Source organism: Micromys minutus (assembly GCF_963924665.1).
Source record: "Micromys minutus genome assembly, chromosome: 1".
NCBI classification, from domain to species: Eukaryota; Metazoa; Chordata; class Mammalia; order Rodentia; family Muridae; genus Micromys; species Micromys minutus.
The window spans coordinates 246,313,085-246,384,937 of NC_137969.1; the positions used below are offsets into that span (position 1 = coordinate 246,313,085).

A 71,853-nucleotide genomic window follows, 5' to 3' on the forward strand; every position below is an offset into this window, starting at 1 on the left:
TAATGTCTGAGTTTCTAGCTTAATGATTTTATTTTTTAATGTGTGTGTGTGTGTGTGTGTGTGTTTGTATGTGTGTGTGTGTAAAACTGAGTGCAGGTACTCTCAGAAGTCAGGGGTTTGGAATTCCCTGGAGCAGGAGTTACAGGGGGTTGCGAGCCACCTTATGTGGGTGCTGAGAATTGAAAGCAGGTCTTATGCAAGAACATCCAATACTCTTAACAATCAAGTCCTCTCTCCTGCCCTACAGTTCATTTCTTATAAATGTAGTGCTCTGTATGTATTCTAATCAACTTGATACAAGCTAGGGTTGTCTGGGAAAAAGCCTCAGCTAAGAAAATGCTTCCATTAGTTTGACCTGTAGATCAGTTAGTTTGTGGGCAGTGTTTTGATAACTAATGTGAAAGGGCCTAACCCACTGTGTGAGGTGGTACATGTGGCAGGCTTGTCCTGAGTTATATCAGAAAGCAGGCTAGGCAATCCAGGATGAGCAAACTAGTAAGTGTTGTTCTTCTGCTCAGTTCCATCTTGCAGGTTACTGCCCTGTATTCCTGCCTTGGCTCCCCTCAATGATGGCCTATAATCAGGACATGTAAGACAAATAAAACCTTTCCTTCTCAAATTGCCTTTGATCATCATTTTATCATAGCAAAAGAGAGACAAATTATGATAGAAATTGCTACCAGGAATGGGGTTTTGATGTGAGATATTTGATCATGTTTTGGAGACTATTGTGGAAGAATTTTGAAATTTTGGTTCAGAAAAGCTACTGACTATTCCAGATTAAGGAGATATGGTGGCATCTAGGAAGATAATGCTGAGAGAAATGCATACTGTATGTGTTTCAGAGGGAAACAGTTTCAGAGGGAGAGTATCGGGGTCATTCATGTGATATACTTTATTTAAACTTTTGTGCTGGTTAGGTTTTGTTTTGTTCTGTTTTTTTGGGGGGGGGCATTGGACAAGTTGACATAGCTCCAGTTTTTTGAGAAGAGGGATCCTCAGTTAAGGAAATGTCTCCACAAGATTAGGACAGCCAATGTGACAATTGGAGGCTAGAGATGAGAAATCAGCTGTGATTAAGAAGAGACCAGCAGCACTGAGATGAGATCTAGTGAGGCATTCTCAGGGTAGCACAGAGATGCTGTGTTCTAGAGGAGGTCAAGGCTGCACCTCCTGCTGGCCGCTGAATGTGGTCCTATGTAAGAGTCTCCCACATGGTACTGGTTTTGATAGTAAGAGTGCATCAGGGTTGAGGTATGGTGGAGAACATATGAAGCCCGGCATAGGGAGAGACAAGGAGAGGTCATTGGTGAAGATTATTAGCAGCATAGACTCCAGAATTAAAGGGATCAGGGTCCCCCGGAGACCAGTGGTGAAGGGGAAGTGGTAAAGTCTATGAAAACCCCAACATATTGATGCTGTGTGAAAACCCCAACATATTGACGCTGTCAAGACTATGGAAAGACTACCAATACCAAGGAGCGAAGCCAACCTGAGCCTGTGAGATGAACTCTGTGTGTTGTAGGTGGCAGAGCCTGAGAGGTGGAGTCTCTCAGCTTTTTGGAACCCAGAAGATCATGAGTGACTCCTCCATGTGGGATACTGGGCAACAGGACCTCATTTACACTGCTTGTTTCTTTGTTTTGTTTTCAGAGTGTGACTATGCTCTGAGTCTTCACTTTTGGAAGAAGGAGCATATAAGGATTTAAAAAATTTTTATTTTACTGGGGCACACAACTAAGAGATGTTGTGTGTTGGGCAGTTTAAAAGGACTGAACCTTTTAAGGACTGTTAATCTTTTGGAAGTTTGAATGTGTTGTATATTGTGATAATTGATATAAAGATGAGATCTTCAGGATAAACAGGAAAAGAGAGGCCATGGTTCAATAGAGATGTCTCACTAGACACATTTTTGTGGCATTTTGCCTATGTGACACAAGCAAGAGTCATCTGGGAAGAGTGAACTTCCACTGAGAACACACCTCTATCAGATTAGCCTAAAATAAAGTCTGTGGGCCATTATTGATTAATAATTGATATGGTGATGCCCCCGGGTAGTGGTCTTTGGTGGTTTAATAAAGCAGGCTGAATAAGCCACGGGGAGGGAGCCTTGGTGATTTTTGTAATCAAACTCAGATTTCATAGAAATTTCATATGCTGGAATGCTTAATATACCCATAAACTGGTATAAACATGGTTACCCTCATGTATATTCAGACAGATACTAATTCTAAAAGCAGTAGTGTAAATAAGCAATTCTATGTCTGTCAGACTGACTCTATATCTTATCTATCTGCCCATCCATCTGTCCATCTGTCATTCATAAGATAACTGTATCATCGCTTGCCTATCAATTTCTATGCTCAATGCATCTATGAATGGTACATTTATCTCTGTGGCAACTATAGCACTACTTACTTATCTATCATCTATACCTATGTACCCACTTAGTACCTATTAGTCTCTCTGTTTAAAATGAAGGCAGACTATAATTAAGAACCTAGTTGTATCTTGATTACACAACCTTGGTGACAGGGAAGGTTTGTGACTATGGAGTCTGAGGTGAGGACAACTGTAGCAGCAACTGAGGGAGAGACATAAAGCTCAGCAAGGGTATAAGTGGAGGGTAAACTCTGAGCATGACAGGCTCTCGGTGTCACAGGAGGGCAGGCAGGGGTCGATTAGAATAGTTGATAGTTGAAGAAGTGAGGCCGTGGGGAGCAGAGAGTGATTAGAGATGTGTGGGAGTGTGGAGATGGGATAAGAGTGGACTGTGTGAATGAAAGAGCCATGTGAGCGAGGTCACTGTCCTGAGCACCAGGGTGGCTCAGAGGCTAAGTGAGATCATCAGCTTGCACAGTCTTTGCACTTCTCAAAGCATCTGAGACTCACGCATGGAGTTGGATGGTTTTGCCCAGGAATAAGAACAAAGGGGCTGGGATGGAACTGATCGTGACAGACGTTAATCTGAGCAAAGGGGACATGAGGGAAGACAGGGAAGCCAAACCATAAGACTGTGGGTGCACCATGGTGGGGGTGAGGTGATGATGAAGTTGCATACAGATGGAATGATCTGGAATGTTAGAAGATAGCTGTGTGCTAGGCAGGTGCTCAGCTCCTGAGATCCCCCCTGCAGCTGGAGCCAGAAGTCTGGGAGACTTTGGAGAGACAGCAGCTGCTGTATGGCTGTCTGTGGGTGGCTGAGGGCACAGTCAAAATCCCTGTGATTTCCCATCAATTTGAGCAGCCTGTTCACCATAGCTCATTGGCACTGTTGGGAGAGAACACACCTGGAAGTCAGAACATGTATCCTGTAGGTAGATCAAGACAGCACTTTATGTGAACACATGCCATGGACACATGACGGCCGTGGAATGGTACCGCATCCTGTGCCTTTGGGATGGGGCTCTGGAAGTTGGAGAGACTCCTCTGTCTTGATCCCTCAGTTTTATGACTGCTTTGTACACAGTCGGTGCTCAATAGATACTGACCCTAATGATTTGTGTGAACCCTCAGTTTTATGACTGCTTTGTACACAGTCGGTGCTCAACAGATACTGACCCTAATGATTTGTGTGAAGACTCTTCCCCTCATGGAGGATAGCTTCCTCCTGGAAAGAGCATGCAGAGCCCCCTGTGACAGCCGAGCTGAAGGCTGTGTGAAGATGGCCTTCAACACAAGCGAGATTTCAGCAGCTTCTTTTATCAAGGAGACCCAGGAAAATGTTTTCTGTCTCAGGCCCATGTCAAAGAGATAGAAGCTCAGCTGAGCCCCTTGGGAGCCACTGGGCCAGCTGCATTCTGGCAAAAAGCCAGGAGCAGACAGTCCCGAGAGTTCTGTCTCATAAACGTGTTTCCAGGTTGCTCTTAGCAGAGTCTCTGCTTCCCTCCAGGAGATCAGCCTGCCCCATAGTCAAAGAACAGCTCTCAGAAAGTCTCACTTGCTGTTTTATTGAGCCAAACTTCAAAAGGAGTATAACTCCGCTACATCTCAGATAGCAAGAGGGAAAAAGACAGAATTCAGGGAAATCGTCGAGAGTTCACTTTGACTCTAGTGGGATTCACCACTTTCCCCATGAAGAGAAGGTTGTTGCTGGCTTCATCCAGGATTAGTAGTAGGAAGGATCTATTGAAATGGAGGGCAGCAAGGCCTGGCTCGGGGTGGAAATGGGTGTGGGAGTCACCCTCTTTCTCTCCATCCTCATCCACAGACAGCTCCACCCTGTGTATCGCCTTAAGAAACAAAAGCTCACAGTGTTGAGGGAGCAGGAGCTTGGCCACCCCCACCTCCAGCATGTTACACTGACTCTCTCTCTCTGTGCACTGGGGCCAGGATGCCCAGAACATAGTCCGTGTGCCACTCTTCTGGAGGCAGCATCCAGATGTTGTTATAGAATAGAGGAGACTCATTTCTGCATCTCTGGGGTTTCCAGAACCCTGGGGCTTGTTCTCCACTCTGCCTCCCCCCACACCCCAGGAACTTCCCCCACACACCACCTCTACACAATGGCTGTCTTCATTTCCTCACTGTGCTCCTGGCAAGAGGGAAGCCTGGGTTTCTGGGGGAGCCGAGGGCTGTGTAGCCTCAACTGTGTAGCCTCTTGAGTTGCTCCTGTGGTCCTTCCCCGATTCATTGCCCAGACTCCCGGAAAGATAGCTTTTTCACTCCTGTCCCATCTCAAGCCTCAGGGCACTGGAATTTCCACCCGTGCAATGTGTCTTTTCCAGCATCCCTGTCCATTTCCACCCTTATCTCTGAAACCTCCTTTGTTATCACCCATTAGTTTGTTTCCCTAGTGATCGCGCCATTTTCTGACAAATCCCCCAATGGCCCTCAGACCCTACTCATGGGATGTGACATGAAGGCCAGGGTTAGTCACCGAATCCAGGGTTTGCTCTCTGGGCCTCCCCCGCAGTCGAACAGCCAGTGTTTTCGCACCCATTTTATCTGTTCCAAGGAAAACCCCTTTGTGAAGCCCGATTCCATCCTACATTCTGTTATTACTCAGTTCTCAGCCTCTGCAGTGAGGAGTAGGCACAGAAATGACACAAACCATTTTTATATGACACCACTCTCTAGTGACCATTATGGCTCTTTCACATCACCAGAAGATCAGACCACATCCAAATGGCCCATCAGTGGTGTCCCCAAGCTTCTGTCTCCCCCTCATCAGGTGATATGAGGACCCAACTGTTAATTTTCCCAGATTAGTCACCTCTGAGGGACAGCCAGCCTCGGGACACACCTGGAGTTGAGAGTCACCATTTCCTTGTTTGACTTCAGAGAACACCATGAATTCTCATTTGTTGCTCTATAAACGAGTTAGGAAGGGGAAACCACATGAAGTATTAAGTACAGAGAGCCTGGCAACAGGGCGTTGACCTACCGTGCTGACCTTCAAGGGTGCCTTTTGCAGAGTGATTTGTGACAGGTCCATGTCTTCGTTGAAGAGTTTAAGGTTACCGTTAACGTGCTTGAGCCTTTCCAGACGAAGAGCAACAGGTATGGAGAATTTGGGGAAAAACAGCCACCTCTTACTGCTCAGGGGAATGGAAGAAGAAAACAGAATGGAAATCATGTTGTCTCATAATCCATCCCAGCCAGTGCACTCTCAGCACACAAACAAGAGCAGCTGTGTTTACTGCACATCTGCAGCAGGCCGGCCATGCCAGACACTCCTCAAGGCAATTTGCTTCCTCTTGACAATGCTGGCAAGTAGTCAGTGGGTTTGCTCTAAAATCTGAGATGGGGGAATCTAAGGGACTCTGAGTCTGTTGCAAGCTTTAGGAAGCAGAAGCAGCCTTCCTGATTCCTCCCAATTCCTGGGCAGTGCTTAGGCCCCAGTCATGAGATTTATCTCTCAGTCTTGTGAAAGGGATCTCATGGACTTTTCGTCCTCCACCAGTGGAATCTCTTCTTGTGCTTATTACAAATCTTTTCTCCCTTGAAGGTTGTCCTGATCATTGTTATCAGTCAATAGATTTCATGCTTATTGTAAAGGTCACAGATACTTTGCTCCTTTGCTGGAGAATTTCTTTGTGGCCATGCTCAAAGCATCCTTGTGATAATATCCACATGGAAAACTATTTTCAACATTTTACTGTATTTAAGTGTGTAATAAAATAAACCTAGAGGTCAAACTCTGCAAGTTCCCACCCAGTGACTTCTGAGGTGGTGCTGACCTGAGTTGCATTCTTCACTTTATAGGTTAGGGGATCAGACACAAAGACACTGTTTTAAACCTGGGAAGTCCTTGAGCTGTAGTGTTACATCTCAGAGACAGGTTGCAATGAAATGTCTGTCTGTACTTCAGCAAGAACTTTCCTGGGTCAGCTTCTCAGTCTTAAACACAAACACAACTCTTTTGGAACTTGCAGGGCTTGAGGTGCACCTAAGACTTCAAGTTTCCCACAAACATCCAGATGAAACACATGATACTATCCCAGGCTAGACTTCGTGTAGCAAAACACATTAGATAACTTTAGAGCAGTGTAGTTCTTAACCTGTGACCCCTTTGGGGGTTGAATGACTGTTCCACAGGGCTTGCCTGAGACCACCAGAAAGCACAGCCATTTACATTAAGATTCACAACAGTAGCAAAATTGCCATTAACAAGTAGCAACAAAAATAATTTGATGTCTGGGAGTCACTACAATATGAGGAACTGCATTAAAGGGTCATAAGGCGGGTTGAGGGCTCCAGCTGCAGAGATATTGGGCAAACTAATGTTAGAACAGGAGAGAGAATGGCTAGAAAGCCAAGCTTTTCCATGTTGTTTTCTGGACAAGGCACCCAGTCAAGAGGCTAACTTCTGCTTCTTAGTAGGGTCACTACCAGGTCATCCAATGACAAGTGGAAAGGCAAATGAGCATCCAAACACAGGTTCTGTTCATGGCCTTCTTAATGGCACATTGATCTTTCCTGTGTGGAGAAGTGAGTGTAGGCTCTCATGTGTGTACATCTATGTGGAGGTCAAAGAAAGACCAGAGTAGTGTTGTCATTTCCAACTTTTTTTTTTTGAGACAAGTCTCTCATCTATCTGTAGCTCAGTGTGCAATTTGTCTTGGTTAGAGCTTTTGGTGGTTTTTGTTCAGGTTGAACAGCTAAGGGTCATCTAGGAAGATTGATAAGATGACTTCATCAGATTGCCTTGGCACTCCAGTTGCTAGCTTCTTTTTGTACATGGGTTTGTAGGGTTTGGCTCTGGTTCTCATACTTGCAAGACAAGCCCTTGACTGACCAAACCACCTTCCCATCTCCCCTGCCCACTTTTGTGTAACCCTACAGTAAACCTCTCACATGAAGGTACAGTTGGCTGATACTGTGGTGACGATGATGATGGTGGCGATTTTGTGTATTTTTCCTGACTTTGGAAGGTGTAGATTGCTAAATCTTGTCTGACCATTTGTGTGGGACCAAACTCCAGTTCCTGTGTTATGCTCCAAAGACTATAAGGGTCCTCACCTTAAGTCCAGAGCCACAGTGACTATGGAAGAGGTCTGGTAGTCCTGGGAGAGGGTAGAAACAGCTGGGTTCTTACCGCAGTGGAAAGGGCTGAATCCATGTGTCAAAACTCTGCTCCAACAGTGCCTTCTCACATTCCTCAAGTTTTCCATCATTGGGAAGAAAGAAGATGCCTGAAATTCTGCAGGTGAACGGCAGCTGGAGGACATGGCTGTGCAGCTGGGAGAAATAGCGCAGCTGGAACCAACCTATCTTCTGCATCATTGGTACCAGGGTTTTGGTCCCGTCATCTAACGAGAAGAACCTCATCCCTGTGTGCTTCCGGCTAAACGGATACTTCCATTTCCCTGATAAGAAAGTACACAGGAATCAGTGGGGGGCAGCAACAATCTAGGGCACAACACACTTTGTCTATCAAAGAGACTCCAAGGCTTATACATACCACGAATGTTCCTTGTGACAAGTCACACAGGCACACATGAGTGATCCCTGTCCACACAGATCTTATGAAGGTAATAGAAGCAACATGATTGATTGATTGATTAAAAGACTCCGAGCTAGCAGGAGATTCTGGGCAGGGGGATAAACCAAACAGAAGAGACAAATACATATACACACAACACTCTAGAAAGTAGTGCAAATTAAAGACTTAAGGGCACATTGGCCAAGCCGTAGAACAGTTGGGGGAGGAATTTTCCCAGGAGAATAAGATGAGATACATGGCAGCCCTGTGATGAGAAGGCATTGCTCTAGGGCCACAGGGCAGATGAGCATCTAGAAGGAGAAGGAAAGACCATCAGGCCAGAGAGGGCGGGAGTCCACCAGTTCCTAGGGAAATGATGGAAATAGGGGCAGCTGAAGGACATAGCTCTGCAGCTGGGAGAAGTACTGCAGCTGGAACCAATCTACCCTCTGCATCACTGGTGCCAGGATATCGGTCCCACCACCTAACAAGAAGGTCTCTTAAGTACTCCCATGAGCATCAATACGGTGCTCTAAGTAAAGCCCTGAGTAAAGTCCTTTCACACAGCAGTCTCTCGGCAATTTTGAGAGACCTGTTTCAACATTATTGTGCAATCCCACCAAGTGAGAGCGCATTCTTTCCCCTGATATCTGCAGAAACAGCTAGACTGCAGTCGTATAGGCACGGGCCCAAGAATCCTACAGCCCAGCCTCCCCTGAGCTCCTTTTCTGCCTTCTTTCCCTACAGCTGAGGTTCTGGTGGTCAGCTTGTAAAGCATCTGTGGGTTCCCTCATCTCAGAGCTCCAGTTGGGGGGAGAGGAACTAGGGAGGATGAGAAAGATGACTTTCTATCCTTATAAACCTGACTGGACATGGCAAAAGTGGGTTTTACGGAAGAACCTGCCCTTCTGCATAAAGCAGTCCACTGTCTTGGGAAAAATAACCAGAAAGTCACAAGAGTGTTATTAAGAGAAAAAGAGGGATGAATTCAGAAGCAAATTGTTCCTTTCAGCAGCCCAAAACTGACCATTTGGGGGGGGGTTGAAGCTTCCAAAATCTAAACGTGCCCCTCTTTAAGAGCCAGTCCCCATATCCTCTAGCAACCTGGCCATCAAAACTTCCAAGGAGCCTGCCAGACTCCATGGACCAAACCAAAGCTTCTTCTGTTTGTTTGTTTGCTTTTTGTTTTGTTTTGTTCTTTGGTGGTTGTTTTGTTTTCACAACCTTCTCTTTTGAGTAGAGATAGGAAGGATGCCCATTAAAAGGTAGAAGGCCAGGTTATACCGGAATGTTAGAGGGACAACAGTTCTTAAATACAGGTGACATTCTGTGCTCCCTTGTTCTTTTTTTCTTAAAGCTCACAGCCTTTTCCTCCATTGAGCTGGATAGATCATGTCAGCTGTCTACAGTCTTCCTGTGCTTTGGAGGCTCCCAACTCCATGTCAGATCCCATGCCCACCAGTGCCATCTGATCGCTGCCTTAACTGGACCCTACTGTCTCAACCTCTACTTCCTAAGTAATTGTGGTGGTGTTGAGCAATACTGCCTAGTAGGTCTTAGTACCTCTGATATGGTCCTTTGAGTCCTTAGGGAAGTAATGAGCAGTACTTCATTCATTCTTATATCCTACCCCACAGTATTGCTCGATACCTTCCACATGACTCAAAGGACTAGATCAATGGTTATCAACCTTCCTAATGCTACAACCCTTGTGTACAGTTTCTCATGTTGTGCTGACCCCCAACTGTAAAATTATTTTCATTGCTACATCATAACTTTAATTTTGCTACTATTATAAGTTGTAATAAAAAAAAACCTGTGTTTTTGGACAGTCTTAGCAGACACCAGTGACAGGGTCATTTGAGCCCCCACAAAGGGTCGGGACCAAGAGGATGAGTATCTAATCACTGAAGTAGCTGGAGTTGAGATCGGAGAGACAGAGGTGTGGAAAGGATTAGGGAGTTGACTCAAGAGAAAGGTATCTAGAGGTGAGCAAGAAAAGGAAGCTGCCCCCAAGCTTCGTGAGCGGAGAATACCCAGAAAGACCTAGAGTCCTATAGGAAGTCTTCTTGAGTCAGCAGGAGGCAGATAAGGTTTCATTCACGCTCACTGACCTTTAAAGAAATTATAATTGGCCAGAAACAAGTTAGTTGGTGGCTTCAGAGTTTTCAGCAGCTTTGTAACCTTGCCACGGGTCCTGGAACGAATGACCGAGTCTATCTCATTTTGGGCCAACTCATAGTTCCCAAAGGAGATGAGGATGACATCGCTGTTGTAGGAGCTGTTGGCCAGTGTGAGAAAAGTCTTTGATGGCTTTAGAGTCTTGTCGATAAAGAACAAACTTCCAGTGTGGACCCCGCATTGCTTAGCATGCAGCTGGCTACTCAGCAGCTTCCCATACTGTTTGGCTTCTTTTCTATCCAAAGCTCCTGTCACTCTGAACCCCAGATCCTGCAGAACCTGGTGTCTTTCTTCCGGCTTATCCTGGAAGGCCAGCAGCACCAGAGGCACAACGATACTGAGTGGAGAAAAGATTAAGTTTTTGCCTGTTTTGAGCCGCGGCAGCTGTTTGTACAGGCTCAAGGCAAATTTTTGATTGTTGAAGAATGGGGGTGCTCCTTGGGTCACTGGTATTTGTGACATGTTCGAAGTCTCTGTTGGTGCTGTCTTTGGGTCACAGGAACAGGGAACCAGCCCAGCCAGCAGGAACAGCCAGAGGGACGGGATGGGGCGTGCCATCCTAGATAAAGAAATCAGTAGGATCACTCAGTTTGGCCCTGTGGTTTAACAGAAGACACAAAGCCACAAGGCTCTCTGCTGCTCTGCCCTCTGTAGGGGCCTTAGGTTGGCTTTAGCTGGGGAAGAGCTGGGAATGCTAAGGGACTGGCAAAATCTTGGGCACACTCAGGCTTGGGAGTCTGACCAACCTGAGCCTGACAGTCAAATTCTGCCCCTCTCAGTGGAGGCCCCAGGTATAGACAGAGTAGGTGGAAGTTGATTGATATTCAACCAAACTGTAGAATGTAGCCAGTCTGCTCTGACTGTTCTCTATTTGAGTTCGGGGTTTAGCCGTGACCTCCTATGGTCTGTGTGTATGTTCTCCATATCGGGTCAATACCAAGTCAAGTTCAGCCTAACACCTACTCACCTGAAACCCATTAGCCAGGGTCTGCCCAGGTGCCTGCCTTTGCCCTTCTCTGTCCTGCTTGTCCCTTGGACTCTGAGGCCTTGGGACCCGATCAACCTCTTCTTTACCCACTGGCTTGTCCTTGAGTTAGGCAAGAGAGGAGAGGCTGGTAGATCTTACATTTCCTTGTTCATGCTGAGCCACACTCCTGCCTCCTACTGCAGAAAACCATTTTCCCTGGGCCCAGCTCTTTCCAGCCATTCTCTTCTCTTTGAACTGGGACACTTCCCTACTTCCCTGCTCTTAGTCACCTCTGTGGCCCACCTCTGGATGGCTCCTCTTTTAGTTCTCACCCCAATGCTTTCCACCTCTACCCTCAAATCTCCTCTGTACAGTCTTGTCCTTCCAGTCACTAAGAGGGCTCCAAGCAAAGCTTCATTTAATCCTTAGAGTCCTGTGAAATCTAGGACCCAGGGAGATCAGGGAAGTAAACTGCTCTACTCAGGGACCACAGCCAGCTAGTGACAGAGCCTGCTATAGACAGTCTGTGTCTCAAAAATGCAGCTTTCACTGCCTCCCACTCAGAATGTGACATCCCTCTATAATCAGACCCTCTGAACACCAGCCTTCCAGGCTAAATGATTTGCTGCCCAGCAAGGCTGGGGAACTCTTGGAGCTGATTCCAACAGTGGTCTCTGATCAGGCAGAGGTCCATATCTCCAGAGGCAAACTAGGAGCTCTGGGGCCCAGGCCTCAGGGCAGAGGAAAGCAAGTCTTACTTACAAGACGTACACTGTGAGTCTGATGTACCCGCCGCCGCTGCCTGGACAGAGAAATGAGGGAACAGCAAACATTACCTGCCAGTCCAAGCAGTCATGGCCACAGAATAAGGTCAGCACGTACCTGCCTCCGGCAACTCTTCCAGCCCCAGTGCAGTGCTTACTGGTGTATGGGGAACCTGGAGGCACAGAGGCTGCTGAGCCAGCCTGTCGTGGAAGAGGTCATATATTGGTCATGTCAAAAAAACAAGAACAGAGACATCCTTCGGGACAGCTTCTCTCCTGTCCCATCTATCCATCTTTGTATCCCCTCACACTAAAACACCTCCTTATATCTGACTATGGCTAGCCATTGAGAAGGGATTACTGTGTGTGTGTGTGTGTGTGTGTGTGTGTGTGTGTGTGTGTGCCACTCATTTCAGTAAGGCAGGTGTCATTTGAGAGCACATCTCTCCACTGGGTCTACCTTCTGGGGCTGTGGTAAGCGTGTGTGAACAACCCTGGACTGGTGAGACACCAGACTGGAGGACATAACCTTTGACGGTTGTCGTGCTCTTGTCCAGCTTTTTCTTTGTTCTTGTTCTCATATCCAAAGAATTGAAAGTTGGCACATATAGGTGTGCAGAGCAACACAATACTTTATTCGGAGAGAAGCTGTAGTGCAGATTATAGAGGGGTACTCAGTCAAGTTTGACAGTGGACCACAAGAGGAGTATTCAAGGCTGTAACCTGGAGTCTATTTATGAGGTGTAAAGAAGGGTAGGACTGATTACTTAGGGATATAGTTGAAGTGGTTATTTTTTTTTTTTATTTTGACTGATGGATTAGGTCACGTGTTTCCTTTTCCTCACTGCTTATTTCTTCTCATATGCATCCTTTTTAAGTCATGTGCATGCAAAATTATGCATATACACAAGATGGTAATAGAGTAAAAGTTCACTTGAGGGATAGTTTGCACTCCTACCAAAAACCAGTTCAAACCAGATCATCCTTTCTCTTCTTCTTAGTCCCACATACTGGAGTAGAATACTCGAATAGAAATTGTGCTTGAATAGAACTTTGTTGTTAGGGGCAGAGAAGCTTCTACTATTGTTGAGAAAGAGTATGAGTAAGTAACTCTCTGCAGGTGGATTTCTGGGGTTAGTGTGTGCATCTTTGGAGGAGAGCATCAGTGTGGGTAAAGGGGATGTGTCTCCAGGAATGAGCAGCATTTTCTCCCTCTATGTAGAAGCACAAGCAGTATCTTGAACACGCAAGATCTGTATTTTGAATAGGGAAAGCAGCAGCTGTAACTCATTTGTGTGCTAGGACATTCCTTTGTGGATCCTCAAGAGAGGCAGTACTTGTGTTTTGCAGGTAAGTAAGTCCAGAAGAGTTTGAGTGACTTCTTCAAAGAGAAGAATACACAGAAAATGAGGGAGTCTGACTAAGGTGATCCTTGTGGCACCAAGATTCATGTTCTCTTTGCTCTGGTGAACAACCTCATGGGAAACAGTACATTTTAGGTTGCCTCAAAGGCGGACAGAGGAACAGAACACTGAGGGTTGGTGAAGTTCTTCAGTGATGAACATCTTCACAATCGCCAGCTTACATCTGAGATCTCCACACAGACAGTCCCACATACACCCCTAGTCCTTTTCTCAGTTTAATAGTTTGCCCCGGGGTTTCTTTGGCCAGATTTACTGAGGATGAAATGGGCAGTTGTTCTTGCCTGGTATACCACTGCCTGGAAAATGCATTTGGGACTCTTTGTGGGAGAGTACTGTGATCCATTAACCATGGCTGTGAGGTGAGCAGAGGACATGTGCAATCATCTGTTCAAATCCTACTCCTACATGTTGTAGAAATCAGGTTTTCATTATCAAAATGAAACACCTGATGCAGGTTAGCTTAATAAAAAAATTTAGGCTTATTGATTAGAGAATTCCAGGACACATTCACGGAACTGGGTCAAATCTACACATAGCTTTGACTAGTGTCCAAAGGCAGCTAGTGGTACCAGGTAGCAGGGAGCCTATGTCCACACCTACTATGTCTCTCTCCTACTTCTTATAAAGCCATAAGAATTTAGTCTTGGGAGCTCTACCCTAACATTTCTTGCCCTATTCACTCTCCAGAGCATTCATCTTTAGAGCCCATAGCTCTGTTTTGTTTGGATGATGTTTGTACTATTAACAGATGACTTTGGAGACAACTCATCTGTGAATCTGGTGGGCTGGTAGATGTAGTCAAGATAGTCCAGACATCCAGGAGTCATAAAAGAGACAGGGAGATGGGGTAAGCTAGGATGTGGAAATATGATCCTAGAGATGACAAGATATGTAGGTTGGAAGAGAGGGAGAGGGATAAAACAGTAGGACAAGTCTTGATGAAGGACCTCACCTACTTAAAAGGCTAAATATTCAGCACAGGAAAGCCTTGAGAGAGGTTGAGGGTAGGGCTTAGTCAGTAAAGTGTTTGCCATGTAAGTGTGAGGCCAGAGTTTAGATTTCAGGTACCTATGTCAAAGGTGGGTGTTGTAACACACACCTGTAACCACAGTACTGGGTGAAGGCAGAGACAGATAGATTCCTAGAGCTTACTGGATAGCCTACATGATTTTTTTTCAAGTGCAGGTTCAATCAGAGAACCTGTATCAAAAAATAAGATGCAGAGTGATATAGGAAGACACCCGGTCTTCTGGCCTCCATGTTGCTACGGACACATCTGCATGTAATCACATAATCATAACACAGAGAAGAGAGAGAGAGAGAGAGAGAGAGAGAGAGAGAGAGAGAGAGAGAGAGAGAGAGAGAGAGATCGGGAGAGGCATAATGAGTCAATTTCTAGTAAAGACAATCAATTTCTAGTAAAGATAAATAGACTCAGACAAGCAATGCCTAGTAGGCACTTTAGAGACTATTAGGACAACTTGTTAAGCTAAGTTTCCATCTTGTTCTATCTTGTCCAACTTGGGTTCTTTGTAGTACAACCTGGAGAATTATTGTGGTACGGTTTCTGGAACTGTTTGAACAAAGAAGAGATAGAGCCATGGTGGTTAGTGATGTCTGCCATGGGCATGAGGGCAGAAGGACTGGCATATAGACCAGTGCTTGCCATTCACAGAGGCCAGAGCTCCTGTCCTGAAGATGAGGAAGTAAAGGTTAAGTTACCCGGACCTTCCCAAGGGCCACCTCACTGGAGTCAAAATGAGAATTATTTTATACATCTCACTTTGTGTGTTTTGTGCTCCACAACATAAAGTCCTCTCTGTGTTACCGTTACCATGCCTTCCCTGGGCATTGATGGGAAGCCACAACCAATTCTCAGCCTGTCCAATGGGAATAAACACCTGATAGCAACTGGGTATTGATTCTGATCTCTACACGTGTACACCCACATGCCCCTGACCTCCTGCTCTGTCTATTGAACAAACAAGCCTTTGAGCCAGTTTACTGAACCTCACCTGTCTAATCTCAATGCTGTTTCACGATGCTTGCCCCCACTGCTTGAGCACCTACTGCATACTTGAAGCTTTAGGTGTGGACCATATTAAAAACTAACCTCCAACCCTAGAAGGAACTGTGAGCACCCCTGCCTTTGTGAAAGGCAAAGAGGAGTTCAAGTATATTATTCAGTAAGACACAGCTCATGAATGGCTAGCGCAAGGAATGGACCCCATCCAAAATGCTTTTCCTTGGATGTCCTTATTTAGGCAATACCATTGGGTACCCAAAGTCAGTCATGATAATGACTCCATGTTATTGCCTGAGTCCTGGTCATGAGTTTTCCTTCAGGTCCCAGGGGATGACACTCGTCTGTTCCTTCATCCCCCCCCAAGGCAGATGCTAGTACATGCTCATTTTCCAGGTTTCTAAGTTTGTAGGAGGGACGTTCCTTTCCCCAAACTCTACTGAATGTCCCCCATACATGGATACTCAAGTTCAAGGACACGGATCTGTTCAGAATGTTTTAGTCTCCAGGTTCCTTCTCCTCTGAAAACTAGGCAAAATCATCTATGTTACTGTGCTGTGGTGGCCACAGTGGAATACCACAAACTGAGTGGCTTAAAACCTCGAATTCATTTCTTTGTACAGTTCCAAAGGGCAGACATGCTATTGGCAGAGTTTATCCTGCAGCCTTGCCCAGAGCTCTCCTTGGCTGTCAGGTGGTCATCTTCATGTTCACATCCATGGCGGTCCCTCAGTAGCTTCACCTGATGTCCACTGTGTGTTCAGGTGGCTTACACAGTTTCGTGTCTTCTCCAAATTTCTCCTTTTACAAGATTATTGATTTGGTTAAAATGCACCCAGCACACTCGTTTTTACTTGATTCCCTCTAATAATTCCAAAATATGTACTTATTCTGTGTTAAGGGAGGTAAGAATTTCAACATATGTAATATAATTCAGTCCATATCAGCACCTGTCAGAACATGTCTCTTTATATGTAGCACAACAAGGGATGTTATATTGTTATGGACATTTTCAAATGTTGAACCATGTGGAAGTTTACCCACATGGCAGACCACCCAATGTAGGCACCCATGGGAAGTGCGTAACCATGGTGACCCCCTGAATATAATATATTAATATAATAAAATATATTAATCCTCTGAATAAAGAACAGGACAGCACAAAGTTCATAGACCCCTTGTCTATTATTGCAAAGATGCTTGTAATTAAGAATCATTCACTGAGACTTTGTGGATGTCACACTGTATACACGGTGTATATCCCTGGACTGGCATATATGCAGCACAAGATGTGTGAGTAAACGTGTAATTTAGAAGCTCAATGGATAGCAACTTGGATGACCTAATTGACTTAATCAGCCTATTTCTGGGGACTTTGAGTAGCAATCGCCCTCAAAAAATGTCCAAACATAGCTGATACCCACTAGGAACAAAACATCCTTTTAGACACCGTTTTGATGGTATACTTACTAAAGTGGTTCTATTAAATATCGTCCTCCATGGCAACTCTGGGGCTGACAACTCTTGCCATTTCCCCAGGAGCTTTGTTCTCACTAACTTTTCTAATTTTTGTTTATTCCTTCATGTAACCACAGAGCTTAAAGCCATGTGTTGGATGGGATGTAGGTCAGGCGTAGAGAGGTAACCTTACATGCTGAAGTCCCTGGTTCCATTCCTCAAATAGAAGTGTAGATGTGTGTGGGGGATTGAGCAGGATTACTGGGGAAACCAAGGAAGGAAAATGCAGTGATTTAGCCAACGAGACGAACAAAACAATCGTATGAGGCTAGTGTCTAGGTCCTGTCGGTGCCTCCCTGGCCTGGAGGGTAGGTTAATATTAACAGGCTCAAGGTGATGTGAGGTTGTGCAATCAAGGGCCTGTACACCAACTCCCATGGATGGTCCCACTATTCACATCATCTCCTGGACCTCAGGTGCCCTCCATGTAATGCCCAGGACAGGGGAATGTCCGTCCTAGGCAGTAGAGTGCCACCACCTGCTGTGATAATGTCACTCTGACCAAGCACACCAGCTGGTTCCCCAGCACATCAGCATCTTTCCATGCAGGCTGTGGGTGTTGGTGGAACAGGGCTTCTGAAGCCATTTGTGTCAGTGTCTCTGAGCACAGGAAACACCTCCACAGGCAGAAGAATGGTGCAGTGGGTGGGAAGTCTGGGCTCTCCTACCTTTTGTTTTGCCTCCATTTAACTACACACACCACTTACAAAAATGAAGCCTCTTTGGGGGGTGGGGAAACAGGGTTTCACTGTACAGCCCTGGCTATCCCGGATCTCACTTTGCTGACCAGGTTGGTCTTGCCTGCCTTTACCTCCAGAGTGCAGCATTGTCTGAGTATCTCCATTCAAGGGCAGAGGTGGTTTGAAGGGTTGCCTCCATGGTTAGAACACTTGAGGAACACTGCTTTCTCTTTTCCCACTTCGGAGGGAATATGCTAAAGGCTCCGAGAAGTTCTTTAGTGAAGACTAATTCAAAACTCTCCAAAAAAAAAAAAAAAAAAAAAAAAAAAAAAAAAAAAAAAAAAAAAAAAAACCTGACCAAGGACCCTTTCCTGGTAACCTGATGAAGTTAGGTCCTGCAGGCCAGGTACTCATTTGGGTAAGAAAAGAGAAGCCTCTCCTTGAGCATCTTGACCCCTGGAGCATCATTTCTTCTGGAACATCCTTCCTCCCGTACCATCTCTCTTCCTGGAGCATCCTTCCTCCTGGAGCATCCCTCTTCCCGTACCATCTCTCTTCCTGGAGCATCCCACTTCCCGTACCATCTCTCTTCCTGGAGCATCCCACTTCCCGTACCATCTCTCTTCCTGGAGCATCCTGGCCCCTCTGCCCTTTATTCTCCCAGCAAGCCTTCTATTTACTTCTTAAATTTATGTTACTTTTTTAATGTTAGAGGAGGAAGTGATATAGTGCGTCCCACCCTGGCATAGTCTCCAACTGCTCTGAGAGAACTGCCTATTCACTGACTTCAACCATGGCAGATCCACCTCTTACTGCCCGATTGTCCTCCCAGATCACTTACACAGATCACTTCTTTACCCACTGTGGGTCTCAGATACCATCTTAGCAGTGGGCAAAGCAACCACTGCGAGCTGTCTTTTCTGAACACTGCATCTGAGCAGTTTTCTTGCCTCAAATACTCCTCACATCCAACATCCTTCCTATAGACATGTCTGTCTGTTTGTCTGTCTTGTTCCCAGTGGCACATCAGTGCCTGGCACATAATACATGCTTAGTAAACAGCTGACAGGTGAATTAGCATGTGTGCTCACAGAAGAAGCATACATGCACTCTTTCTTTTCAGTAGACTTCCTTTAGCTTTTAACGTTTTCCCCCATATTAGCCACCACAGAAGCTTTTGTAAAATCATACATGACTATGTGTTATGTATGTTTGGGAATGGGGATGCATGTAGTAGTATATGTATGTGAGTCAGAGGACAACCCCAGCATCTTTTCTTTGTCTTCTTATCTTCTCCCTTGTTTGAAACACTGTCTCTTATTGACTGCTCTAAGCTTACCGGGCTCTGGAGCTTCTAGGGATCTCTTGACCCACACTTCCCATTTTGCAGTAAGAATGCTGGCATTATGGCCATGCATGTAACCACATGTGGCTCTTATATGGGCTCTGAAAACACAAACCTGGGTCCTCTTGCCTGCATAGCGGCCTCTTTACTCACTCAGCCACCTTCCCAGCCTCACGTAGAGCCTTATGAAATGTTGTATCATGTTTTCAGTTCAGAGATGTCCTGAGTTATAGAAAAATAAGAACTCATGTGGATTTCTCTCCCTTTGAATGGTGCTGAGGGGAAAGAGCGTCATGCTGTGTGTTGACAGTCCTGTATGGTGAATTCCCAGGCACGGGCTTCCAAGGTTGAAAGTGAGAATGTTTTTTCTCTTACCTTTAATAGATCTTACCAAGTTGTCTTCCTGCACGGATTTCCCTTGCTTTGCACAGCAGGACAGGGTCTGTATTCTCACCTGCTCATAGCACTGGGCCCCAATGCCATACATGTGTGCTGTCCAGAAAGGTGGACAATGGCAGGCTCATAACTGGATTTACATTTTTTAATTGCAAAAGTTGGGAAATCTTACAAATTTCCACTGGCCATGTCTGTTTATTTTTCTTCCTTTCTTTTTCTTTTTCTTTTCTTTTTCTTTTTAAATTCTGCTTTCTACTATCTGTCATTTGCTGGGTTTTTTCCTTGAGGCCTACTGTTTCCTCATAAGTAGATTTGAAATAAATCTTTAAAATGATGGTTATACTTGTTATCAAGATTTTCAGTGTGCTGTGTTTATGACATTTCATTTTTCTTCATTTATATTTGAGTGGAGTAGGTCTCCTTGAGGCACTTTCAATCCTATCATGTCTCGGTGGACATTCTCTTCCCCACTTCTCTGTTTCCCTATTTCCCAACCCTAAGCCCTCCTACCACCAGCATTTCCCAGTTCGCTCTCACAACATACCTGTGCTCTAATCTTTATCCCTTCTTTCCCTTAAAGCCTCTGTTTTCCCTCTCATGGTCCCACTCTAGTTCCTGGTGTCCACAGCCTTGAGGAGCGGTCTACAGGCACTGGTGGACAGTATGCAATGGTGTTAGTAGATGGCTCCTGGATCTTAGCTCCCTTACTGATCATCTCTCTGATGAGGTTGGTTGATTACTGGTTGCTGTCCTACTATGATGACGGATGGAACAGCCATCAGTCCATCCACCCTGTTCAGCCTCTGTCAGGAGCTGGGACGTTTGGCACATGTACATCCATGATGGTTGTTCTGTCATGGTGAGCTGAGCAGTACCAACTCCCATATACTGTTTACACTTTGTAAAGTCAAACGGCAGTTCTGATGATGAATTCTGGTGATAGTCTTATTCAGAAAGGCTGTGTCTACCTGGTATCTCTCTTCATTTATATGTGCTGTGTTTCATGCCTGCCTTGAAGGTTAGTCCTTACCACCTGAACTGACTGTGCCTCTTCTTGAGGTTCTCCCGTGCCAGCCTTCTGATCTAGTTCTCTGGCCTTATTCTGCCACTGCTAGTGTCTTCTATAACTGCCTTGCTCCAGTGCATCTCTAAAGACTCCGTTACATGAGCCAGCTCACCTCCAGGTGGATCCTTCTGCCATGGCTGCCTTTCTCATCTGATACACTGGATGTGTCTAAGGTGAGGTCAGATACATGATGGTAGAAACAGCTCAGGGAACCAGGAAGGCACCAGAGGTGAAGGATGGGGTCATGGACCCAGATAAGAAAGAGGGAGGAGGAGGCAGAGGGGGCTGGAGTTCTCAGCAGGGGATCAAAGGATCCCTGGGACAGGGGGATGAGCCCAGAAAGCAAAGGAGTTGGCCAGGAGCAGTTTTGGAACTCTGTTTTTATCAGCCAGAACTGATTAATGGGTTAGGGTTCATTCAATCCCAGTCAAGGTGTGGGTATATGGCTGGGCTTAGATTGCAGAGGTATTGGTTAGGAAATAGGTAAGGCACATACAAGACGAGCAGGTGCCAGATGTGCCCCAGACCCTCTGCCATCAGAGACCAGGGAGCAGAAGGCTTAGGTCTGGGAGGGTGCTGTAAGTTTGACCAGATCACTAGGTCAGCATGCCCAGAACTCACCTGTAAGTCCACTATGTGCGGAGAGCTCAGACGAAGGCTAGGTTCCTTCTCTGGCTCTGTCACAACTGAAGCTGGGTGCCTCAGAGTCCCTCTTGTATAAAACATGATGAACTAGGTGGGAGGCTGGCAACTTCCCCATGTGGGCTCAGGAGGAGGCTGGTGAAAGATGTACTAATCAGGATTCCCAAGGTCAGCAGAAGACACATGGGTTGAATGTGCAGCACCAACTGCAGCTCTGGGGAATAATGAATTGGGTGGGAAAATGAGCATTCAGTCCCTCTGTACCCAGAGGACTGTTGGTGGAGGAGAGCCTAAGGCAGCCTGTGAGCCTGGCCAAGTGCTGCTGCGACCTGAGGCCTGGCTGTTCTCTAGGTTTGATGTAGTAGAAGCACCTAGAATTGTTGGAATCAGGGAAGGAAGAGAGTTCTGTGGCTACTGCGTCTACCTCAAGGAGCAGCAGAGTAGGGCAAGACGTTCATGAACATCAGGAGCCTGTAGCTGTGCCTGAGCCATGGTGTCTTCAGTAAGAGCTAGCTGCCTGCAGTCACTGCCCTGGGAGGCCTCACACGAGGACCTGACACAGGTCATCTGTTTCGTAACAGATAAGAAATAGGTCAAGTGCCTAATGCCACAGGAGAGACCGTTGGTATGGCTGAGCAAAAGACTGGTGGTGTCCGTTCCAGGGAAGGGTAGCTTTGCCTCGAGGGTGGAGAGAGTAAAGGCCCTTCACCCTGCCATATACCTATACCACAGGTATCATGCCTTCCAGACAGACGCATGCTCTCTAACACAGATATAGTTATGCACAAAGACTGATAGTGACAGAAACACACACACACACACTTACATGCACACACAAAATCATGCACTTAGACGTATCCCATCACACACAGAGACACAGCCCCCACAGATATGCCTATACAAACACACATACACCCCAACATGGAGACCTCTCTCATTAGAGGTCACACAAACACAACAGGGAACACACTGACTTTATCCCCAAAGCCCTGGTTCTGGCCCAGAAGGAAAAGCTGTTCAAATAACGAAGGCTGTCACCCAGTGACCTTGCTCTGTACTCATGTCGAATGTCGAGGACAGTGACTTAATTTCTGGTTGCCAGTGACAGCTGCGAGGCTCAGGCAAGCACTGTGTTCTAAGCTCAAGGCCAGAGTGCTCCAGCATGAGATGTTTTGAAACGATGCCCGGAATGACACAAAGTGTGACAAGGGCCGAGCTTTAGCCCACCACAAAACCCTAATCCCCAGCTTCTCCAGTGTCCAGGTGAGCAGCCCCATAACCACTGCCAAGTGATAGCGCAATTTGTCTTGCTTGGCTTTGATTTACTAATGAGTATGGTGCCTCATTTCTCATCAGATCTGTGAAGAGCTTCTGTGGGCACTAAGGGGAAGAATCTTCTCCAGTATCACCTTGGGGGCAGGCATCTAACTTCTAGTGAACACTCTCCACAGAAGAACGCCATCTCTCATGATGGCACATGGGCTACTGAGATGGGAAAAAACATCATACCAAAATAGCCTTTATCATCTCCAGGAGGAGAACAGAGGATCTGTGTGTGATGACTTCACAGAGGTCACACTGAGAACACTCATCTGCTGTGTGTCAATCTCAACTAGAACCTAGATCCTGACACCCTTCAGTCCAGAATCAGGGCAGCTGTTAGAATAGTTTTCACTCTGGCAGAGTTGGGGGAGGTCGGAGGCACGAGGACATTGGTTTAAGGAGAAACGTCGCTTTTAGAGAAATTCTTGGTGTGTGCTAATTACCAAGTCCTGTGAAATCTCACAACTATGACATTTTTTAAAATCTAAAATGACAATCTTATGATTCAAGCCAGTGCTTTCTGTTCACATTTATTTAGCAAATCAGAGTTGGGGTGGTGGGATCTTCAGATGAGCTTGAAGTAGGCATTTCCCGGGAGGGGGATTCTGGCTGCTGTTGGCAGTCAGCAAGGCTGAGGGGCCAGGCAGACTGGCTAGCCCTGATGACAAGTGTGAGTCCTGAGATCTACAACATTTATCCTTGGAATACTGTATTGAGACCCTAGAGATGGGGAAGGGACAGCTGCATATGACGTTAGGAAGATCTCAGAGGGACCTAGGGAAAGGACGTGTCCTTCTCATGTCGGTATTTATCCATGTTATGACCTTTTAGAGTCAATACGGCATGGTTTCATGGTCATCGAAGACAAGGGGAATAAAGTGAGTGGCTTTGCGCCCAGTGGCCTGATTGTCAGAAGAAGCTAGAGGGAAATCACTTAGAGACCCCTTTGTTCATTGGAGGATTTGTGAGTCCCCTCTGGCAGGGAAGGAATGACAGGGACAGAGGCTGGGGTCCTGCTATAGCCCTGAGGAGGGAGAGTTCTACCAACTATCTCCTGCAGCCATTCTCATGAAAGTCCCGGCGACATAGAGAGGCCAGGTCCAGTGAGATTACATAGTACAACCAGAAGGGGACATGGACTTTTCCCTTCAGTGCTGGAGATGGGACATCATGGGGAATCTCCTAAACAAGGAGGCAGGAGACACTGAGATGCACCATGACCTGGAGACCCTACATACCTCAGGGTAGAGGAAAACACAGACACCACAGAGAGAGATTTGCTGACTGCACTCATGCATGGGTGAAACTCACCCATGTTTAATGTCAGGAAGAAGGGGACATGGACTCTCAGGAGAGGGGCTGATTCCCAAGAGCAGTTAGTTTTTGGGATTTACCACTCTGCCTAAAAAGAGGGGGACATCATTTATTGGATCCTTGATGAAGATTAGGAAAGGTCTGTTGAACTGAACATGACCCATATTAATTGATCCGTCATTTTTAAAGCATACACTTCTACCAGGTTTGGACCCCTTGTCGTCGATGGTCAGCATGGCCTTACTTACCACCTGTAGGAAGAGAAGCAGAAGAATCAGAAGCAGGCAACACCTGCTCTGCCTAAGTTAAGATCTCTTGTGAAGCTTACAAAGGAAGAACCTGCAATGGTTTGTGTTCACCCTTTATGGGACTGCCCAGTCCTCAGCCTGCTCCATGGTGATGACCCAAACCCCCTTTCCCCTTCTCTCCCTAGCCCATTCCCTTTCATGTTCCTTTCCTGACTCCATCTCGCATAGTGTTAGATACAGTTCAGAGTTTGTTTTTCACATCCTTTGCACAGGGGTCCTCCAGTGTGTAGCTGTAAACTCCTGAGCTCCTTGAGGATAGATAGGGTTTCTGAAGATAACTTTGAGTGTCCAGACACCAAGGGTACCCATCCTGAGCCAGTGGTATCTTTGGAAAGCTCAATAACACTTTTGACTTTGTGGTTGAGTTTGTTCTAAATGCCACAAATGGAAAAATTCTAGGATAACGTCCCAAGTCAGTGAGCCCAAGCCTCTCTGTATGAATATGGGCAAATTGAACCCCAAGGTCTCAATGAGCCTGGGTAACTGTGGGACTGAGGCCATTCAGAGGAGCTACTTTTATTATTTAAAGCATAGGAATCTCCCTGTTGCAGCTTTGACCTCTGACCCCATCCTTCAGATCAATCCCAAAGGTCCCTCTGGATGAGCTCAGCCTTGCCTCGGTCTGTACCCTTCCCACTAGCTATCCTTAGCCTCATATCTGAGCTGCAGCTCTATCCTATTTGGCTGAAACAGACACAGAAACGTCACTGTGCGGTGACCTTACCTTGAAGGGCTTCTGAAGTGTGTCAAGCGTGTCATTCATAACCACTGAGCTGTTGGCTTCACTGTTGAAAACATAGGTGATTCCTAGCAGGCTCATCACTGACCCCAAGTCATGGGTCTCAGACAATGACAGTTCTGGTGTCTCTAAATCAATCATCCTGGTGTATAGAAAAGGAAGCTTTTCATTAGTGTGGAAGAACCAATAATTTTGTCCTGGTGGTCCCTAAAATACCGTCTCCTCAGAGAAGCCCTTCAGGCCGACTCAGAGTGTTCACATGGAACCATGTTACTGCAGTGTTTGGTCACCCCTCTTACTCAGCCAGATATTCCCACCAAAACATGACAAGAGAGTGGGGATTGGTGCAGCCAAACACGGCTGCTCACTGGCGAGGACCTAGAGTGCACCCCGGGCCTGCCTGAGTGTTCCGGTGTTTCATGTAGCCTGTGTCACACAACAGGTAACAAGGCCCAGATTTTTTTTTACAGAGCATCAGAAGCACTGGTTTGTGGAGTATGGCTATGGGGACCCAGTAAACCCCATGCAAGGGTGTCGGAAGAATTGAGTCTCTTATAGTCATGCCCTGGGCTCTCTTCCCTGAGATTTTTCATACTGGTTCCCACCCTGTTGCCAAAACACCCTCATGGACTGTCCATCTTGATCTCTAACCTTTAATGTAGCCAGGACCTGAGAGCCATCTCCATCCTGTTGGCTCAGCCACAATATACACTACATCTGTGGCCATTGAGATGGGCTCTGGAATGAAGTATGTCCATATGGAGTGTGATTCCCCACAAGGCAACATGTTCACCTCTTTATACTGAGCACTGGCTTTGTCAATGAACCTGGCCTGCATTACAGTAATGAATGTGGAGTCTGCTGGGAAGCTCAAAGTGGCCGTGGCCCCAGCTTCTGGCCAGTCAGGCTTCCAGGGCCTTTGTCATTTAATGATCAGAGGTTGGAGTGGCTCTGAGTAGCTCTTGGGACTGGGGATCACCTGAGATTAGATTGTCGTCTCATCCGGCGGAAGTGTGGGTAGGTCAGACTCTGTTCCACCTTCTGCAACTTCCCTATGTCAGGTATGATGAAGTAGGTTGTGAGGTTGCCTGCGAGCAGAGTAAACATCAGCACGGTGCTAGACAGATCCTCGACTCGGAACAAGTGATTCAAGTCCACGGTGTGAATCATCGGTACCTTGATTGTCATTCCGTGTCCTAAATGGTAGTCCTTCACTTTGACAGACCGGCAGCCAAAGTCGCTGGTAATTTTGGCTGGAGAGGATGAAGAAGGTTGTCAGACAGGGTTGGGCCTAGGTCTGTGCGAGTATATCAGAAGAAGCCGGGAGCCTCCTCTTGGAGCCCCAGTATCATGAGCTAAAAATGAAATAATAGTGGATATAATATGGCACAAGAGCTTTGTGAGAGTCACTTGAACTTGGGTATGTGTAGAATTTGGGTATATTCTGGTAGATTCTAAAGGTAAAGCACCTTAGAAAAAGGTTTGATATTTTATTTTGATATTAAATATTTTTATTTTATTTAAATGTTAAATAAAAGTGGAATGTTTATTTAATGGTTCCTCTGGGGATGCTAAGTGATAACAAGTTTAAATGACCAGAGGTCCCTAAGTCACACATCTATGCCTTTCTTTCAGAGGCTCCTTGTCCTTTGTTGATAATGGTTTAGTTTATATTCAAGGCAAACCTTTATGGTACCTTGAGTCTTTTCCTGAGCCCATAGATACAGCGCAGATGCCTGAGTAGCCTTCCAGATACTATATGAAATAATGACCACTTTGGCCATCAGAGTAGGTTAGATGCCTTGGGAACCTATCCTAGAGAGCATCAGAATGAGCAGATACCCTGGCCCCATGTTCTCATTGGAAAAGAAAGGATCATGGGAAGGGAATGAAGCTGTGGCCTGTGTGCTGTGCCCGGCAGGACTTTGCCCAGGGGAAAGGGAGCTCTGGTGAAGAGGAGCAGCCCTTAGCCTCAAGTTCTTCCTCAGGCTATAGATTTCCTGGGGACAGTTCCAAGCAGGATCTGGTCATGCTTGGGGTCAAGTTTGGTATGTGCTCCACAAAGCTCCACCTACTGTGCAACTTCACCGATTCTTTCATTACCCCAGAGCAATGGGCTACCTTTGTGAAATGGACATTCGCCCCACAAACAGGGCAAATGGCTTGTCCAGTGTAGACAAGAAATGAATGATGGAAACCACATTTGAAGCTAATGTTTTCAGACTCCAAAGCTGACCCTCTCTCCAGAGCTTACTGTTTCATATCCTATGGAAATCGCCCTACATATACTGAGCTATAATTTGTTTTAGAAAATATGACCTATTCTCTTGTTTCACTCACAGATTTCAAAGGAGCATTTGTATTTAGAGTAGAGAATGATCTGTCAAGCCCAGTCTAGGGGTTGCTTTAACACATCATCCTCCGATCTCATTGACTGCTGGAAATTGTTGGTGAAAGACTGAAGAAGATACATGCATGCATCTTACCCCCCTACATTTGGGGATTCCAAAGAGACAACCCATTGGAATGTGAGCATCTATTTGGATATATCTCCTGGAGCCAGCTCAGCCAAAGTGACACAGCCTTACCATTCCAGATAATGTAGTTCATCACAGCCAGGTACGTGTCACTCTCTAGGTTCTTGGCAATGTTCTTTATTTCCTTGTTGCTTTTCTCCATCATGTGATCGTTGATCTGTGTCGTGGCCCTACTGCTGTCTGTAAAGTTGATGGACATGACGTCAGTATGATATAGGTTCATGACTCCTTCCACAAATTTGCCTGCTGGTGTCAGGCCCTGGTGGATGAACATACTGCTACCACTTTTTAGAGGTGATGGCTGTTCAGGCTGGTGGATGGCACGGAGCAGATACCGGAAACACTTGTGGATCTCAGCTTCAGGCAAGCCTGTTTTGTTGAGCCTTAGGGTCTCCAGGATGTGTCTGCTTAGGTTACCTTTGGCTCCCATGGAGAGCATTGAAATGGCAGCAATGACTCTAATAGGGGAGAATAAGATATTTCCATTTCCCGACAGTTGGGCCATCTCTTTGAACAAGGTGATGGAGATATTGCAGATGGTGAGAGCCACCTTCCGGCACTGGAAGGGATCAATGCTTGGGTCTTCATAGAGTTCTTCATATTTAGTCTTGGTTATGGGAAGCAGACAACACAGGCCAACTAGCAAGAGAAGTCCGTGGGAGAAAACATGTGCTGTCATCCTGCAAGACAGAGGGAGGAACACAGCCCAGGAGTCAGAGCCACGACAGCTTTCACTAACCAATGATTGACATGTGTAAAAGCAATCAGTTTCCTATTTCCATGCTGTGCACCTGACCTGGGCCAGGCACTTTCTACACCCAGTGCTACCTCTCAGGGCAGGCCATGTCTTCCTGATTACTACTTCCCTGATATATAACAGTATTTTGCCTTCCTGTCCTGGTCCCAACAGGGGAGTTAGACAGTCATCCACTCCTTGATGAGAATGTAATAAGCCAGAGGGGTTAAAGAATATGTTTAAGGTCCATGAGCAGAGACTTTGGCAGAGCCAGGTCCCATACATAGCAGATTGTCTGGGTCCGGCTTCACGCCCATCGACATGAATTCAATGCAAGAGAAACTGCCCCATATTATCAAAAAGCCGTGTCACTGGAACCCATATGACCTGTAATAAAGATCAATTTCTGAGCTTCATTTTACAACAGAAACATAATGGAAGCAGTTACATAAATATAGACATGGTTACCGGTACCTGGATATGATCTTGGGGGAAGTTTGTCGGTTTGGCAAGCTTCAGCCTTTAGGACCAGCCTAAGTGCTGTGAGGTCGGGATCAGAGCAGGAACCTGAATGAGAAAGAGGGCAGAGGGTCTGGAAAGGCAACAGCTCAGTGAAAAATTAATGAGCATATCTTCCTTCATTGATCAGAAGTTCTTTCCAGGTGATCAAAGGCAGATGGCCCCGGGGCAGATAGAAGAGGCCCAGCGTCCTGGGCTGTCCATAGAGAGTCTTGGGAAAACACACTTTAATGGATAGCAGTTTAAAAAAGAAAGCCCATTTTCTCCTCTAAGAGAGTTGTGTGTGGAGTTGTGTAAGTCCTTGAATTCACAAGCAGAGGCTGAGGTCTGTGGCTTTAGGTAGGGTAGCATGGAACTGGGTGGGGAAGGGTGCCCAAGCTGAGAAGATATTGGGTATGGGAATGGGGGAGATGGGTGGGACTACCTGAGGTGTCTCCTCAGTTCTCTTTACCCCAGGTAGAGACTACACAAGGGTAAGAGATCCAGAGCCAGCCCAGGACCTTCTCAAGGAGGGAAAACTACCACGTCGTCCTGATCCAGCGTTCATTAGTGGGTATTCTGTGTGCTCAGAGCCTAGAACAAGGTCGGTGTTCTCCTTTGGATTTGTCCTTGGGAGTTGAGTCTCTGCCTCACCTTCCTCTCTGTGGAGAAGGTCTAGAGGTCGGTAGTACCATTGGCAGTGCCCACCATTGGCAGTGCCCACTGCATGGGTTCAGAAGGACACTGGTTAAGGACTTACTGAGTACAGTCTGTGGAGGCAGTAAGAAGCTCATGGGCTGTTCATACAGTACTAGCTTCCCCTTAAGCTCTCACTCTGGGGACTTATAGTCACAGCCCAGTGTGGGGGACACTCAGTCCCTATGTGTAATGACATTTCTTGCTGGAGCAGAGCCTTGGGCAGCTTGTAATCCTGACCAGAAGATGGTGTGCCATGTGTTGCTGTGATCTAAGCACCTCGTTAGCTCTCCCTGAACTAACTTAGTGAGGCAGAACTTTCCAGTGCCAACTTTCTTGAAGGGAGACAGAGGGAGCCCTGTGGCTATTGCAGCCTACGTCCGGGAGTTGCCGAGAGGAGGTCATAGGTTCATATATATGCCAGGCCTTGGTATCTTCAAGAATCATTACCTGCCTGAAGTCAGTGAGTGTTTCTACTCCCAGCATGGGAAGCCGCGTGTGAATACCAGAACCCTGTGCTGTATTGCATTTAAGCCCAGTTGTCCAGGACAGACTGGGAATAATAGCCCAGAGCTTCAGAAGAGGTCTTCGAGGAAGCAGACAGAGAAATGCTGGTGTCCACTCCAAGGAGGATTAGTGTTGTCTTGAGGGAGGAGACAATAAAAATTCCCTCATCCTCATGTGTACATATAATCATGTAATACCCTTGTGGATACACACATTAAAACACACACACAGGGTGACAATCACAGACCCAGATCCAGATGGAAAGCATACAACAAGCAGCACTTCCTGCCTCTCTAACCTTTATTATCCTGTGCCTGGCAGGCCTGCAAGGGTCTTGGGGCTCACAGAGGCTGTCATCCTGTAACAGCAAGCTCTATACTCACTCAGTGAAGACTCAGTTCTCGGCCTTTTTAAATGAATGGACAACATTCTGTTGTACGCTTGCCTACCCTTTACTTGTCCATCCATTCATCTATAGACATGTAGCTTAGGGGTTTATTTCAACTTGTGTGTACCATGCTGTCCTGAACAGAAGTGTGACCATCCCTTTCACGGTCCTCTCATTCCTCCTGGGACAAAGGCGAGAGACATCGGCGCTTGGTTGTTGCTTGGTTCTGATGCTCAGCTTGATTGTACTTTGGAAATCCTAGGAAACTGGTGAGGCACAGACATCTGAGTGTGTCTGAGGACTTTTCTAGAGCTGAGTAGATCGTGAGGGCTTCATCCATGGCCTGATCTGTGGATGGATTCACGTGACACCATTTTGGGGGAAGTGAGGGACTCCCTAGCTGGAGGAAGTCGGTCACTGGGTGTATGTCTTTAGCAATAATTATAAAATGACTCAGTCCCAATGAGCTCTCTGCTTATTAGTGTGTCTCCTTTAGATGAAGAAGGCAAAATAATCTCATATTTTAAGTTGGTATGGATTTTTGTGTAATGGTGTTAGAATTGCAAAGTTACATTTTTACAATATCCTGTGGATGTGATTCAAACCTGGCTTCAGACATTCATTATATGAGGATGAAGTTTCAAGGTTATAAAGGTCTATTCAGATTAAGAAAAACCCATTTAAAATGTCTGCCTAACTATGTCTTTGCTAGTCTGCAGCCACTGTCTGCTTCTTTCTGACCTGTCTTGAATGTGGTCTGAAAAAGATGTGTAATAACCCATTTTCAGAGCTACCAATTAAGTAAAACAACATAAAATAGCAGCATAGCAGTATGGAATCATTTAAAAGTTATCCATATTCAAATAATATCTGAATCCCTACAATATTAGGGATCCAGAAGACAGAAAACCAAGAGGTAAATTTGGCCTATGAGGCTGGTGGAAAGAGCAAGAAACAGCATCCATTCGCACATTCAAGAATTCTAAAACATGTTAGTCCCAATGTGCTTTCTGTTTATTATTGTGTCTCCCTTTAGACTAAGAAAACTAAAACAATTTCATATTTTAGGTTGGGGTGGAGTTTTGTGTGATAATGTTAGAAACTCAAAGTTCTATTTTTACAGCATCCTGTGCATGTGGTTTAAGCCCTCCTGCTGCTGCATTATATTTCGTAATCACTAGGGACCTGAACCCAAGAAAATGTGAGGTGTCCCATGACAGTGTCTCAGGATGAGGGAGATGCCTCATGGAGAACCATGAGCCTGTGGACTGAGGAGATCTGGGGGGAGGCAATGTTTCCATCTGTGCCTCTGTACTGAACGTTGCTCTTTCAAGAGAATGACTAAGACAGGCAGTATTTTGATCTTCTATTAAACCTTACTAGGCATGGTTATGTGTGTGTTCATAGGGTGTCACATCTTCCAAGCTGGCCTTGGACCTAGAGTTTTCTGTGTAGTCTGAAGATAACTTTGAACTCCTCATCTTCTAATAGTCATCACCCAAGTGCTGTGGCTCTCTATGGGTAGGCGTCACCACGCCCAGGCGGTTACTCCCTGCATATGTTAAGCAAACAGGACCAGTTGAGTCATATCTTTTCTTTAAACTTAAATCCATTCACTGCCCACTCCTGGTCACCCTTCTCACAATCCTTCCCCACCCTGTCTCTTCTTTCTCACTCCTCTAAGCATGTGGGGACCTCCCTGGGTATCCCGCCCCCATACCCTGGCACATCAAGTCTGTAAAGTTAGGTGCAGCCTCCTTCACTGAGATCAGACAAGTCAGCCCAACTAGAAGAACATATCCCACACTCAGCCCACAGCCTTTGAGATAGCCCCCCTGCTCCAGTTGTTCGGGACCCACATAAAGACTGAGCTGCTACATATGTGTGGGGAGGCCTAGGTCTAGCCCATGTATGTTCTTAGGTTGGTGGTGGGTCATATCTTTAGCCTAGCTTTTGTATATTTTAGCAGATCCTCAGCTGCCAAATCCCAAGACTGATTGACACTGGCTTGTGGTGGATGACAGCGGCCCTTCAGGGATTCAAGGATTCTGTTCACCCTCTGTAAAAGATGTCTGTATATACTGCTAACCTTGGAGTAGCATGCAGCATCTGAGAAAGAGTAAAACAGAAGTGAAAGGAACCGTGTCCTTGCAGGGTGGGTTTTGAGCCGGGTCTCACTCGGCCCCCTGTTTGTGGATTACATGTAAACGCTCAGCTCCTTCTCCAGCTCATCCCTGCTTGCCTTGCTGCCATGCTCCCAGTCGTGATGATCATGGACCAGTCCTCTGAAATTATAAGCCAGCCATAATTAAATGCTTTCTTTAAATGGCCATGGCGTCTCATCACGGCAATAAAACAGTAACTAAGATATGGTGGAATAATGACAGGGGTGATGGGTGGGGACAACATGCTCTACAGGAGGGAACCCTTAGTTGGTACCATAGGTCTCAACAAAAGCCTGTGGTGAAGGAGGTCAGAGACCCACTAGGAGACTGATGTCATTCTTTTGTTAAATGTACGCCCCTTCACAATCTAAGCCTCAGGGATGGTAGAAGAGGAAGCCAAGAAAGGGCAGAGTGTTGGGCAGCTTCTTCCAGATTGAACATTTTTCTCATCACGGCAGAGGAACCTCAGAGGCTCAGGAGACAAGATTCACCAGGCCCCTTCCTGAGGTCATATAAGCAACAAGTCAAGATGGACATCTCTTCGCTGCTGTGGCTGCCTAGAACCGGTGTGAGGCTTGTCAGTCACACCGCTTTCCAGACGTCTCGTCCATGTTTCTGTGTCAGGCTGCTCGGAAGTTCAGTCCCCTGGAAGTCACCCACGCTCTTGTAAATATGCACACAAGCACGCTCTTACAGAGAAGCCCGATGGAGTCCTCACTCATTCGCTCACCACGCGGGACTTGGATTAAAAAAAAAAACAAAACGATTTTATTTTATTTTGGTTTATCTTTGCACTCTTTATCTGGGGGTGACTAAAAATAGCCTCCCTGGAAAAATTCATAGAATACCTGAGCTTGAGGTCATCTAGGTAGAACCCGGTAGGATTACGGAGACTGACGCTCAGGTGTCATAGTCTGTGTGTGGTGTGGGGTTTCCTACCATGCCCACGAACAAAGGAAGGTTGAGGGTTTCATCTTTGATGATAAGTAGGAAGGGCCTGTCAAACACAACGGTGAGGACTTCAGGCCTCTGGTAAATATCTGGAACTTCTTGGATTTCTCTCTCTCTAGTTTCAATTCCCAGCACAGCTTTATGCACAGCCTAGACAGAGAGGGGAAGGGGCGCAGAGGCAGGTCAGAAACTGTGACATGCTCACTTTAGGCTGAAGCAAGACTCATGTGGGAGTCATATTCAAGGAGGGCCTCCCTGGGCCATCTCTTCCTGGACAGTCTTACCTTATCCATCACCTCTTCTCTCCATGATCCCTCAGAACCTTCCCTGACTTGGCCTGCGTTTTCATTTTCTCCCTTTCTGACTCTTATATCTCGTACACTTGGATGCAGCCTGAACCCTCCAAGGGGAAGAACTTCTCTGTCCCCTATGTTCTCTGTGTTCTCTTTCAAAGGCATAGTTTTTAGCTTCTTGAGCCAAAGACTCTGAAGGTAACCCTCAGAGTACCCAAACTCACCAAATCTACAGCTAATGTTCAACCACTCTTGTTTTGGATTTACTGATTTTCCAGGAACTGTTCGCTTCCTTGGTTAACTTACACATAAACTGGACTTTGTGGTTCACTTGTCACTTTGTGGAAGATTCTAGAATATTCTCTGAAGTAACTGAGCCTAAGACTCTCCCAATAGTATGAGCAAAGCAACATTCAAGCAGTAGGAGGCCTTGGTCAAAGATTGTTAGAGAAACACCTCAGAAAAAAAGCCATGGTACTACCTGCCTGAGACATTACCTCCCAGCTCTGACCTTTAACCCCTCCCTGTCTAGCTACCTCCTGAGACGTAGGCCTTGCTCATGTGACTTCTCCATCCTCAGCCTCATGTCCAAGTTGTGCCCTCTGCATTTCCTTCTGCCCTCTAGACACCTGAAACAACTCACTGGTTAGGTGACCTCACCTTGGACAGTTTCACAGGACCATTCGTTGTGACTTTTGACAGGTCAGCCTCACTGCTGAAGACCTGGGTGATGCCCAGGGTCCTCATGACTGTCATCAGGTCATAGGTGGCAGAGATGGTAAATTTGGGAAAAAATAAGTTGGCAAACCTATCATAGTGGAAGAAAAACAAACTCTTGTAACCTTTCCTGATCTTCTGAAACCCACCATGTTGTGAAAGTGTTTTCTTTCTCATTCACTGCTTGATGTCTCTGACCATAGCATAGCTCCTCAAGTTCTACCTCCTCTGAGATGTCCTCCTGACTTCAAGGTGCTCACATGAAGCCATGCCTTACCTCCTCCTTAGTGGCTAGGAATGCTCCTGAGACTTAGCAGGAGCTGATATAATAAAGTGGCATCTACTCAGACAAGAATAGCAGGGTGACTCTGTGCACTGAAGGAGGCCTGGGAACAAACTGTCCTTCAGCTCTGTGACTAGTTTTAATCTCAGCTCCATCTTGTCCTCTGTTCTCTGCTGGAGTTCAGGGCCTTAGGGCTATGCTCAGCAAATCAGTACCTCTGCCTACACTTGCCTCAGGCTGGTTAAAAGGACAGCAGGGCCTGGGATCACTGATGGAGAACACACTCTGACCTGTGTGGCTCTTGGGAACCCAGTAAACCAAACCTTAAGAGTGACAAAAGAACAGAGCCTCCTGCAAATATGCCCCAGGTGTCTAACCTTAACCTTCCCTTCCCTAGACCTCTTCAGCCAAGCTCTGCCCGGGGTTCACTTCGAGAGTCATCACACCCAGATGAACTCATTCTCGGAGAGAAGTTCCTTTTTAAGGACAGTCCAAGGCCCAAGCACATCATACTCTGAGGCATGTGTCAATTTTTTATCAGTCTGTATAATTAAGACTATAGCAATTTGAACAAATATGCAGGACTGAAAGTTTGCCTAGCAACAATACCTTTACCAATGGATATTCCTGCCTTAGGGTTTCCTGACCAATGGACTGCATGTATCCAAGAACCTTATGGAAATTCCTTCCACTTCCCCTTTAGCCTTTTCCTTGCACTGTCCTCCTCCAGTGTGCTAGTGGCAGTTCTTTTCTGTCCCCAGGACAACTGTCTGCTATGGATATTCTCAGACTGTCATCCCTTATAAAAACTTTGTCCTGTAAATTGTACCAATTGGGGTCTTTGTCTCAAAGCCTGTCTTCATTCACAAACCCAAGCAGTGCACAGTGTGCATGACAAGAAGGCAATTCAAACACCAGGACCATAGAGTTCACAGTGAACATTGTTGGTCAGCCCGGCCAACACTGCTTTCAAGAGGTCTTGAATAGTACCTGTGATCCAGGGATGGAGTCCACCTGCCATAGCTGGGCTGGTGGCCATTTCTGAGGGGTGACTGACCTCAGAGGATAGGACAGTTCTGAATAGGTCCACATACTGGGGAAATCACCTTGGGTTAATGTGCCTCTGGATGCTATAGATGTACTCATGGCTCAGGTTTTGTATCAGCTGTTGCATCTTCCCAAGTTCTGGCAGGATGAAGAAGGCCATGGCATTCCCTACATAGTGCTGTATCAGCACCCAGCTGGACAGACTCTTATCGTTGTGTAGGTAAAATTTACCCAAGCGGTAGAGCATGCTCACAAAAACCACCCTGCCTGTGTCCAGGTAGAACTTGCTTTCTACAAGATGCTCAGCCTGAATGTCACCTTCCTGGATTCCTGAGAAGAGAAAAGAGGCTATCAGCAAGTGGTGGTATCAAAATTCAGCTAAGTGTCAGGTCAAGTGGTCCCCTGGCCCCTTGTGAGATGCTACTCTCTTAGCCTCAGCTTCATCAAGTATAAATGGCATGCTGAATGTGACCACAAAAGTCTGCCCAAAGGACTTTATGATGATCACCTGAAGCTGTAGAAAATATAGAATATGTTTGTGTTGGACTAATTATTGGAAAATTTGCAACCTCACTCCTCCCTCCCTGCTTTTTCTCTTTTGGATATTAGGCATATTTGATAGTTTCCTTGGGACTTGTGTGAGGTAGAAACTGAACTAAGGACCTCCCATGTACTCAGCTCCTCTCCATCACCGAGGTACAACTTTGCCCCTGCCTGGAGACTCTCAGTGAACATTGGAAGCTCCCAAGTCAAACTTGGCTGCTGAAAGATCCTTGCTCCTTTCATGCAGTTGTTCAGTCTGCATTTAGGGGAAAGCTAATATGTGCAGATGACAGGACAGAGTCTCCTCGGCTGTGCACGAGTATCACCACTGAGACCATCAGAGAAGGCAGAGCCTCAAGGACTGAGCTCACTGGAAAGGAGTAGACAATGGGGCTGGGGTGTGAGCAAGACCAAACTTTGTCACAGCGGAGTTGTGCAGGACTCTGTCCAGCGACAAGGATGCCATGGTGGAGGGAAGACATTTTGGCCTTGATTCCCAGCCCCTGACAAAGGGGCATGAGCTAAATATTCTCAGACAGTGTGTCAGGCTTAGGGTATCAGAGGTTAGTTGCTCTGGGTAACTATTAGAACTTCTATCATCAGAGAGCAATGGTTAGCTTTCAGTATGAAGGTGGGATGGTCAAATCCCAAACAGTAAAATGATTTTTTTTTGTTTTCTTCTTTTTTGGATACCATGATTATTAAGTACTTGAGCAATAAGGGCCTCTATGCCTGATGAAGTGAATTTGATCCCTGGAGCCCAGGTGGTAGGTAAGAACCACAGTAGAAGGAAGAAATTGACAACCATGGGTTGTATTGGTGTGACCTCCATGTGTTCTATGACATGTGTAGGTATGCACATACTCACAACAGTAAGTAAATCTATGTAAAACTCCATGTCTTCTAGTGATATCCATGTTCCCAAGGCATAGTCATATAACTCATTGTGTGACTTAATTATCATCAAAGGTGGAGCTAGTCAAATGGTGTCCATGACACACACCTTACTCTTGTCATTTCTGACCCCGTAATAAGCAACAACCCAACTGTCCCAAGATGATTATCATTTATGAGCCCATCAAGCTTCTCCCCAGCCTGTGTGCTTTGACAAGTACTTCCTGTTGGTTGAGAACAAGAACTTGAACTCCAGGGTTCTGACCTTTGTGGTTGTCCTCCCAGTGCAAGCCCTACCTTACCTTCAAAGTAGATGTAGTTCACCAAGGCCAGAACTGTGTCTACCGGCAGTTCCTTGACCACATCTACTATATTGCCATAGCTTTGTTTCTCCACGTGTTTGTTGACCTGCATCATGGCTTCTTGAGTGTCCCTGAAGTCTATGGAAATGGCTTCCGAGTGGTAGGACTCTGTAACCACCTCTTTGAACTTATCTTCCATCTTCAGATGCTTATTGATGAACAGGCTACTGCCCATGGTCAGCTGGAGCTGCTGGTTTGGCTGGAAGAGTGTATGGAGAAAATACTGGAAGCACTTGTACATCTTCTTTTCAGTCATGTTCACGACACTCAGCCTCAGCCCCTTAAGAATTTGCTGATGAGTGCGGCCCTTAGCTCCCAGGGAGAGCATTGCAAAGGCAGCCACGATGTTCACTGGGGAGAACACAATGTTGGTTTGCTTGGGCCAATGGATTGCCTCTTGGAGCAAGAACAAGGAGATGTTGGTGATGATGAAAATAATGTTCTCGCATTTGGGAAGTTCCTGGTTCTTGTTGTCATGGTATGAAGCGCCTGTCTCTTGGTAACGTTTAGTCTGGGAGCCAGGGAACATACAGCATAGACTGCCTAGCAAGAAGAGGTTTCGATAGAAAGAGGGTGGCATTGTCCTGTAAGACAGAGAAGGGTACAAAAGTCCTAAGTCAGAACAAAGGAAACACTACCTCAACCACTGACAGCAAGTAAAAGCAACTAACCAGCAATGCTCTGCATCCCCATCATGGAAAGAACCAGAGGAGACCATCATGGTCATGAGAGCTCAGTTACATCAACTCATTACTTTGGTTTTCTTTTTCAAATTTTATAGCGTGTGTGCGCTTTTATGTACACCATATTAAGTATATAAGATCAGAGGACAACATGTGGGAGTTTGGTATCCTACCATGTTACCATGTGGCTCCAGGGATCACCAAGGATCACCAAGTGGCCATCTAACCCTCCACACCCTCCCCCACTGCTCTCTTGTTAAAGTCCTACAGTGTAAGTCTTTATGACTTTTTATTCACTGATGAGAAAGTCAAAGTCCAGTGAGGTAAATGCCTAATTCCAGAGTCAGTGCTCAGGCAGAGTGGCAGAACCAGATCCCACAGTGGGCTGTCTGGGTCCAGAGCCTATGCCATTGCCAGATCTCCTTGTATCTGCAATGATGGCGCAATGCAAGTATCATGGTCCAATTTTACTAGGGGTGAGGACTGAGGCACAGTAGATAAAATGGAGTCACAAAAAGTTACTCAACAAGGGGATCAGACCAGGAGGAGGAGTATGCTGTTTCATAGAAGGGTGGTTGGTTCCATTGGTCATCACGGTTTCATGGGCAGAGAAACTGGCCAGAGAGGAAAGGAGAATCTTGTGCTGACAACACAGAGAGCACAGAGTGGCTGTGGCATGCCTCCATCTTGCTCAGGCCCCCTGATGGCACAAATTTCTGTCATCTCCCCCTTAACCCAACTACAGCTACCTTCACACTGTTGGCTACTTGAGCATGAACTTACTTCTGGTCCAAGTTCTGTGCAGCCTGGGTATTCCTGTTGACCCCGGGCCTATGAGATGCACTAGGTTCTAGAGGTGTTTGTGGCCATTACCTATGGGCCCCAGACTACTGTCTCCCTCTGTCAGATTGACAGGGAAGAAAAAGCAAGACTCAGAGTAGTTTAACAACTTCATAAAGGTTACTCAGCCAGGAAAGCAGAGCTGGGTCAGGCTAGTCTCCAGCTGCTGACATGTACTTGTGTGGCTGAGGCAGTCCCTGTGGTACTGCTACCATCGAGCATGGGGCTTAGGCTCAGGGATGGGCAGAGAAGAGCCAGAGATTTTTTTTTTGGCAGTGGCAGGGGGTCGGGGGGGAACTATTGTAGGATGAGGCCTCTAGCAGCTCAGCAGTCCCTGTTTGCATCCTGGCCACCTGAAGTCTGTCAAGGAGAGTCAGGACCCTCTAGAGAAACATGGTTATGGGGGGCATGAGGAGGTGACAAATCTAGACTCTGTCTTGGACTTTGACACCAGCCATTTGGTGACAAATATTTAAACTTGTCTGCATCTCATTTTAGATAAGGTAGTTGGGGAGAGTAAGAAGAATTAAAGGAGAGATCAATCAACCTTTCACCAGGATGTGACCTCATGGGGGCGGGGGAGAGGAACAAGATAAGTTTTGTAAAGTTCCAGCCTTTAACTCTAGCCGGGAGCATGAAGCAGAGATAGAATTTGGGGTTATGAACCCAGATAAGATGGAATGTGGAGGAGGGAACAGAGGGACACACAGGTTATCTGGAGAGTTAATGAACACATCTCTTCCTTGTGAGTGGGAGTTCCTGTGAGGAGATCAAGGGCAGATGGCCCCTGGGCAGGAATGTGGAGCCCTGAGAGAAGGGGGACCAGGAATTCAGACAGAGCTCTGGAATTTGGATTTGCAAATCTAGGCCTGAAAGGGATTCTTTCTCTTCTAAGGCAGCTGAGGGCCATTAAACCCCAAAGCCATACTTTAGGTCTGCAGCTAGGCCTGAGTTTCAAAGCATCAGAGAATAAGAACCCCAAAGGCAGAGCAAGTGTAGGGGGAAAATAAGGGTGGGATTCCCTGAAACAGATCTTATGAAGTGAGTATCCAGAGGAAGGCAGGAAGCCTAAGGCTAGCCCAGGCTGAAGAGTCACTTCAACAATGGAGCAGGCTAGCCCTGATCAGTGCTCACCAGCGTCCCCACTACACACTAGAAAGAGGCTATTCTTGTGTCCTGGCTCTGCCCATGACAACAACACCTAAAGCCCATTTTCCCTTTTGTGCAGATGGAGCTGATCAGCTCGGGCGGCTGACTGATAATGCCCAGCTGTCAGCTAAGGAAGGGGCTGGCAAAGGACTTACTGAGCAGAGTTGACCGGGGCCGGTGGGAAGCTTGTGGGCTAGCTGTTCAGTGCCGGCTGTTCCTCATCCTCTCATCCTGGGGCTTTATAGGGTGACAGGAGGCATAAGATACTTGGTCCTCTTGTGCCTTGGACCCTCTGTGCCGAAGGAGAGCCTGGGGCTGCACGTGAGCCCAGTCAGGCGATGGTGTGACCTGAGGGCCTAGTTATTTCATCCTGAACCGACTTAGTCCAGCGTAACTAGCCAGAGCCACCCATCTGGAAATTTGGCCATTGCAGCCTACCTCAGAGAGCTACTGAAGGAGGCCATTCAGGAAAGACCTCTGCACACAATAGCATTGGTCTCCATGAAGCTTGGACCTCTCCCTCCTTTCTGTACTCCACACATCCTTGCAGACTCTCCATGCGCTGGAGGTGGGACTCAGGACCATCCTGGGGACTAATGCCTTCATTACCTACTTCTCTTCTGCCCTCTGTGCCCCACATGTCCTCCTCTCTCTGAGAAGGCTGTCCACCTGTTGGGCTCTTGGCCTCATCCCGAGTTTACAGTGTTAATAACGTGGAAAACGGCATTTGGTGATATAATCAGGATAAGAGTGTTCACTCAGGGAAAGTCTTTGGATTTTGGCCTCCAGATGTAATCCCAAAGAGACTCATTGGAGAGTGGCTAAGAGAATTACCAGACAGAGATAGAGGAGGAAAGGTCGGGACTATTGCTCACAGGGTGTAACCATGCCCCACCACGGAGCAGCTCCCCTCCAGATGGCACCTGGGTCTCAGTCTTGTCATAAGGATGTCCACGTGTTTGTCATTGGCTAGGGTCCCCCTTTGGATGTGCAGAGAGTATTTTAGTAGCTTCTGGGAGGGGACTTGATGTGTAAGCTGCACCTCCCATTTCTGATTCAGTTTCTATCTAGGATCTCAGAAGGCACTGCCTCTGTCCCTACTTCACAGTGGGTCTCAGTGGGGTCCACACTGTTATTCCCACTCCCAGCTCTCAGCTTCGCCTCTGATTCCCATGCTGTTTCCCTAACACGGGTGAGGAAACATGAGGGTGTGGCTACTTCATCCTTCACTGAGCTCAGTTTCCTTTGTCTCCTACGTTGATCTCTCTGGCCCAGGGCAGAGAAAGCAGGATCTTTGCCTGGAGGGGGACCCTCGCTTGGGGGCACCCAGCACTCCTGCAGGTATTTTGTCTTAGAACAGAGCAGTTGTGGTTGTGTGCACATGGCTGCAACAATGGAGCATATGACTAGCCTTGGGCACACCGTGGAAAAGGGACCAAGGTGATCTGTGTACCCAAGGCTGACTAGATTCCTTTATTCCCATTAAACTGCAAAACAAAAAACACTCCACGGTCACAGAGATTGTGTCATCTGAGTGAAGCTGGTTTTACAGACAAGCAGGCGATAAGGCCACAAGGCTTCCATCCTGATTCCAGAGGGAAAGACAGAAGCAGGTTCTATGCTGAAAACGCAGGGTGCCCTTGGTGGGACAGCGCATAGAGGTGCTGTGTGATCGAAGAACCCTGGAAACTTTAGAAAAGTAGACGCTCCAGCACAGGAGGTGCCCACTACTGAAAGCAGGAGGCAGCATACAAAGCCTGCCCCAGGGAGGAACCATGTGGTCTTCAAGCAACAAAGTCGCAGGGGCAGGATGGCTCAAGCCCTTGGGTCACATCCTACCCAGTGTGACCTGGAAGCCAGACTTCCTAAGATTCAGTGCTTGCTCTAATGGCTTTCCACTGCGTTAGAGTAATTCTTCCTTTCTCTCTCTTTATCGTGATAGAAATAGGACTCTTCTCCTGTGCCTGCTTCACCATTGTATCTTGGAAGTGTGTTGCTCATTTTGGCCTTTTGCAGGACATCAGCTCAGTTTACCTTGAGTCTCCATTGAGATGATGTGCTTAGGCTTTGAGCAATGCTACAACAATTAAGACTTCGTGGCTCTTGTGGGCAGAATAACCACGTTTTGGTTTTTGAAATCCAGAGTCCTATGGTGACTAGGAGCAGAGTCCTCGGTGGTCTGAATGATGACAGTCCCCTCTCCCCCCACCCCCAAAGACGTCTAAGGTAATGTCCTACAGCCTGTGGCTGAGCAGAGTGGCCCCTTAAGTCTTTGAAAGAAGGTTCACCAAGGGAATTTTGGGACAAACCACACTCTCTGGTTTGTCCTATCTCTCTCTGTTCCCACTGTGATATGCCCCCTCCACTAGAGGGTAGACAGATAACGCTGCTTGATCTTGGATGTAAACTATCAAAACTGTGAGCAAAATAAATCCCATCACTCTATAAACTTGGCTGCTTCAGGAATGTATTTTAGGCACTTGAAGGGGGAATTCGGGTGCTTTTGTTTTTTTCTTCATGGGCAGATGGACACTTACTGTGAATTACACAGCTACAAACCCTGCTTGCAAATCCCTTATCAAAATCCTCTGGCTACATTCAGATGCACAGCTGAGTAAATGTCCTATGACTGGGTAAACTAATCAATGATATTTGATCATGAGAGTTTCTATGACTGAGTATCATGGTGACCGAAGAAGGTTAAGGTCACTCCCTCCATAGGGTGAGCTGTATCCATAGCTGGAAGAAGAAATGACAGTAAGTTAGCTTAAGGCATGCACTCACATCTTACCTTGTTTGGACATAATTTGGTAGATTTCTGCCTAGGATTGGTTATGATACAGGTGCTCTTATGGGCTGAGACTCAGTCACAACTTTGCTAGGGCCTCATATGTATTAGGTTACAATTTATGTATTTACTAATCTAGGTTCGAGTTTTCTTTGTAGAGAGGTCAATCTGAACCACACATATGATCCAAGTAGGCCAGTCACTTTTGGGTCAAAGTGAATTCATCTGAGCATTTCTACCTTCTGATCTTCCAGCAAAAGGCCCAAGAGCATCATGATGGGTCACCACTGTGGTCATGGGTTAAACCACCATTTTCTGCAGCCATCACAAGAATCTGCTGAATATTAGGATAGTATTCATGACATCATGGTGCCAAGTTAATTAAATGGAGACACTTATGTTTTTATGTTTTTGCTGTTCCTATGACATTGAGACCATGCTAAGCACAAATGATGATGGTTAAATATAGCCTATAAATTTATTAAAATTAGCATATGTTGCGTGTGTGTGTGTGCGCATGTGTGTGTGTGTGTGTGTGTGTGTGTGTGTGTGTGCGTGTGCGTGTATATCTCAAGGCAGCATGTCAAAGGACAACTTTGTGGAGTAGGTCTCTCCTACCTTTATATGGATTCCAGGAATAGAACCCAGGTCATCCATCAGGTTACTGTTACCCGCAGAGCCATGTGTCCTATCCAAGGAGGTCACACATTTTTGAATGAGTACAGTCATGCCATCAGATGTAAGAACACCTTAGAGACAGCATAGTTGTCCTTTTCTGTGAGGGGAAAGGTTTGAAGAAATATAACCTAGGACAGAAGACCCCAGACTGACTGAACGCATCCCAGTCTTTGAGCAGTAGGCTTCATGTATCTTATGCCCACAAAATGGAAGCATTAGTCCACTTTGGTTCAGCTCCCCAGGGTGTAGCCACTTGGGAACAGCAGTATTCATTTTTATTCAGTACCATGTATAGCCCTGTGAAGTGCTGCATTAGACATTCATTGTCTGATTGACTACAAATTCCAACATTTTTCTTTTTACTTTGTACTCTTTCTTTCTTTCTTCCTTCCTTCCTTCCTTTCATCCATCCATACTTTCTTCCTTCCTTCCTTCCTTCTATTCATTCATTCTTTCTTTCTTTCTTCCTTTCTTCCATTCATCCTTCCTTCATTCTTTCTTTCTTTCTTTCTTTCTTTCTTTCTTTCTTTCTTTTGCAATCTCATGTAACTCCACTGGTTTCAATGTGGCTGAGGAGAACCTTGAACTTCTAATCTTCTTTCTAGGGTTATGTACCATGTCCACTTTTCCAGGCTGACTTTAACTTCTACACATCCAGTATTCTGTTATGATCATTACCCAGCTGGCTGGAACCTCAGTGTGCTTAAAAAAAGATTTGGTAAAGACATGTGACTTACTTACTACCTGATTAAGGACACCATTCCAGAAACCATGCAAGAGAAACCTATTTAGAAGGAGAGAGGGGGGAGGGAGAGAAGGAGAGGAGGGCAGGCTAGTAGCAAAGTCCTAAATCATGTAGGGGCTAGGTAAAATAGACCTGGTCTCCATATACTTCAGGGACGGAAAAGAGCATCACCTAGTGGTTTCTGTAGATAATGGTTTTCAAATATTGGGTGTGCAGCCATGAATCCGACCTCACACTTCTTCTCTACATTTTTTTTTCAGCAAAAGAAACCTAAGGTTATACAGAGGATTTTTTGGTGGTTGTTATTGCAAACACCCAAAGAACTTGGACTTAGTAGAAGCGTTCTTTGTCTCATTTACTTGTTTGCAAGCTTGTCTGAGTCAGCTTGGCATGAACCCACACATCCACACTCATTTTGATTTCCTCCTACATTATAAGTCTTTGGTAAAGTCTTTCACAGATTGTCACCCTGTGGGAACTGAAGAGTATTAGGAAGACTAGAAGTGTAGATGCTGCTAGGAAAAAAAGTCACCACAGCGACAGACTTTGTTGTTGGCTCCACATTAGCTATGAGCTACATTTGTCTTGCTGTGGTGGAATACCCAGACAGAAAGCAATTTAAGAAATAAAGGAACTGTTTTAGCTCACATTCTCAGATTGCTGTCCGTATTGTAGGGAAGTCAAGGCGGGAGCTTCCAACCCACAGTCAAGAGCAGAGAGAAATGAATGCATGCTTACCTCCTTGCTTGTGCTCAGCTTGGTTTCTCTACTGTTATACAGTTGGGGGCCCTGTGCATAGGGAATGGCACCATTCACAATAGACTGGGTCTTCCCACATTAATTAAAATAAGAAAACCCCCTGCAGACATGTCCCCAGGCCATTCTCAGGAGACTCTTTTCAGGGATGATTGTAGGTTGTATCAAGTTGACAATTATACTATTTTAAGACCTATGCCCCCTACAAACCTAACTTTTTTAAGACTTTGCATGCTTAGCTTCATCTTTTATGTTGAATTGGGTGTGTATTGCTAGGGGCTAAGAGAATCACCTTCAGTTGCCAAATGTGGACCCATGCTTTTATGCTCTTAATTTTAGCTGCAGGACAGGCAGTGAGAAGAAATTGGTAGGCTTATTTCTAGCGAAATAAGTCAAAAGACCATAGACCTTATATTTAATTTCCATAAGAATCAGCCACGGAGTTCTTGACTGTGAACAGTCTGGCTGGCATCAGTCAGTGGGCTGTGAAAAGCTTCTTTTATTCGACGAGAATAAACCCTTGCACAGTGTACTAAAGGCTATGACATCTAGTCCCCAGAATTCAGGAGGGTGGGAGATATTTGGAGATGAGTCCTTCCAGTAACTATCTCCTAAGGACTGTAGTACCCAAGGCATGCTTAGGGTTGTCCCACTAGAGGGTGTCATTGCCTCAGCTCCCTTTGTCTCTCCCAGCTGCCAGACATTGACAAAGAACACATGTCCTTTAGAGACCAGCACTTGCAGAGGTTCTCCCTGTGTACCCATCATCTCTATCCGGGTGGATCAAGAGAGCCCCAAACCACCTCACTGGCATTAACACCACCATAGCAAAACAAAACAGAAGTCCAAAAATCCCCAACCAAACAAAAACTATCTACAGCCATAAACACTGCTGATAGATTTATGGATGGGCCTCACCGAATGATGAGTGTGCATTCAGGATTCGGATGAACACACTGCACCCCATGGATACCCAGCCCCACCCATAGGAAATAGTCTTGCCATTAATCAGAGCCCTCAGAGCTGGAGAAGACAGCTGCTACTAAGAAGCAGGCAGACACACTATGACACAAGGAAGAAGTTAGGGAGCACTGTACCCCCAATGGGACAAAGGAATTTCCCTATCCCAGATTCCCCATCTCAAAGAATTTTAGAGATTCCTAAAAATGGGATTCAAAATAATGTTCCCATGAGCACCTGGGAATACCCAAGAGAATCCAGAGTTCAGTGATATAAATAGTTAAGCTCGGAATGGGAAACGACAGAAGTCACAGATGTCACGAAAAAAATCAACAGCTTTTGTAGATGAAGTCAATATTTTAAAAATATCATTGAGAGTCACAACAGCCATCTAGATCAAGCAGACAAAAATGATAGCTAAACATATAAATTATAATTTTTTTAGTGTCAAAATTGAAGCTAGATCTTTGCACATTGTGGGCATGTGCTCTCCCATCGAGATATACTCCCCATGACCTACCCTTATGTCCCTGGCTTAGGCACATAAGCCAGTTAGGGGTTGTGGAGTGAGAGAATCAAAAATAGGTTTATCTGACAAGACTGTTGATATGCAGCTATAGAAATATTTATTCCCATTATGGGGATACAAGTGAGAGAAGAGATGAATATGAAGCGTAATTCGTTAATTCAACAATGCAAACCTCCTCAAGCCTGGGAGAGAAACATGGACTCCGGTTCTAAGAAACTCACAGACTCCCAGCTGCACCCACAAGGGCATTCTAAACAAGTCGTTAGAAGTCAAAGGTGAAGAGTCATAAAAGCAGCAAGAAAACAAGTGGGGGTGTTCCCTGTGCGGGGGAGGGGGGTCTTCCTCAGACGGTTATTAACAGACATCTCTGTGGGAACCTTGCAGTTCCCCAGAGGATGAAAAGACATTTTCAGACAGCTCAAGGGAACTAAACAAACCAAACCCTGAGACACCTGAGAACATTGTACGTATCCTCTTCAAAGACGCTGGTTAGAAATGAAATGCTTAGACAAGCAAGCCTATCTAATGCTGTGGTTTTCTGTGGTTTCTCTTCCTTCTTACAGTCTCTCTTCCTTAGTACAACCTCACTGCCCTTAGTTTAAGGATTCCAGAAGTGCCTGGTCAGAAAGACACTTGTTCCATGGGGGTGTCGGGGGGACACCCCGTGATGTAAAACCACCTCACAAGAATGCCTGACAGGCAATGGCTCATTCCTGGGTCGGAAAAAAACTTTACTCGGTCAGTTGGGTAGAAACAGGTAATGGTTTGATCACTCAGTGCCTTGAGGCTACTCAAGTTCCCACAAATTTTTAGGACCAGCCCAAGACACAGTGGGAGGAACTGACTGTAGAGTCTCACTGTGATCGGCCCACAACAAGTGCTTAAATCTGATTTAAAACACAGCTCACCTGAGAGGGCATGGCAAAACTTGACCAACAAGAGGGCTGGTGAATTAAAATTCTCAGAGGGGGAGAGTACCTGTGTTAGAGATCATGAGGCTGATTTCCTGGTTAGAGTTTTTGTGGCTCTACAGCGGGAATGTAGCAGGTCTGGAAGTAAATTATCCTGGGCTATCTTTAGCCTTGTTAGTAGACATTTCTTGCCTACCTTTTTGCTTGACCTAATATTCTTGTGACAAATAGGTTAATACACACACACACACACACACACACACACACACACACACACACCATACATACTACATGAAACTGTTTTCATGGTGGAATGTCTTTGGAGTAAGTCCACCTGTGTTCCCAGGCCACAGATACACACACTTGACTCCAGAATAAGCTCTTGTTCTCTTTGATGTGAGATTTGTGCTACTGTGTTAGTGGTTAGAACAAACTGTGCCTGGAAACTCTCACCCAATCCCTACCATTGATGTTTAAAGGACAAACTTGGAATCCTGGCTACTCCCTAGAAAGCCTCATGTTGAGAGTTAACCCCCTGTACCCTAACAAATAAAGTTAAAAAAAAAGATTTTCAACAAAATTATAGCAAACAAGATCCAAGAGAACTTGAAAAGGAATGATGGGTAACATGACTGTGAGGAACTTAAACGACCTTTCCAGGATGAATCAATACACACCTATCGCTGAACATGATCCGGTAACCAACATAAGGATCGAACTTATGTGATCATCTTGTTATATACAGAGAAGGCGTTTGGCAAGTGCTACTTTCAGCCATGACTGTCTCTTCCTATTCTATTACTATACATGTTCTGTTACTGTGAGGAGACTATAACCAAGGTGACTCCTATATGAGAAAACATTTAATGGTAGCTTGCTTAGAGTTTCAGAGGTTAGCTTGGTACCATCATGGCTGGAACATGGCAGGAGGCAGGCATGGTGCTAGAGAAAGTAGCTTGGAGTTACATCCTGATCTGCAAGCAGAGAGAAATACCAGGCCTGGCATGGGTTTTTGAAACCTCAAAGCAGGTGGTACTGGTCACTATGGGGCTAAGCCATTTTTGTGGCTAGGGACTATTGTCCTGTACACCCTGACTCAACTCCTCATGATCAGAGGCTACCACGCAGCATTTCCCAACTTTGGAAGGGAGAGGAGATAGTTCGAGGGGAGGTCTCTTCCAAGTGGAGGAAGGGGAAGTGACAGTCTCAGCTTGGCAGGATTTCAAGTCCCTTTCAGGTGGGATAGGAGCTGGTAGTTATCAGCCATGAAAAACTCAGTGACACTTTAGGGGGTGAGAGCTTGTAGTCTTTGTTGGAAAACTGAGTGAACCAGCTGGAAAGGTAGGGACCAAGGAGTGAAGTTAAAATAGTCATAGAAATTAGGTCTGTCACGAGCCAATCTTTGGCCCCCAAGCAGTCAGTTATTGGTCAAGCAAGTATTGTTTTTGATTGTCTGTTTGTTGTATTTACATTTTGGTATTTTGTTTTTTTGTTTGTTTGCTTTTTGGTTGAAGATAACTTGATTTGTATGCACCATCAAAGGGCCAGGAAACAACAAAATGGCAGTGTACTTGCCCTGCATTTGTGAGAATCTGTGTTTCTTCCCTAATAAGGTGGAGGAGGAGGAGAAGGAGGAGGAAGAGGAGGAGGAGGAAGAGGAGGAGGAATAAGAGGAGATATGTTGTTCTGAGTTGCTATTTTCCAACTCTTTTATAATTTTTCTAAGACGTGGGAGAATTTTATTTTATTCATTCCTTGTGAATTTCCTATCATACGCCTCAATCCCACTAATCTCCCTGTCCCTCCATATCTGTCCTCCGCAATTACACCCTCCCAATGTAAAGAAAACAAAATCGAAAACAAGCTATAGTATGACATAGTGTGTCTCATAGTGCACCATTCTTCCCAAACAGCTTTACTTACAAATGTTCACTGCAATGAGTCACTGGTCTGGTTTGAGGCCTCTGGCTTCTGCTACAGCAGCAATATTGAATCCTCATCAGGACTCCTTTCGGGCATCCGGTTGTGGTGTGTCATAGAGATCCTGTAGCTTTGGTTCACACGCTCCAGCAGTTCATAGATGGGGTGAGCCAACCCAAAGCCCTGAATCTGGCCCTGGGTAGCAGCTGCACCAGTCAGTCTACCAGCTCTCTGCCAGCTGCACTACCAGGGCCAGCTCTCCTACTATGCCCAGGTGAGGGTGAGGCCAGCTCACCAGAGTGCCAGAGCCAGCTAAAGGCAGGGCCAGATCTCCTGTTCGTATCCCCTGTTCCCGCCAGGCCAGCTCTTCCATGTTCACTCCAACAGGACCAGCTCTATTACAATGTCCAGGTGAGATACAGGTTCACTCTCCTGTTCTCACACACTCAGGGCTGGCTCTCCCATGCCAAAGCCATCAGAGCCAGCTCTACTGTGCTGCCTAGGTAGGCATGGGACCTGCTCTCCCCAGTGCTGCCGCCAGTGAGGGATAGAGACAGCTCTTCTGAGCCCTTACCACTGCACAGCCAGAGAGGTGTAGGGCCAGCTGTCCAGCACTGCCCAGGTGAGGAGTGTGGCAAAGTGATTCTGGAACATGGGAGGACCTGCTTTTCCTCCCTCTTCTGAGGACCTTCTAGATCATCCATATACAAAAGACACATGACCAGAGAAGACAGAGGAAATGGCTTTGTGCCCTTTCGCCTCATTATCTTGAGAAGAAGAAAGAGGCTAAGACCCAGAGACCCCAGTGGGGTAACATAGTACAACCAGAAGGGGACATGGCCCTTTCCCTTCAGTGCTGGAGACGGGACATCATGGGGAATCTCCTAAACAAGGAGGCAGGAGACACTGAGATGCACCATGACCTGGAGACCCTACATACCTCAGGGTAGAGGAAAACACAGACAACCACAAAGAGAGAGATTTGCTGGCTGTACTCATGCATGGGTGAAACTCACCCATGTTTAATGTCAGCAAGAAGGGGACATGGCTGGAACAGGGTGGTGAGGGTGACTGGATTTTGAAATCAATCATTTGTTGTGGGATTGATCACTTTTCCCACAAAGAGGGGGCAGTTGGTATATTCATCTTTAACGACAAGTATGAAGGGCCTATTGAAATAGATAGTTAAGTTTTGAGGTGAGTCCCTTTTATTCCAACTGTTATTCCTTGCAGGTTCGGTCACGTCATCTGGGAAGGTCAGTACAGTCTTGTGCACAGCCTACAGGGGAGGGACAGAGAGAGGTTAGAGAGAGGCTGCACACAACCCAGGCTGAAGCCAGGCCCCATGTGTGAGCCTCACTGCGGTCATGCCCTACCCATGGCCCCCTCAACCTCAACCCCAGCAGGCAATAGAAGCCTTTCCCACGGTTCCTCCTCACCACAGTCTGATTGCTCTCCTCTCCGCTCCGCTCCTTTCCTGAACCACATGTCTCATAGTCTTAGATGGCTCCTTCAGAGGGGACTACTGTGTACACCAGGTCTCCTGTAAACATATTTCCTTTCTTGTGTGTGCTGGGATAAAAATTTTGGAGGTGATCTGAACCAATGCCTTTCTATGTAAATATGGGTAAGTTAACTCCCAGGGAATTAACAGTACTGGGCAGTTATAAAATTAAGAGTCACCGTGTCCCACTCAAAGGGATCCTTACGGGAACATATGATTTCTTATCCGGCTTCTGATCTCTCTCATTCTGCATTCTCCAAGACACATCTGTAGCGTCTGCGAGAACAACCATGTCTCTGTGCCTCAGCCTCGCACCTGATCTGTCCTCACACTCCGTTTGGGCGTCCTGACAGCTTGAATACAGCCATCACAACAATAATCTCACCTTGCCGGGCTTCAGGGGAGCATCCTGTGTGACCCCTGAGAGGTCAGCCTCATTGCTGAAGATCTCAGTGTTGCCCAGTGTGCTCAGGATGGCCTTCAGATCATAGGCGGTGGTTATAGACAATCTGGGGAAGCCATGACATGTAGGAAAACAAGAACAGCATCCACAGCACCCTCTCATCCCGGCAGCCTGCCCCCTCTACCTTACCCTGGAAGTCCTCAAGACTTGTTGTGTGTGACTCTCCAGTCTGAGGCTCAGCCTCCAGGTTCCATAGACAAGACAAGGTCCCTGGAGGGTCTACTCTAAGGGAACAGACCGGGCCCAGGCCTGTCACAGTCTGTCCTCATCTTGCTTGAGTCAGCTTTGTGCTGGGAACTGGACCTCAGCAGGTGTCTTGGGCTGAGAGGTGAGACAGAACCCCTTTCAACAGTTTACCCCAGGCCCACCCAAGGAATGTATTGTTACTTTCCTCAGCCAAGGGAGAGCAGGGCATGGAGTTCCTGACTAACTCACAAGCTTAATGATCTGGAGTGGGAAAGGGACATTTCAGAACTGTTGGCTTTCTGGGACCTAACAAACCTCACTAGAGACCGATGGGAGCAAAGCCTTCTACAGTCATGCTCTCTGTGGCTGGCCCTTTCCTGGTCTAGACCCTTCCTCTCTAGTCTCCCACAAACTCTTCACCTTGACCTCTACTCCTGACTGACCTGAGACAGTCTCCTTGTTTTTGGTTCAGCCATTACATATGCTGTTGTTGAAAGCCCTGTGCCGGGCTTCGGATGCTGAGGATGGAATGTGTCCGTGCCAAGGAGATGCTTTTCTGGGAATCGTTTGGTCTCTGATCCTGTCCTAAACTGCCACAATGCACACTGTGCTGGTCGATAAGCTCTGGCTGATGGATGGGGGCCAGGCTTGAAGGGCCCCAGTTGTGTCAGGGCTCAGAGGCTGGCTAGCAGTGTCTGGCTCCCTGGAGTGGGGAAATCACCTCATGTCAATGAGCTGTAAGATATTTTCTAAGTATTTTTGATTCAAGGTTTCCTCTAGCTCCCACATCTTCCCTTGGTCGGGTAACATGAAGAAGGCAGTAGCATCACCCATATAACGCTGGACCATCACCCACCTGGACAGATTTAACTCTTGATACAAGAAAAATCTACCCCGCTGACGGATTATGGGCACTTTCAAGGTCATGTCTGAGTTCACATGGAAGTCCTGTTTCACAATGTGTTCAACCTCGAAATCATCGTACCATTTGCCTGGGGAGAAGAGATGGGTATTTCAGCCAGTGGTGGGGTCAGGAATTATTAGCTAAGCCCTGTGAGACACTCCCTCTGAGCCTCAGCTTCATCGGCTGTAACATTGGCTGAGGATGAACCCACTGGGAAGTTCAGTGGCCCTTAAAAAATAGTCTGTAGTGGTATGAAGAGACCAAAAGATATATGTAGGTTAATTTCTGAGAATGTGGCTCCAGTAGAGAAGCAGTTTTATTTTGTGTTTTTCTAGCAGAGCCCCATGGATGTTAAATGGAGACAAGTGGGTGGATATAATCATAACTCCTACCTAAAATCTGGGATTTCTGTCTCTGAGTCTCTGTGTCTATGTCTGTCTGTGTCTGTCTCTTTTTCTGACTCTGTGTCTCTGTGTCTGCCTCTCTCACCTCTCTCTGTCTCTCTCTGTCTCTGTCTCTCTCTCTGTCTCTCTCTGTCTCTCTCTCTCTCTCTCTCTCTCTCTCTCTCTCTCTCTCTCTCTCTCTCTCTCTCTCTCTGCTCTTCTGTACCCTGTATGTGGTCCCTAAGTAAGCATCCTGAGAAACCTAGTGGGTACCTTGAAATCTGTGACTCAGGCCCACAGATAAAGTGTATGTGCCTGGGAAGACACTGCTGTAGAAGAGTATCCATTGTCAAGGCTGTCAGAGTGAGCAGGGTCCGTGGGGAAGCCTGAGCCTTCCTAGCAGCATTGGACACTAAGCCTCCCCTACATGTGTCAGAGTTGGGGTCTCCTTGTACTGATGCTTCCTTGGTGCACTCCATTTCTCTGCTGGGGAGTGTGAGGAATATGAGAGAAATTCATAGCCATGACATGGACTCTCCCCTGCCCAACCTTCAAAATATAAACTGATACCACACAGATAGCAAAGGAACAAGACAGAGATTCATCCTCTCTCCAGATCTGGTCAAGACTGTACATGAACTCTTTCCCCCAGTCAAGCTCTGTTTCCTATTTTCCTGGCAAAGTGACATTCAGTCGCCTTCAGTTGCTGATAACATTTTTTGGCAAGACAGCCAGAGGAAAGAGCTCCAGAGGAAGAGATTTAGAGTGTCCATGGCAAGATAGCCCTGTATTTAGGATCATGGGGGACATTTCAGCAGCTTTTGAAATACGTCTTACATACAGGGAATTCCCCCATTTCTCATTTATAGCTATGAATAAATAGACCTCACCACATTGATAAAAGGAAAGGGTGATGTTTTTTCTGCAGCCACACTAAATAAGGCAAAGATGCATGTCCCCAAAGACATCAACTGTGAGGAAAATGTGACCCTTGTCAGGGCAACTCACTTCTGGGAGGCTGAGGGGTATCTGTTGTAAAGGCCTGTTAGCATGGAAGCTCTCTTCTCAGAGGGTAAGAGGGTACACCATTTTGAGGACCACTCAGTCCATGGGTGTTGTATCTGGCAGACTAAGAGCACTATCTGCCCCAAACTGTGACTCCTAGTAGGGACTTGGGAGTTGGTGGCCCTGTGAATACCTTCCTGGAGTGTCACCTGCCTCAAGTTCTGGGTTGGATAATGCGTGTACTCTGCTGCCTGGCTCTTCATTACTGCCTGTAACTGTCATCTGCACAGCCTGAATTAGGTTTATCATGGTATCTATCTTAATTCAGCATTTTTTTTCTTTTGAGAACTTTTTCTCCTTTTACTTCATCCTTTGTGGTCTGGACAGTTCGTTTTCAGATTCTAGAGTCCTGCATTTCAAGGCAAAGGTGCATCTTTGTAGGGTGGGGCATATCTGTGGGATAGGTGTCTGTGTGGATGCCAGGGCTGAAGAAATCCCTCCCAATTCATGACTGGAGGGATTCTTGATTTGTAAAATCTCACTTGGCTTTTGGGACCCTCACATTCTTTAGACTGTCTTCTTTGATGGTGGGAGTTGTGGGGGCTTTCTAAGACTGAAGAGCCAAAGGAAACATTTATTGCCTAATTTTGAGGAGTTGGTCTGATTGGGAATCAAGGCACATGAGGACCTCCCTAGACAGGCCTGCCCAACAGTCTAATTTGAAAAAAAAAAAACCCACCAAGTAATGAATAAAATGGTCTTTGAATCTGTGGGTCCATTTTCATGACGTTTGACAATATTTGAATGCAGTTACACAGTCAGTCTACATACATGTGCGTGTCTGTATATTGTTCACATGGTACTACAGAAGCTTGTGGACAGGTGGGTTCTCACATGGATTAAAGCTGTTACGCTCTTCCAGAAGCCACCCACATCACATAACCTAGGTAGGTCTTTGACAAATCAGTTAATTAAACTCATCGTAGATAAATGGAAAATGTTTTATACTGGTATAAAGTATAACTCAAAAATTTATAAGGATTTTCTCAAATTATGAAAAAAGAAAAATGAGTCACATAAGAAAAATGATATAGGGAGTTTCATGTATAAGTGTGTGTTTGTTGAGACAAGAGTGTCACTATGTAGCCCAGGCTGGACTGATGTTCATTATGTGGCCCAGGCTAGCCTAAAGCTCACTGTGTAGCTAGGCTGGCCTCCAACTCATATTGACCCACTGGCCTTACCTCTCAAGGGCATGCACGTCTCTGTGCATGTGCATGTCTGTGTTCAGATGCACTTGCTCACAGGAACAGGAGAGGCCAAAGGTTGATTTCAGGATATCCTCTACTGCCCACCACCCTAATTTAAATAGTAAATTGTATTTATTTATTTCTGCACTTATGTGTAAGTGTCTGTGCTGGCACATGTATGCAGGTGTCAGATCCGCTGGGGACATAGTAACAGGTGACTGCAAGCTGCCCAAAGTGAAAAATGGGAACCCAACCTCGGTTCTCTGCAAGAACTAAAATCCCCACCTGTTCAGCCATCTCTCTGATCCTTCCACCTCACCTTAATTTTTGAACTAGGGTCTTACATTGAATCTGGAGTGTGCTGGTTCATCCAGACTAGCCAGCAAACTCCCCAGATTCTTTATCCCCATCTTCTACTGCTGGGACTATAGTCAGTTGGGCACAGTGATGCCCAACTTTTATGTGAGTGCTAAGGATCCAAACTCAGACGTTCACTGTGGCACTTCACCCATTGAGGTATGACTCCTCTGATTCATTGGCTTTTCATTACTGATGAAAACAGGGACCTGAAAATTTTTGTCTCTGTTAGTGTTTTTTAAATGCTTACCTTATAATGCTGGTTAAATTAACACCTGTTGTTTTGGTTACCATATTATCTTTGGCTTGGAGACATCTGTAATCAGATATTTCTAACATATCTATTTCTCTATCTCTCTGTCTCTCTTTCTTTATCTGTCATTACCTATCTATCCATCTATCCATCTGTGTCTAAGGGCTTAATATGCTGTGTTTATAATCTTTGTCTAAATACTATAGAAAATTCATAAAGGTTCATAGATTAATACAAGCAAGATAATAAATCAGTATTGTCTTTTGTACAATGTGTTACCCCTGTATCTTTAACTCACAAGGTTGTCAGTCAGGTTCTTGGTTATTTCTTTCATCTGAACCTAATACCATTCCTATAGAAGGCCCCATAATTTATAAGGTTTGTTGTTTAAACCCTTTTCTGAATTCACTTGCTTCAATTCAGCCAACAATTTTTCTGTTATTTCTATGAGACACGCTCTCCTACCTCAAAAAAAAATATTTACTCAAGGACACTCATACTGTCTAAAGGCTGACATTTTGAAGTTGTTAAATTTCACCTGGATAATAAAATTTAAATTAGTATTAAAAATCACTAATTATTACTGGTCTCTTTGTGCATTTTTATTCTACCAGCATGGAAGCCTCTAAGAACTCAAAGTTTAAGAAATCACTTGCCAGCTTCCAGAGGTCCTGAGTTCAATTCCCAGCAACCACATGGTGGCTCACAACCATCTGTAATGGGCATAGGAAGCCCTCTTATGGTGTGTCCTCAGACAGCGACAGTGTACCCACATACATAAAATAAATAAATAAATCTTTAAAAAAATGAAATCACTTGCCTAATCTACTATGATCGGAACTAAACAGCATTTTTCAGTCCTACACAAGTTTTTAGTTCTGCTCTGATTATTGTTTGGGCCACAGACAAGCAACTGTGCCCGAGAACTGTATTCTCAGCAGCCGTACTAGTACTTAAACCACTGGACACTGCTCATTTCCAAAGTCCTAATGTAATATTGTGTTTGAAAACTGCTAGACTTTCTTTATAGTTAGATTGTAATTCCTTAGAAATCTGAGGCTACTCTGTAGGAGAATAGCTTGTACTTAAAATGCCCTAAGCAGAGACACTCTCAAAGGCTGGTACAGCAGTTCAATGATGAGTAAAACCAAATTAAATAAAAAATGGACTCCTGCCAAATTCAGGTTTAATGCTCCTTCTTCTAGCCAAACAATGTCATCTGGAGTTGAGTCTTTGATTTCCTTATATGTCCTTCCCACTGCAAGGTCAGATCGGAGCAACTGGGACAGATCTCACCTCAGCAGTGGCAGAAAAGACAGCTGAGGCCAAGCCAGCCATGTGCCCAGAGAAAATTGTGTGGAGACAAAGGGAAAGAAACTGTTAGAAGAAAAGTGGAGTCATGACAGACCTGATGGCATGCTAACTCAGATGATCATAGGTTTCAAGTCAGCCTGGATGATACAGTGAGACCCTGTTTAAACATAAGCCAAACCAAACCAAAAACAAACAAACAAAAAACTCAACAAACAAAATGGAACCACTTGTGTAACAAGTGGGTCTAAGGAAAAGGGTCCTCTGAATGATGTTAGGACCTTGGTTCCTAGTAGTTTTCTGCTAAAGATTGTTTTAAAATACAGGTATATCTAGAGATTTTCCACACAGGGCCAACAACAGATGTGATAACATCCCAAGACCCTTAAGACTGAGGGAAGGAAGAGTTGTTGCTATGGAACTGGTACCCTAGGCAAGTCAAATATCTCTAGGACACTCCATGGTGGGAGGGAGACAAACCCATAGCCCTGGCAGCTAAGGAAGAAGGATCAATGGCAAAGTTTGACAGTCACCTCACAGATAATACTACACATGCGCAGTTTGGGGCTTTGGTATCATCTTTTCTATGAATCATAACCCTGTTACAGGAAATGCAGAAAGAGACGTTTTCTCACCCTAGTTCTTATCTAAACAGTTTAAAAATTTTTGCTTATTAATTCCCATATTTTGGCATTCTAGTAAAGTTGTGAGTGGTAGATTCCAGTACCATTAAGACAGTTACGGTTCTAACTCAGAGAAGATGATGGTCCAGCTGGCTTCAACCCATCATCCCTACCTTTGGGATGCTATTGAATTATTTCTGAATGAAGAATTGAAGATCACATTGAGATGCCCTGCTATATTCTGGTACATCAGGGAAGGATTTAGTTAGTACTGGGCATAAACACACATTTGGTTAGCTTTTTTTGTGGCCCGCTAACCCTGATGGTCCCACCCTACCTTGGAAGAAGACGTAATTCATCAAGGCAAAAGCTGTGTCTGCTTCCATCCCCTTGAAAAATCCTGCTATTTTCCCATGGGTTTCACCCTCTACATACTCATTGATCTGGTTTTTGGCTCTTTGGGTGTCCTTGAAGTTGAGAGCAATGACCTTTGAGTGGTACAGCCTCTTGACATCCTCCACAAACTTGTCCTTAAGCCTCAGGTTCTGGTCAGTGAGTAAGCTGCTGTCCAGCGTCAGCTGTGGGGTGTGGTCTGGAAGATGGAGGATAAGTGTAAGTTGTTGAAAGCTTTCATGGATGAAATTCTCAGGTATTTCTGTCAGGTTGAAGTTCAGTCCCTCCAGGATCTGGTCATGGGTGTTGTTCTTTGCTCCCAGGGAGAGCATTAAAGAGAAAGCAAAAATACTTAGTGAGGAGAATAAGATGTTGGTTTGTTTTCTCCAGTTATCAGACTTATGATACAAGCTGAAGGTTATCTGGATGGTGATGTAGGAGATGTGGTTGCAGGGCAAATGCTTCTTATGTTCATGGTCGTGTTCATCCACATACATCTCCAAGGGATCTTGAGGCTGGGAGCCAAAGAAAAGGCAACTCAGGCCTGCTAGCAAAAGGACTTCCTGTGAGACAGCGGACAGCATTGTCCTGCATGACAAAGATGGGGACACAAGTCCTAAGTCAGAATTAGGGCCTGTAGAGATATTGGGATTAGATAAGGTCATCAGGTCAAAACCATTATTGAATACTAGTGGCTTCAGTGAAAGAAACAAGACAAAGGGGATACAGGTACATTCCTTATCTCTTGCTGTTTGATGACTTGCACAGCAAGAAGAATGCCTGAAAGGGCACTTGACCATGAAGCAGAATTGTAGGCCAATATTAACCTCTTTTATACTACCTTACCTAGTTTATCTAATTGTTAACAAAAAATGTACCTCTGATTTGCATTGTCTAGAGCTGTCATGGGTCTGAACTCTGCCTTCTTGTCACTGTTCTGTGGGGCAACGACTCCTACCCTCTACTTACCAGTGAAGCCAAGGTCCAGAGAGATGTCCAAGGTTCATGTCTTAGTTATTTTTCTGTTACTGTGATAAAATACTCTAAAAGCAACTTAATGTTGAAAAGGTTTATTGTAGATCCTGAATGTGTGCTTGAAATTTAGTAAACTTCCTCTCATTCCCTCCTTTGCCTCATCTCTGAATCCTTTCTTTGATAGAGACCAGAGTCTGGAAAACCTGGCAACAGTCTCATTCAGCCCCCTTTGTCTCCAGCTTCTCCATCTGCTTCCTCTGAGCCCAGGACGTGGACTTCCGCTCACAGCTGGGCACAGAGGACAGCAGGCCCCTCTTCCTGGTAGTGTAAATGTAACAAATGTAAGCATGTCATGGAGAACACTCAGATACAATCTCAGGGCACTTCATGGGGAAAGTAGGGTTGTTGGTTTAGCACACACAACTTAGTAGGGAAGTAGGGTTAGCAAACTTCCAATAGTTAGGACTAGCCAGGACCCATAACACCCCCCCAAAAAAGGGGAGCGGGTGGGGAGGGCAGCTACCTCAGGAGTTAGTACTCTCTTGAGTTTCGGGAGCTCTCACAGGAGATCAAGGTCAGCGTTCCGGTAGAGGAAGATGAGCTTAAAGCAAAAGGGACAAGGACACAGACTGTACTCTGTAATTTACCTCTGGAAATCCAGAGCTGAAAGATTCCTTTGTCCTATAAGATAGTTGGAGGAGTAAATGTTCACAGAGTCGCCAAGCCCATGGCTGGGTCTCTGACTCAGAGTGGGTAACCTGTAGGAGGATTATCCAGGGTACATCATGTGCCTGGCAGGGGGTAAGCTTGCCCAAGGTAGCTTCTTGTCTCTCTATAAGCAGAGAATAGAAAAAGGCAAGAGGTCCAGGGTCAAAAGCAGGCCACCAGACCAGTCCTTCTCAGCATATACTGTGGACCTACTGTGTGCTGAGATACAAAGCAAGGCCTTTGTTCTCTTGGTTCTGTCCACAATAGCTGAACTGGGTGCCTTGGTTTTCCATGTATGAATAAGATATTGATCCCAGAGGATGGAGGCAGGCAATGCCCACCCTGAGGACTCAAGAGAAGAAAGGTTACTGCGTAGAGTCAGCTGAGGCCAGCAGGAAGGTTACAGGCTGGGTATCCCTCAAGGCCTTTCCCTGGTCACTTATAAACTGATTTCAGGGGAGGGGAGGTGGTAGGGACTCTTGGGGAGAGCCTAGGGCTGATTGTGAGGCTGGTCATATGACCCCTGCTATAACCTGAGGGCCTGGCTGTCGTTTCAGTCAACCAATTAGACCTGAAAATGAAATGGAAGATATCACCATGGAAACTGCAGCTCAGAGCAGGAAGTATGTGTACACCGTACCCAACATGACAGGAGACAAGAAACTTGGAAGAAAAAGACTTCTGCTATTAAACTGTTGAGACAATAAACCCATAACAATAATAATAATAATAGTAATAATAATAATAATTATTAGTAGTAGTATTAGTATTAGTATTAGTATTAGTATTAGTATTAGTATTAGTATTAGTATTAGTATTATGGAATTCCATGTTGGGTAAAGGGAAAGAACGAAGCCTCTACACCAGCCAAAGCAGCAGGGACTTGGCCTTCCCAAAAGAGGTCTCACACAAGTCTGATAACTTAGGCTGACATAGAATGTTTCCTGGCTTGTGTGTGTAGTGTCTTACTCTGTATTGCTGTAAAGAGACACCGTGGCCATAGCCACCCTTACAAAGGAAACCATTGAATTGGTGCTGGCTTGCAGTTTCAGAAGTTTAGGCAGTTGTCAACCTGTCAGGGTACATGGTGGCACGCAGGTAGACATGGAGCTGGAGAAGTAGCCGGGGGTTCTACACTTGGATCTGCAGTTAGCACCAGGCCTGGCTTGGACTTTGGAAACCTCGAAGTCCATCCCCAGTGATATGATTTCTCTGATAAGCCTACACCTATTAATCCTATTCAAGTAGTGCCTCTCCCTAACAATCAGGCATTTCAATCTATGAGACTATAGGGGCCATCTCCAGTCAAACTACTACACATATACATATCTCCTATAGAATTCTTAACATTGCCATGGGAAAGACCATGAGCAAGTAGGACTCCTTTTCTCCTTGGTTTGACTAAACTGTAGTAAGTCTATTTCCCTTTGTCAGTCCAAGGCCTTGTGTCTTTAAGACATGACTCCAAGGGCTCCATATAACAGCTGTACCAGAGCCCGTTGGAAGGGAACTCATAACTAACTGATTACCCAGCTGGGACAAAATGTACATCCTCATTCTGAATTGCCCCTTTCCAAAGGAGTCTACTTTCCCTTACTTTCACCTTGAATAAAATATTTGAAAGCTTTGATTCCTAGTTGGTGGAACTGGTTGGGAAGGATTAGGAGGTGTGACTTCGTTAAAGGAGAAGTGTCACCAGAGGTGGGCTTTGAGGTTCCAAAAGCCCAAGTCACTGCAACTCACTCCCTACCCCAACCTCTGCTTCTGTCTTCAACTTGTAGATTAGATTTAAGCTCTCAGCTACTGGTCCAGTGCCAGTTCATACATGTCTTCTTGCCTGCTGCCATACTTCCCACAATAATAATGGCCATCCACTCATACTCTGAAAACTGTAAGCAAGCCCACAAGTAAATGTTTTCTTTTATAGGTTGCCTTGGCAATAAAAATGGAAAAAAGAAACTTCTCAAACCCCCTTTTCTGTCTTTTAATTATTTAATCATCTGAGAAAATTAACCTATGCCATCGTCCTAGATGACATCAGGACAGACTTGAAATTTTCCAAGGTTTGACATATCATAGTAAAGAGCCCCTGGACACCCTTGTGTCTCTGTCTCTGTCTCAAATGTCCCCTACAAACCCTAAGTGGCTTCATAAAGGCCCCCCAAAGACAGACACATATCAACCTTCCCTAGTAGGTAGCAGAGGCCCAAGCTCTCCAACAAAAAGCCAACCTTGCTTAAAAGGGCTTCTGGACAGTTAAGAGCTGCTGTGCAGCTCAGGGATTCAACAAAATGGAAGCGGCTTAGGAGAACTCTGACAAGTCATCAAAATGCCTTAAAAATAACTCATGTAGCTCAAAGGAACCTTCAAATGGAAGGAAGGCAAACCTGAGGTGCCTGTAATAGGAGGACGTTTACCAAGGGTCAAACTTTCCTGAGAGTCTAAAACACTCGGCTTTCCTGGAGGTGGGAACGCCATGTAAGCCTGCTGAAGGGGAAAGTCAAGAAAGATCCCCCCAGATGCTGCCACTTCAGCCTTTGCAGGGCATCTTCTGGGTCTTAACCTCTCCATCTGGGTCAACTTGCTATGAGAAGCTGACATCCAAAATGTGTGCTTTCCCCTGATTATCTTGGGAATCCTTAGCTTTAGAGCTGGAACCCTGATAATCCCAACAGGCGAGGTGTGGCCCATCCCCAGTTGGTCAATTAAACCACTGGGTATTAGTGAAAGGCCAAGAGATTTATTCCTTCAGTATCAATACTGGAAAAGGGAATGGAAGCCCAGAGTCATTCTTCCCGACCCTAGCTCATCGGGGTCCTGAAATGAGGTTGTGGTTAAGCAAAGAAACCCAGGTCAACCTATGGCCCCACCCATATCCCCAAGGTCCCACCCATTATTTTTCTCTCAGCTTCCTTATATTGAGTGATGTGATGAGTTCTTAGAACTATAGAAAGACTTATCCTGGGAGTCAGGTAACCTCTATTCCTCTTCTAGTTATCTCCAGGACAGATGTGACCTTTTCCTTCCCCTAGCAGGTGACTCCTGGGGAAATTAGTTTCCTAGACACATTGTCTCAAAAGTCTGTGCCTCTTCTGACCACAGAAGAAAGAGATGTAAGGGTCTCCTTAGGAAGTTTTCTTGTCGGACTGGGTAGATTAAAATTTATCCAAATAATGAATCTAGCACTTGGTAGTACCTGCTCTGTGCCCACAAAATGAAGAAGGGTTTAGGTTTTAGTTTTGTTGTTGTTGTTGTTTGTTGTGTTTCGCTTGTGAGGGCAAGGAAGCTCAGGAATGACCCACATCTTGTCCACCATCCTACAAAGTATCTTCCCAAGGGTTTCTATTGCTGTGATAAAACACTATGACTAAAAGCAACTTGGGGAGCTGTCTTAGTTAGGGCTTTTATTATTGTGAAGAGATACCATGATCATGGCAACTCATAAAAAATTAGCTGGCTTACAGTTTCAGATGTTCAGTCCATTTTCATCATGGCACGAACCATGGCAGAATGCCGGTAGACACGGTGCTGGAGAAGGACCCGAGAGTTCCACGTCTGGATCCACTAGCAGCTGGAGGGGACAATGACACTTTTCTTCCAATAAGGGCACGACTATACCAACAAGGCCACACCTCCTTGAAGTGCCCCTCCCCATGGGCTTATCAGAGCCGTTTTCATTTAAACATTCACAGAGGGAAAGGGTTTATTCTGCTTACTGCTCCACCTCACGGTTATCAAGGGAACTCACTCATGCTAGGAATCTGAAAGCAGGAGCTGATGCAGAGGGTTGCTGTTTACTGGCTTGCTCCACTCTATCATAGCACCCAGGACTGCCTGCCCAAGGGTGGCACCACCCACAGCAGTGACTAATCAAAAAACATTGATCTACAGACATACCCACAGGCCAGTTAAGACCCCCTCCTCTCCCATATGTGTAACTTGTGTCGAATCCGCAGAAGCAACTAGGACACAAGGCCACACCACAGGCCATGCACTCAGACCAGGAGCATGTCCTTCGTGGTGACAGACACCAATGCCCTCTGAGAATAGCATTCTCTAAAGTTTGTCTTCACTATCTCCTCCTCTCACCCCTAGCTTCCCAATGGCAACAAAAAGGAAAATGGCTGCCTGGCTCCCTGCTTGGAGTAGTATTGTTCTTGAAAGACTGTCAACTGGGAAGAATTGGAAAAACAGGGCAGCCCTGTGTCCCTTGGGAGGAGCCCATGAGGCCTTGTTTCTGAAGTGCTGTGAGCAGCCAGCAGAGTGGCTGTGGGAGACTGAGAGGAGAAGCCAGTTGTCTACCTAGCAGGGAAGCCGAGACGCAGGGGGGACCCTCCGCCCCTGTCTTCCTCCTCTTCATCTGTCTCCTCCAATTCTTTCTCCCCCTTCCCCTCCATATCCTCTTTCTCTGTCTTCCTCCTAAGATTCCTACTTGGGGTGCACTCGGGGTGGGGGTGGGGTGCTCTCTCTACTTGAAACCTGGGACATATGATGTGGATACCGTTAGAAAGTGTCTAAGACATGTCCCTGAGGTGCACACATGACCACAGCTGCGGATCTCCCTCTGACAGGAGGCAGACCCAGGTGTGCACCCACCTTAGAAACCCCTGCTAGAGTCCGAACTTCTCAAGATGACACCCCTGTCTTCCAGCTCAGGCCCTGACCACCCCCTCTCCCCCAATTAGATGAATTCATCAGCTTCTTTACATCTCCTGAATGGGCTTTTTTCTACCCTGGTCTCTGGATATGGGTTTGGGGTAAGGGGAGTTGCCTCCTGTCTTCATTCTTGATCTTCTGGACTTGTCCTTTTGTTTTGGGGCCTCCCTGGCTCTTCTTCCTTTTCTTTCTTTCTTTCTTTCTTTCTCTCTTTCTTTCTTTCTTTCTTTCTTTTTCTCTATCCCTCCCTCCCTCCCTCCCCCCCCTCTCTCTTTCTTTTTTAATACCCATTTACTGCTTCATGCCTGGCCTCTGCATCATTTTCTCATTGGTAAAAAAGTGCTTTGTTACTCTCGAACAAGAGCTACAAACAGTAGTTTGTGTCTTTGTTCTTTGAAGACACCGTGTCTCTGTGTGTGGGGAAAGGGTTGTTGAAAAGAAAAGGTTAGGTTTTAGAATCTTACTGTGGGAAGGTTGCTGAGCTGTTGCCCAAATGCCTCAAAGAGCGAGAGGAAACTGTGGATCCACAAAGAAGGACATGGCCATTAGGCAGAAAATGGTAGCACCTGCCTGAAAGTGACAATGGATCAATTAACTCTGTTCCTAATGACTCTGAGGGCCAGAGTCATTATGTATTTGACTTGTGCCCAATAATAGTTTCTGGTCTGTGCCTTGAGAACTGTGGCAGGGTAAGTTTCTATTCAAAGCCACCAAGTTAGTGTTACCTGGTACAGTAGCCCAAGGGCTCTGGGGCAGGGTCCTCAGCATGGCCCCATCACTACCACCATCTCCATGTGTTGATACGACTTGGTGAACAAATTGCCCTGTGTGTCCCTGGATTCAACCCAGCATGCACAGTGACAACGAAGATGGTCCAGACCACCTCGACAGAGTGCCATCCCACAGAATATCATGACATAAGGGACCTCTGTGCTGACACTTGCCAGTGAGGACCCCAAGGCTGTAGGAGGGGTGAGGACACCCTATGGTCAGTCGGAAAAGGAATCAGGGCTGCCTGACTCTGCTTAGCAGGTTGTGATTAAAGAGCTGAGTCTAAGTCCCCTGGCCATCTTAACATTGACTATGGCTGCTGCAGAGTCAAGTGCCAACTTGGGGGATGGGGAAGGGTTGGTGAGATCATGCATTCTGCTTGGGGTATGAGACAGCCCAGGGTTTGTCTTCTTGTGTTGCTTGTGAGGAAACTAAGTCCAAGGGAGATGTGACAATCACACATCATCCTGGATGACACCTGGAGATGGTGGTAGAAGTGGAGCCATTGCTTCAGGTCCTACCTCAGTGGACTCAGGGGACTGTCCCAAGTGTCCATGAACTTGGTGGCTGAATGGGAGGCACAATTGTTGGGCTTCTGTGTCCTTACACATCTCTTGTGTTTATGCTGTCAATTGATACAGGAAGTTCCCTTTGGTGTCAGTTTTTCTCTTGTTGCTGAAACAAAATGCTGATAAAAGCTACTGGAAAGAAGAAGTAAGGGAAAGAGAGAGGGAAAGAGGGAGGGAGGGAGAAAGGGAGGGAGGGAGGGAGGGAGGAAAAACAGATTTGGCTCAGTTTGACAAGATATATCCCACCATGGCACACATAGTATGACTGCAGGACCCTGAGGCACCTGGTCACATTGCATATACAATCAGGATGCAGAGAGCTGTGGATGCTGGTACTGGGGTTACTCTCTTCTTTTACGCAGGCTAGAGTCCCACAGAATTAAAGGAGAGTTAGAGAGAGGTAGATAGACAAAGATAGCATACGTGGGCTTCCTAAGATGGCTGCTTCTTATTAAAAAATATTTTGAGGAGAAATGGCAGGAGGTACGGGAGCAAGAATCTAGACAGGACCAGTAGGAGAGAAGGGAGGACCCAGGGGACACTACGAAATCCCCAAGCCAATGTCTTTTTAGTGGACCTCTAGGCTTCAGTTTCTCCCACCCCAAATGTATACATAGCTGCTACTTCCATTTTTGTGTGGCTTGGTCTTCAGTCTTCCCCAAGGTTCAATTCCTTTTTCACCTCAGGGATTGAACTCTGCAGTCTCCTAGACAACCACCCTTGCCCTTTTACAGAAAGGTGTCACCTGAATTTAGGCAGGACTTTCCATCTCAACTAACTTAATCTAGAACCTCCCTGATGGACAGGCTCAGGATCACTCCAAGGTGACTCTAGATCCTGTCAAGTTGACAAAGTAAACGTGCCAGAAGCAAATGCAATTATATCACTAAATCCTAGCATTTATTCTGAGATCCCTAGCTGAGTGGCTTTCTTATTGTGTGTCTCTAATTTTGTTTGCTCTCTTTGTAAGAAGTGTGATGGAACTTAGATCTATTCTCTAAACGTTTCCTGAATTCAGGCCCTTCTGTTCTCAGATAGCATATAATCAGCACATCTGCCCTGGTAGAGTGCCTTTGACTGCTCACAGCAAAGGCTCCTGGGTAGCTAGGGATTGGGGCACCTGCCCTCCCTCAGTGTAAACTTTGTGGTGACTGCCCCTGCCTGGAGTTCTAACAAACTCCTTATGGTAGGCTGTCCTCACCTTCCCTTGTTTATGTGATGATACACGGGCACAGAGGCCAATATTAAGTGTTGCTCGCTCTTCCTGTTCATCTTATTTTGTTGACATGGTCTCTCCCTGAACCTGAAGCTCACTAATTAAGCCAGGCTGCTGGCCAGCAAGCCCCAGGGATATGTCTACTTCCGAAGTTCTGGGGTCATACCACCCCCAGCTTGGATACCGGTGCTGGGAGCTCAGGTCCTCCTCATCTCATGCAGTGTCTCCCTGTCTCCCCGGTCCCTCTCAGCATCATTCTCAGGTCCCTGTCATCATCTGGGTTTGGGTTAGTCGGTGCAGATGCCCTTGAGTGGCTCTAATAAATCCTGGCTGCACAGTCACCATGGGCTGTATCATGCTTCAGCCACTAGAAGCCCAGACCTCAGTGACTGAATCCAGATGAGGCTGAGATTTTTTTTAATGACTTTTCTTGCCCCACGTAGGAGGAGCCAAGGTGCTATGCCATCCTGGTGACACGGAGATGGGCTGAGGTTGGTCTCCTTTCCCTCAACTCCTGCCTTAGAATATCGTCAAGGGACAGTGTGACTGTCAGTAATAGCAATAGTGCCACTCCGAGGACCTTCTCTGCTTCTGGTGTTGTCCCCTGGCCTTGGCCAGTACCAGCCACTAAAGACAAAGCATAAAACTGGTACCATTGAGTCTCGTTGGTAATCGAACTGACATTAGCATGACTAATTAATGCCTTCAGAAAGTGGGGCTTCCAGATTCAGCTGGCTGAGCTAGTGGCCTGCACCTGCCTCAGGTGGAACAAGACCACCTCCCGGCTGCACCAGAATCCAGAGAGATCCCAGGCGTCATGGAAACACCGAAGAGAAGATACTGATACATCTACAAACAAAAACTCAGGGACACCGAGAAGTTGAGAAGCTTGCCCCCGGTACTGCGAACATTGTAATGTTGTAGTGTGTCTCCTGACCTGATTGTTTCTGTGTCCTTGGCGGTGAGGAAGCTTGCCTCAGAAAGAGGACCTTTTCCTGAGTCTTGTACGGGGAGCCACCAAGTGGCCTCCAAGATGTAGCTTTTATTAATAGGAGCGGCTGGCCTAGAGCTGTTCACTGAACAACCATCCTCTGCCTGCAGGGGGCACCCGAGAGCTGGCTGTAGCTCTTTTATCCTGCTTCTCAAATGTGTGTGAGCTGCATGCAGACATAATGACAGGTTCTGGACTGATACCCATGGCCATGGTGCATCACTTCTTCTGGGTGAGCTGGTCCTCAGTCTTCTGACCCCAGGATGGAACAGACATCTGTGCTTATTTCTGGACAAATGGCCATCACTCGCTTTGTACATTATTAATGAAAAATTATGGGTACCCTGGCACCGTGGAGCAGACCAAGATGGCATTGGTTGCCATAAATAAAATAATCAGGGAACCAAAGGGGGTGATTTCAGAGCCCACTAATTTCTCCTAGAAACCGGACTTTCCAGTTCGTCTGAATCAGCATGGAAAAGCATCCTCTCTGATTTAGTAGGGAACAGTGTTTCCCTCCCCTCCACCTCAAGGTATCCTGAAGTAACCTGAAGGACAAGACTACACCACACAGAGGTAGAGCATGTAAGGCCATTACTGTGTCACCACACAGAGTCTGATTCTGTGTTTCATTCTCACCTGTCCCTGTCACCTGCCTGTGGGCGAACAGGCTGGAGTACCTAGGCCTGCAGAAACTCTGCAGGTAGCTTCAATTGGGCTAGAGAAATTGAGGTAGTTGGGCCAGCATGCACTTGGTAGGTCTGATGCTGGGTGGCTGAGGTGCGAGGACAGCGGGCAGTCAGACCTGGGACTAGAAGACCTGCATCCTGGGCTTCGTATAGAAGCTCAGTTAACCTGCTGCACTGAGGGCCACATAGATTGATAGGAGGTAGTAGTTGCACTGTTTCTAGGGGAGGCTGGGGTAGGTATGTATTTATTCTAGGTTCTGTCCTACAGTTACCTGGCAACAGCAAGGTATGCCTGACTCACTATAAAGGTGGCTGCTTGCCCCCTCCTCTCTCTTTTGCTCTCTTACTCTCTTCCCTTTCTGTCCCTTCTCTCCCCATTTTCCCCTCTATGTGTTCATGATTAGTCTCTACTTCTCCCTTCCCAAGCCCTAAATAAACTCTGTTCCATACCATATCCATCCTATGGCTGGTACCTCAAGGGAAAGGGATGCCTTAGCATGGGCCCTTCCTCCTAAGCATAACACGCCTCCATTAAACATATCCCTGGCTCCCTTTTCTTCTCTATAACACACAACAGGGAGCATTGCAGGATGACACCCTGGCATGGCTCCCGGGGTGGGTGTGTGTGGCAGGGGGCAACCAGATCTGTGTGCAGCCAGCAGTGGTCGGAGGTATTGAGGTTTCCAAGAACCAATGTCTCCTAGGAAACTAGTTTTGCTCTTTGCTGGCTACATGACTTAGGAGGAGAGAAACAGCCTCCTAGAACCTCACTTTTCTCTTCTGCAGAGTGGGTGGATGGAAGCACATCCCATCTGCAATCAGCATCACGGCACGGCCATAGGACTACATGAGAAAAAAAGCTGGGGTGTCAACCTGCTTTGCAGCAGTTTAGAAAAGTAATCAACAAAGCTGATGCCCCCTCCACACCCAAGCCCCAGACTGCTCTCATGGTTTTTCCTGAGCCAAAGTCTCTTGTTAGTTCAAATTCTGGTTGTCAGTGATGATGCACAGGGTTCAGAGACATTCGGCCACTTCAGTCAGGCACACAGCAGGTACTTCAGAGCACAGAGCACCAAACCCTCAGGATTTAAATTGTTCCTGGAACTGATAGAGTTTGTGTCCACAGAAGCAACTGAGGAGGTTGGAAACCCCTGAGGTGAGTATGCTGTTTGTTCAGACAACAGCCAGGACCCAGCAGTAGGCTGAACCATATGGAACTGCACAGATGTAACCTCTGAGACTCCATCCTGTGCTTTTCTGTCTATTCTTGTCCTGAGAGTCGCTGGGAGCATCCCTAGATCAGCCTAGGGTGGGCAGGGTACTCTTAGGACAGGAGCATCCTGGGAGAGTTGGGCAACAGGTCCATTTTGTTTCATTCGGTGGACTTCTGGGTGTTCCAGCCATTGGAGGCTATCTGGCCTGGTGACCAGGGTGGCTCCCAAGACAGCTTTGTGCTGCAGCTCTGGAGATGTGACGTTCCCTGGAAAGCAGTGAGGAGGAAAGAGAAGGGAAGAGCTACGGCATACACACTATTAAGAGCCAGACAGAAGAACATGGAGAAACCCCAGATTTTGTGAGAGGTGTACTTTGTCCCATAGCCTAGGAGCCCCTGTGATGGCCGTTTGGAGCCATCCACAGACCACAGTCCTATAACTGAAGATGAAGATGGGGGGTGTGGATTAAGTAGAATCTGGCTTGGTATGCCTATGCACTTGAGACCCAGAAATGCCCACCCTGCTCACTGGGAGAGGGGTCATGTAGAGGAGATGTGTGAACCCCTCTCTCAAACACCAGGGCAGGATAGAAATGACAAGGAGCAAGTTGGGGTCCTGCTCTTGCTCCATAGAGGAAGGGCTCAATTGTATAGCTACTTGCTTTGTCCTCAAACATTAACCCCTGGAGGGAGATGGGGGGCTCATATGTGACAACAGAGAAGAAGGCTCAGAAAGCCTATAAAAGGAATGAGGTAGGCCCTCCCTGACCTCCAAGCCCCTCCTTCATCACATGACAGCAGTAAGCAATATCTGGAGAAAGAAATGTCTTTTGTAGGATTGCGTCCAAGTTGTTCAGGGTGCTCCCTGGATGCAGCTATCAGGAACTGTCACTCATGCTGGGGGTGGGCTTTTCAGTCATGCCACTGTATATGAGCCATCCAGACTCTGTAAATCACCCCCAGTGAACTCATTGGTCCACCAAGCTAAACTTGAGTGATGTGATATCATCAATACCCTGTCTGGGCCGAGTAGACATCTGTTTATTCCTCCCTGGGAAAAGTGGTCCAGCAGTCTTCACCAACAATCTCCCCTAGTCATTCTCACAAAAATGCAGGTAAGATGAAGGGGCCAGCCATGGTGAGGTAACGTGTTGGAATGGGAGGGGCCGTGATCCTGCCTTAATGAAATATGGAGATAGTGAAACTGACAGATGGCTGTCCCTGAACTGGCAGCTCAGGGAGCCCATGAAGGTCACCATGGGCTGTAGCCCCACTGGCGGTGGGAGGGACTCCAGCATGGGGCAGAAGACAGGAAGAAGTCACTAGAGAAAATAGGCACTTGCTGGACCCCAGGGCTTTGAGCATGAGCCACATGGTTTCCTCTATTTTCCAGATGTGAGAGCTGTGTTTTAGAGCAGATGACTTCAGGACCTCAAGTCCACAACAAACTCAGGGCATAAAGAAACACAACCACACACACACACACACACACACACACACACACACACACACACACCAAAACAAAACAACAAAACCCCACAGAGTCGAGGATTTGCAATAGCATCAGGCATGGGCCAGGCCAGCCTGCATTTAATGTCACTGGGAAGGGGACCCAACCCCGAAGGAAAGATGACTTCTGAGGATGGTGATTAATGTGTGGGATCCACCACTTTTCCCACAAAGAGGGGGCTCTGAGTGTTTGTGTCAAATATTAAGAAAAGGAAAGGCTTGTCAAAGTACACTTCAGGGGGCACAGACATGGGGATGGCTTCAAGCACTGTGGCCCCTGCAGCCTCTGTTCCTCTCTCATCGATGGTCAGCATGGCCTTATGCACAGCCTGTGGAGGGAGAAGCAGAGGCCAGTTGGAGGTAGGTGATTGCCATTCCTGGTTGGAGCTAAATCTCACATGGACTCACCCAGGGAGGACTTCACTAAGGAATGAGTTTCTCTCCATCTCTTCCTGCTCCTTCTCCAGACACCTTTCACAGTGATCACCTAAGGCCTCCTCTCCCTCTCTTCACCTGTCTTGCTCTACTCCCCTCCATTCTCCCTTCCTGATTCCATCTCTCATGTCCTTGGATGCAGCTCATAGCTTCGGGGAGAGGAACTTCATGTCCTCTACAGGAGTGTCCCTGTCCAGTATGTAGCTGTAGGACCATTGTGACAAGGGTTTTGAAGATGACCTTTGATGCCCAGACTCTTGAGAATGTTCTGCCCTTTAATTTCTCTGAACCAGTGA

The 71,853-nt window shown here is 46.2% G+C and overlaps 3 protein-coding genes across 3 annotated transcripts in view; all 3 read right to left on the reverse strand.

Moving 5' to 3' along the window:
* Nucleotides 1-4,019: 4,019 nt before the first annotated feature.
* LOC308417885 (alpha-1-antiproteinase-like) lies at nt 4,020-10,666 on the reverse strand (the record flags this gene model as incomplete). The annotated part of the gene is made up of 4 exons (XM_080913192.1): nt 4,020-4,232; nt 5,387-5,537; nt 7,541-7,811; nt 10,042-10,666. 4 exons carry the CDS (start codon nt 10,664-10,666, stop codon nt 4,020-4,022), a joined length of 1,260 nt encoding a protein of 419 aa, XP_080769318.1.
* Nucleotides 10,667-50,277: 39,611 nt separating this feature from the next.
* On the reverse strand, nt 50,278-58,409 carry LOC308417894 (alpha-1-antitrypsin-related protein-like; the record flags this gene model as incomplete). The annotated part of the gene is made up of 4 exons (XM_080913203.1): nt 50,278-50,472; nt 51,083-51,206; nt 52,068-52,338; nt 57,770-58,409. The coding sequence occupies 4 exons, from the start codon at nt 58,407-58,409 to the stop codon at nt 50,278-50,280; spliced, it is 1,230 nt and encodes a 409-aa protein (XP_080769329.1).
* A 12,853-nt stretch (nt 58,410-71,262) lies between these two features.
* Nucleotides 71,263-71,853, reverse strand: part of LOC308419261 (alpha-1-antiproteinase-like) — a gene marked incomplete at its 3' end in the record, with an annotated part of 11,657 nt that continues 11,066 nt past the window's right edge. The window contains exon 5 of the mRNA XM_080914909.1: nt 71,263-71,451. Coding sequence (XP_080771035.1) covers nt 71,263-71,451 — 189 coding nt within the window. The remainder of the gene's footprint in view (nt 71,452-71,853) is intronic.